The sequence below is a fragment of the Chroicocephalus ridibundus genome, chromosome 23 (genome assembly GCF_963924245.1).
Source record: "Chroicocephalus ridibundus chromosome 23, bChrRid1.1, whole genome shotgun sequence".
NCBI lineage: Eukaryota > Metazoa > Chordata > Aves > Charadriiformes > Laridae > Chroicocephalus > Chroicocephalus ridibundus.
In genome coordinates this window covers 2,059,028-2,119,975 of record NC_086306.1, presented here as the reverse complement: position 1 = coordinate 2,119,975, position 60,948 = coordinate 2,059,028, and the positions used below count along the sequence as shown (strand labels likewise).

Sequence of the window (60,948 nt, the reverse complement as noted above, 5' to 3'; positions counted from 1 at the left end):
CCCCTCCTGACCCCCTTCCCGGACACCAGCTCCCCTTCCCAGACACTGAATCCCCTCCTGACCACATTCCCAGACACCCGGGTCCTTTCCTGACCCCGTTCCCGGACACGTGGGTCCCGTCCTGACCCCTTCCCAGATGCCTGGGTCCCCTTCCTGGATATTTAGGTCCCCCCTGGACTCCTGGTTCCCCTCCTGACCCCATTCCCAGTCTCCTGGGTCCCCTCCTGACCCCGTTCCGAGCCACCAGATCCCCCCCGACCCCCTTCCCGGACACTGAATCCCTCCTGATTCCCGGACACGTGGGTCCCGTCCTGACCCATTCCCAGAAGCCTGCGTCCCCTTCCAGATGTCTGGGGCCCCCCTGGAGCCTGGGTCCCCTCCTGACCCCATTCCCGGACACCTGGCTCCCCTGACCGTGTCCCCCCCCCGCTCCCCACCCCCAGGTTCCAGTGGTGGTTGGTGCCGATGCCCTTCGGCCTCCTCATCCTCATCTACGACGAGATTCCCACATTGGGAGCGCAGAGACACCCGGGAAAGCGAGTGGCAGACGTTCAGCGTCTCGGCCGTCGCCTCCGATGGTACCGAACGCGGCTCCCGACGGGATGACTCCCCTGATCCGAGGCTTGCCCGCGCTCTTTCAAACGATACGGGCTCCAACTCCAGGACCGTTTGCGGGACGCCGTAGCCCCGAGGGGAGGGAGACGGGATCGGCCGGGGGAGAGCCGTGGCCGGGGCGGAAGCGGCACAGGAACGGATTAGGTCTAGCCGAGGGACGGGCCTTATCGGGGAATCGGAGAAATCTCAACTCGCTGCGCGTAGAATAGAACAACGGGAGGATCACGCACACGCCCCCCCCCGCCACGAAACCTCGGGGCGAAGAGAAACCTGTCGCGGCCTGAAGGAGTGAAGGAGGGAATTCCCCGGGAGGCGATGGACGGCCTACGCTCTGCAGCCCTGGAGGAGCTCCGTGGAGCCTGGAAAGAGCAAAGGAAATCATCCCTCAGGGCAACGCGGAAACCAAATGTAGGACGACGGTGCGAACCGTCCCTCAGACGCCGGCTGCCCCCGGCCCCCGCCCCGAGGAGGACCCGATTGATCTCGAATCGGGGAAACTGGCCGCGCCGTTCCCCAGTTGGCGAGCCGGGGGACGGCCGGCGCGTTCGCCTGAGAAGGCTCACGGACGTCAGGAAGGGCGACTTGTGAATTACTTTTCCCCTCGGCCCTTTCAAAACCCCAGTCACGTTTTTAGCGGACGCCGGCGCTCGGCTCTCGGCACTCCGAGCGGACGTCGCGGAGCGCCACGGCGTGGGCGCTGCTGATAAAAACCGGATTTGGGTGACGGGTGGGTTTGGAAACGCTAAGCCACAGCCAACGGCCCAGGTTAAGCGCCGCTTCCCTGGAAACGAAGCTGCTCTCGTGATTTTGGGAACTTTCCCCGTGAACGTCACGGGACTCGATCTTTCAAAGGGACGAGCCCGGGCGGATTCAAAAGGAAGGGAATGGAAATTTGGGCTCCCGACGGTCTCCGTGAAACTTGGACAGCAAGCGCCTGCCTTTCCCCTCTCCGAAGCGGTTGATGTAGCCCCTGGGAGCCGGGGAAGGGATCACCCCGCCGGCAGCCGACCTACGAGAGCACGGGGTCATCATCCCCCGCCCGCTCGCCCTATAATTCCCCGGTGCGGCCGCGCCGTGAGCTCGACAGGAATCATAGAATCATAGAATCCTCCTGTGCCGCTTCCACCCCGGCCACGGCTCTCCCCTGCCGATCCCGTCTCCCTCCCCTCGGGGCTACGGCGTCCCGCAAACGGTCCTGGAGTTGGAGCCCGTATTGTTTGAAAGAGTGCGGCAAGCCTCGGATCGGGGGAGTCATCCCGTCGGGAGCCGCGTTCGGTACCATCGGAGGCGACGGCCGAGACGCTGAACGTCTGTCACGCGCCGGCTGGAGACAGGCAGCCTCCTGCAGAATTTCGGTTCGGTGGTTTCTAGCCGGGGTCTCGATACGCACGGGGTCGCCTCGTTCCACGGGATCCGACCCCCCGGCCCAATACGCCACTCGTCGGGTTAAGGACCGCGGTTCTCTCGGGGCGTCAGGGGTCAAAAAGACCCCGGGCCCCCGGTACCCCTGTGCCTCACCTTAGAATCGTAGAATCATAGAATCCTCACGGTTGGAAAGGACCTTTGAGGTCATCGAGTCCAACCATACGCGCACACGGACAAAAAAACCCAACAAACAAACAAAAAAACCCAACAAACAAACAAAAAAACCCACAACCCCCCCCCCAAAACCTACAGCCTCTGCCACCAGAGCATGCCCTGCAGTGCCACAGCGAGAGGTTTGGGTCTGGAGCCTGGGTCTCCATCAGAGCTCTCCACGAGGCCTCCTCATTTTCAGGATGAAAAAATTTTTCCGGCTCATCTCCGACTCCTTTGTCGGACGCGCCAAGGTCTTTTGGCCGATTTTGCCAGACTGGTGAGTCCCCGGTTCACTCTCCGAGAAGGGGCTGAGATGCGCCTGGTTTCTCGTTCGCTCCCTTTTAGTTGAGAGCTTAAAAGTTTTTCCTGGGTCCGGGGCACCCGACGGCGCCGCGCCGGGGTCGCCGAGTGGCGTTACGCTCCGCGGCTGATTGACTTGGCGGGATTTCGCTTTGCTCCCGCAAGGATTTTATTTTCCCTCCTCCCGTTTTCCCCGTCAAACCTCCGTCCTCCTGGGCTGCGGTCGGCGCCGCCCCTAATACCGCACACGCTGCAGCTTTTCCTTTAGCTACCGGCAGCTTTCGCTCCTTCGCGAGGGTAGTGACGCGACCTGCCGCTGCCGCCGGGTTATGCCGACTACCGTGGGCCCAGGCCATTCCCGGCGGAGCGGGACACGCCTTCTGCTCCTTCGGTCTTTCCAAAATCGGGGAGCAGCCGAGCACAGACATTTCTCGGGCAGTCGCGGCTCGCTGCTGCTCGAACCTCCCCTGGCTTGGAGCCGAGAGGCCGCTTCCCGGCCTCTCCCCGTCCGCAGCCGGACGGAGAACCGGCGTCCCTTCGGCCAACGGGTGGCAGTCGGGCCTTTGCTCCTGCTCGAACCTCTCCCGGCTTAGAGCTGAGACATCGTTTCCCTTAGGACCTTCCGACAGCGAGAAAATCCCGCCCGTGACGCCATTAGGATGCCACGTCCCGCTCCCAGTAAAGCCGGCGGGGGGTGAGGGGCTTCGGATCCGCAAATTCCCAACGGCGCCGACGACGGCGAGATAAATCTCAAGGTCCACCTGGGAACGTTTATCGGCTTCCCCAAATGGTTAGTGTAGGTCTTAACGAGTCCCCGAGGATTGGTTAGGAGTATGACAAACGATGGCAAGTGGTGAGGTGTGCGTCGTGTCGCCGAACAACAGGGATAGGCCAACTGCTGGCAAGCGGGACTTAAGGTCCTACTTAAGGTCGTTACTTCCCAACTCGAACAGTTACTGAACAGTTCTAAGAGAAACTGAGGGATAGAGAAAGGAAAAGGCGGAGAAAAAGCCGGAGAGAAAGAGATCACCGGTCCTGGTTCCAGCGTCTTCTCCAGGGAATCTTCCCAGGCACGGTCTTCTTTCTCGGGAAGAATCTTCCCAGGCACAATCTTCTTCTATTGTTTCGTCTTTGTTCCCCCCCAGGGGCACTTCTTTTCCCCTTTTCTGTTTGCTGAACCAGCACGGCCCACCCCCCTTGCCCAGGACAGCCTCGGCTCAGGTTTCTCCCTTCTCCCAGGTGACGTGTAGCGCCATTCGGGTGGCGAGACGCGTGCCGTCGTCACCCGCGTTTAGCGTCTTCTCCGTAACCTTCATTAGCGCCTGCAGGGGTGGGCGCTTTCACGTGCGTGGCGCGGAGAATGAAGCAAAGGTCGCTCGCGGGACGCGACGGCCTGGAGAACCGAGAACGAGCAAGCTCACCACGCGAGTGGCAGAACCATCCTGGCTTCACACGACAGTTCTCCCGCACTTTCCGGCGCCAGAAGCGTGAAGCCTTATCCGTTCTCTGAAGGCCAGGCCTGCGGTATTTCTTTCCTCGCGAGCGTTCGAGGCGTTCCGTCGAAGGCTTGGAGGGCTCCTGCCCCTCGGCAGGGAATTGACGGTCCCTCCCTCGCGGGGGCCCGTGGGCATCGCGGGGACAGGGGTACGTGGGGCACAGAGCCACCGTGGGGACATGGCCGCACGGGGCAGGAGGACACCACGGGGACACGACGATGGGCATCACGAGGACGGGGACACGTGGGGCACGGGGACACGTGGGGCAGAGGGACACCGCGGGGATGGGGCACACGGGCACTGTGGGGACAGGGGTACGTGTCACCCCCCGGGGGAACCACTCCGACCCCCGCCCCAGCCCCAGGACACCGGGCTTTGCTGGCCACACCGGCCCCGGCCCAGTGCCCCGTTGCCGCACCGGCATCCGAAGATGCCAAATGTCCGGGGCTGGTGCCCCCGGCAAAGCCTTCAGGGGGAGACACCCCGGGCCTGTTCTCACCCCCCCGGGGAACTGCTGCCACCACCGCGCCGGTCGTGGGCCGCCGACTTTCCTGGCCACGGCGACCCCGACCCCGGCCCAAGACCCTGCAACGGTGGCCAAAAGTCCCAAATGCCCGAGGCTGGCCCCCCCGGTGAAGGCTTCGGGGGGGACACCCCGGGCTCCTTCTCACCCCCCGGGGGAACCGCTGCCGCCACGGTGCCATCCGTGGGGCGCCGGCTCTCCTGGCGGTGGGAGCACTTCACCCGGGGGGGTGAGAACGAGCCCGGGGTGTCCCCCCGCAGCGCCTTGGCCATGGGAACCATCCCGGCTACTCGGGGTTTTTGATGCCGGGGCTGGGATGGGGCAACTGGGGGGGCTGCGAGGGGGACTGGAGGGTCACTGGGAGGCAAAATGGGGGGTAACTGCCCTGGGAGGGGGGGGACTGGGGGGGTCGTTAATCCCCGGGGGGCGTCTGTACCCCCCCCGACCCCCTTTTGCCCCTTTGAGGGGTCGTTATTTCCCCTGGGGAGGGTCATTACCCCTCTGAAGCCCCTTCTACCCCCCTGGAGGGGTCGTTATTGCCCCGGGGGGGGTCTTTATCCTCCCTGACTCCCCCTTTTTCCTACTGGGGGGGTCATTATGGCACCTGGGGGGGTCTCTGCTCCTACCAACCCCATCCCTTTTTCCCCTGGTGTGGTCGTTAGTGCCCCCCGGGTGGCTGTTGTTGCCCCCTGGGGGGGTCGTTATGCCCCGGGGGGGGGTTCCTTACCCACCCTGGCGCCCCCTTTTGCCCTCTGGGGGGGTCATTATTACCCCCCAGGTGGCTGTTATTGCCCCCCGGGTGGTCCTTATTCCCTGGGGGGGGTCCTTATCTCCCCTGACCCCCCCTTTTGCCCCTGGGGGGGTCATTATTGCCCCCCGGAGTGGGGGGATGTCGTTATTCCCCTGGGGAGGGTCCTGACACCCTGGGAATCTGGGAAGATCCTTCCCAAGAAAAAAGACCGCACCTGGGAAGACCGTACCCCCACCCCGGTCTGTGTCCCCCCCCTGCCAAATTAACAGCACTTTTAATTAATTGGAAAGAGACCCGGAGTCTTTTATTGGACCCTGGTGTCTGGGGGGGGGGGGCACCCAGGCGTCCTGGGGGGCAGCCCCAGGTGTCCGGGCCCGGCCACTCGCTTCCCGGGTGTCTCCGCGCTCCCAATGTGGGAATCTCGTCGTAGATGAGGATGAGGAGGCCGAAGGGCATCGGCACCCACCACCACTGGAATCTGGGGGGTGGGGAGCGGGGGGGGACACGGTCAGGGGAGCCAGGTGTCCGGGAATGGGGTCAGGAGGGGACCCAGGCTCCAGGGGGGCCCCAGACATCTGGGAAGGGGACCCAGGCTTCTGGGAATGGGTCAGGACGGGACCCACGTGTCCGGGAATGGGGTCAGGAGGGGACCCAGGAGTCCAGGGGGACGCCCAGACATCCGGGAAGGGGACCCCAACCTCTGGGAATGGGGTGAGGAGGGGACCCAGGTGTCCGGGAAGGGGGTCAGGAGGGATTCAGTGTCCGGGAATGGGGTCAGGAGGGGATCTGGTGGCTCGGAAGGGGGTCGGGAGGGGGCCCAGGAGTCTGGGAAGGGGACCCAGGTGTCCAGGAATGGAGTCAGGAGGGGACCCAGGTGTCTGGGAACGGGGTCAGGAGGGGACCCAGGACTCCAGGGGGGGGCCCAGACATCCGAGAAGGGGACCCAGACCTCTGGGAATGGGATCAGGAGGGGACCTGGTGTTCGGGAATGGGGTCAGGAGGGGACCCGGGTGTTCGGGAATGGGGTCAGGAGGGGTCCTGGTGTCCAGGAAGGGGATCCAGGTGTAAAGGGATGGGGTCAGGAGGGGGCCTGGTGGCTCGGAAGGGGGTCAGCAGGGGACACAGTGTCCGGGAATGGGGTCAGAAGGGGAAACGGTATCCGGGAAGGGCACCCAGGTGTCTGGGAATGGGTCAGGAGGGGGCCTGGTGTAGAGGGAGGGGGTCAGGAGGGGACCTGGTGTCCGGGAAGGGGATCAGGATGGGACCTGGTGGCTCAGAACGGGATCCGAAGGGGACCCAGGAGTCTGGGAAGGGGACCCAGGTGTCCGGGAATGGGTCAAGAGGGGACACAGTGTCCGGGAATGGGCTCAGGAAAGGAGCCGGGTGCCTGGGAATGGGATCAGGAGGGGATTCGGTGTCCAGGAAGGGCACCCGGTGTCCAGGAAAGCGGTCAGGAGGGGACCCAGGAGTCCAGGGCGGGGCCCAGACATCCGGGAAGGGGACCCAGGCATCTGGGAATGGGTCAGGATGGGACACAGTGTCCGGGAATGGGGTCAGGAGGGGACCCAGGCATCTGGGAATGGGTCAGGAGGGGAGCTGGTGTCCGGGAAGGGGGTCAGGATGGGATCTGGTGGCTCGGAAGGGGGTCGGGAGGGGGCCCAGGAGTCCGGGAATGGGGTCAGGAAGGGACGCAGGCATCTGGGAATGGGTCAGGAGGGGACACGGTGTCCGGGAAGGGGGTCAGGAGGGAACTTGGTATCCAGGAAGGGGACCCAGGGGTCTGGGAAGGGGTCAGGAGGGGCCCCAGGCTCCAGGGGGTCCCAGGCGTCCGGGAAGGGGGTCAGGCTCCGGCCCCACCGGACGGGCACGAAGCCGAAGCCGTGGGCCATCCTGGGGCAGCAGCCGAGGCAGCAGCCCACGGACACCTGGAAGACGACGGCGCTCACCGGGACGCGGTTCCTGCCGGGAGACGAGCCCCTGTAGCACCCCACGGGCACCTATAGCCCCCCATAGATGCCCCTATGGGCACCTACAGCCCCCCATAGGCACCCCTATGGGCACCTAGAGTGCTGCGCAGGCTCCTATAGCAGAGCCCCATATAGCCCCATAGGCACCAGGGGGTTCTATACGGACACAGAAGAGGCCCCATAGCCCCCTGTAGCCCCCATAGGCACTGGGAGAGCCCCTATAGCCCCCATAGGCACCAGGAGGGCCCCCAAAGCCCACAGGCATTGTGAGAGCCCCTATAGCCCCCATAGGTACCACCAGAGCCCTATAGACCCCACAGGCATTGTGAGAGCCCCTATAGCCCCCATAGGCATTGTGAGAGCCCCTATAGACCCCATAGGGTCTATAGACCCCAGCAGAGCCCTATTGCCCCCATAGGCACCAGCAGGGCCCCTATAGCCCCCATAGACACCAGCAGAGCCCTATAGCCCCCACTGGCACCAGCAGGGCCCTATAGACCCCATAAGCACTGAACAAGCCGTTGTAGCCCCTATTGCCCCATAGGCACCAGCAGGGCCCTGTAGCCCCCATAGGCATTGTGAGAGCCCCTATAGCCCCCATAGGCACCAGCAGAGCCCTATAGACCCCACAGGCACTGGTAGAGCCCCTATAGCCCCCAGAGGCACTGGACAAGCCTTTCTAGCCCCTGTAGCCCCCATAGGCACTAGAAGAGCCCTATAGACCCCACAGGCTCTGGACAAGTCTTTATAACCCCTATTGCCCCATTGGCACCAGCAGGGCCCCTATAGCCCCCATAAGCACTGGGAGAGCCCCTATAGCCCCCACAGGCACTGGGAGAGCCCCTATAGCCCCCATAGGCACTGGACAAGCCTTTCTAGCCCCTATAGCCCCCATAGGCACCAGCAGGGCCCCTATAGCCCCCACAGGCACAGGGAGAGCCCCTATAGCCCCCATAGGCACCAGCAGGGCCCCTATAGCCCCCACAGGCACAGGGAGAGCCCCTATAGCCCCCATAGGCACCAGCAGGGCCCTATAGACCCCGTAGGCACTGGGAGAGCCCCTATAGCCCCCATAGGCACCAGCAGGGCCCTATAGACCCCACAGGCACTGGGAGAGCCCCTATAGCCCCCATAGGCACCAGCAGGGCCCTATAGCCCCCACAGGCACTGGACAAGCCCCTATAGCCCCCAGAGGCACCCCCAGAGTGCCCGTGTCATACCCAGTGTCCCCCCATACCTGGTGTCCCCCGTAGGCGGTGTCCCCATAAGGCACATAAGGGTGGCAGGGATACTGGGGGTACTGGGAGAGGTACTGGGGGGATACTGGGGGTACTGGGGAGGATACGGGGGGTACTGGGCATACTGGGATTCCCTGCGGGTAATGGGGGACATTGAGGGCACTGGAAGAGGTACCGGGAGGACTGGTGAGCGATACTGGGGGTACTGGGAGGACTGGGGAGGATCCTGGGGGGGAGGAGGGTATGGGGGGATACAGGGAACACTGGGGATACTGGGGGATACTGGGGATAATGGGGGAGCTGGGGGGGGGGGGATCCTGGGGGTAATGGGGGGACATTGAGGGTACTGGGAAGGATACAGAGGTACCGGTGGGGGATACTGGGGGTACTGGGAGAGGTACTGGGGGTCCTGGGGAGGGATCCTGGGGTTAATTGGGAGGGGTATTGGGAGGACTGGGCGGATAGTGGGGGCACTGGGGGATGCTGGGAGAGGTACTGGGGGTGCTGGGGAGGGATACTGGGGGTACTGGGTGTACTGGGGGTCGTCGGGGGCATCGGGAGCACCGGGGGATACTGGGAGCACTGAGGGGGTGCTGGGGGCTACTGTGGGTGCCGGGGGTGCTGGGGGTAATTGGGGGTTACTGGGGGTTACTGGGGGTACTGGTAGTAATGGGGGGTACTGGGAGCCCTGGGGGTACTGGGGTGACTGGGGGTTGCTGAGGGATAATGGGGAAACTGGGGGTACTGGGAGCCCTGGGCGATACTGGGGGCACCGGGGGAAACGGGCTCCCAGGGGCACTGGGTGTTACTGGGAGCACTGGGGGGGCACCGGGGGACGTGCGCGATGTCCCCACCGCGTCCCCCCCCCCTCCCGTGCCCGCTGCTGCCGTGTGCGCGGGGGGGGCGGGTGTCACTGGGGGGGACACGACACGGGGACACACACGGGCCGTGCCGGGGGTCGCGCCCCCCCCCCCCGATTCCCCCCCCCCGGATCTACCGCACCCCCCATCCCGCATCCCCCCCCCAGCCCCCGGCAATTCGGGGGTCCCGGTGTCTGCCGCCCCCGCCCCCCCGGGCTGGCAACGGGCCCCTCCGTGGGGCGGGGCGGGGGGGGGCGGCACAAAGGCTGTCACACACACCCCCCCCCCCCCCCGGAGGGTGCCGGGGAGCGGGGCTGGGGGGGGGACAAAGGGTGACACCCCCCCCCGGGGGCGGGGCGGGCGCAATCGGGACCCAAGGGCCCCAGCTGGGGGGGCGGGACCACCCCCCCGGGCACAGCTGTGCCCCATCGCGGGGCTGGGCACGGCCCCCCCCCCGCGCCTCTTAAACCCCCGGGGGGGCTGCTGGGAGCCACTGGGGGCTGCTGGGAGGTCTCGGGTGGCGACTGGGAGTTGGTTGGCGCTTACTGGGAGCGACGGGGGGGGGGGGCTCTCTGCTGGCTACCGGGGGATCAGGGTCGCCCGCTAGGCGCTGCTGGGGGCTTGCTGGTGTCAACTGGGAGCAACTGGGAGCTCGCCGCTGCGTCGTGGGAGCAGCGGGGGGGCTCGCCGCTGCCTGTGGAGGGCCGCTGGGAGCCTGCCGGTGGCTACTGGGAGCCTCCTGCTGCCTCCTGGGAGCCGCGGGGGGGCCAAGCGCTGCCTGCGGCGAGTCGAGCGGGAGCCCCTGGGGCTTTACTGGGAGCGGGGGGGTGTTTACTGGTGCGTGGTGGGAGCTGCGGGGGGGCCTGCTGGTGCCGCCGGGGAGTACCTGGGAGCCGCGGGGGGGCTGTTGGGAGCTGCCGGGAGCGTGTGGTGCTGACTGGAGCTACTGGGGCCTCCCCCCCCGCCCCGCCCCGCTGCCGGTGTGGACTGGGAGCGCCGAGCTGGGGGGGTGGGGGGGGCGCAGGAGGGAGCCCCCCAGGGTAAGGAATGGCCTGGGGGGGTGTCCGCCCCCCCCCCGCCCCCAGTGTCGTTATTCCGGGCTGGGAGGTCGGTGGCGGGGGCTGTGCTGGGGGAGGCAGGGCTGGAGCGGGGTGAGGCGGGGGGGGAGTATGGCCGGTATGGCCGCCCCCCCCCGGGGCTGTGCTGGGCGGGGGGGGTTGCTATGTTCTCTCACTCTTTTTTTTTTTTTTCCGAATTATTATTTTTATTCCCCCCCCACAGGCCTCAGAGGAGCCCCCGGGACGGAGCGGAGCCGTGGGTTGGGACCCCCCCAGAGCCACTCTTTTTTGGATGTGGGGGGGGATGACCTTTTCCCCCCTCCCCCGGTGTGTGGGGGGGGCCCGGCGCTGCCCGCGGAGCGCGGCCTCGGCCCCCCGAGGCCGGCAGGGCGAAGCCCCCCCGCGGCCTTGGAGGACGCTCGGGGTGAGTCCTGCCCCCTGCCCGGGCCTGGGGGGGGTCCCCAGGGTGTTCCCCCCCCCCGGCTCAGCGGCGGGTGCAGGGAGGCCTCCGGGCACCCAGCGTGGGGGGGGGGGGGGGTCGGGGGGATTATTAATATTGTTTTAATTGTTTTCCAGGTGTTTGTGGCGGAGCAGCAGCGGCGCCATTGTCCGTGCAGGTGCGTGGGGCGCAGTGCGGGCCCCCCCCCGCCTCCAAAACCCAGTGTGTGTGTGGGGGGGTGTCAGGGGAAGGGGAGGGCGAGCCGGGGCGGGGGGGGGGCACACACACAGAGAGAGAGGGGCTGGGTTATTCCGGGACTCTTTTATTTCACAGGAATTTGCGGGGGGGGTGTGGTTTTTTGGGGGGTTTTTGGGGACTGACAGCGGTGCCGCGGTTCCCTTTGCCGGCGGCTCTGGGGGGGGGGCGGGTTCACACCCCACACCCCCCCCCCCCCCCCCGGATAATGTTGTGCCAGGGAGGGCCCCCTGGGGGGAAATGGGGGAGTTTGAGGCGGTGTTTTTTTGGGGGGGGTGCCGAGCCGTGCCGGCGCGGGGAGCCGTGGCCTTCCTGGGGCCGGGTCGGCGTCCCCCCCCCGGCGTCCCGTAGCGGTGCCCCCCCCGGCCTGCGCGTGTCTGCCGGCGGTGGGGGGGGCCGGTGTGATGGCGGTGTCTGTGCCTTCTGCCGGGGTGAGTCTCTGTGCTGGGTTTTGTGTTTTTGTTAATTGCCGTTAATGAAGTGATTTGTGGGGTGTTGGCGGGGGTTTAGGGTTGCGGCCGCGGGGGGTCCCCGGGGGCGCCTCCAGGCCCGCCCGCCCACCCCCCCCCCCCCCCCCCCCGCGCGGGGCGGGTTTGCCCTTTGGCCTGGGGGGGGGGGGCGGTAGCGGGGTCCCCCCCGGGGAGGTTGTTGGTGGGTGGTTGTTGGGGGGGTGTTTGTGTGTCAGGCGCCCGGCGGAGCAGCGGGAGGCTCCTTGGCGGGCGCGAGTGTGTGCGGGGGGGGGGGGTTTTGGGGGGGCTCAGGCGGGCCCCCGCGGCGGGGTCAGGGCTGTTTGCGTGGCAGGGGCCGGCGGCGCCGGGCGGGGTGAGGGTCTGTGGCCTTTTTGTTGCCGTTTTGGTTTTTTTTTTTGGGGGGGGGGGGCGTGTTTTGTGGGTTGTTTGTGCGTGAGTGGTGGTGTGTTGTTTTTTTTCCCCCTTGGGTTGTGGGGGGCGTCTGTATTTTTGGCCTTTTTGTGTGTTGTTTTTTTTTTTTCCTGTTTTGTAGGGGGGTTGGTAGCGGGGCCCCCCTCGGTGCGGGGTGCGTGTGCCGTGTCCCTTGTCTCGGAGGTGCCTGGGAGGTCCCCGGCGGAGCAGCTGGAAGGTGGCAGTGGGGTGAGCGTTTCAGGTGGTTTTTTGGGGGGGGGGGAGGGGCGCGTTTGGGTTGTGTCGGGTGTTTTGTGGGTCGGGGCGTGTGTGGTTGCCCCCCCCGTCGTTGTGGGGCGAGTGTTTGTGTTGTTTGGGGGGGTCGGCGGAGGGGGCCCCCCTCGGCGTGCCAGGGGAGCCAGCTGGAAGGTGGCGGTGGGGTGAGTGTTTTTTTTTTTTCCTGGGTGGGGGGGGGGGTCGGCGGTAGCCGGGGGGCTGTTTGTCTTTGGTGATGGGAGGAGTGTGGGTGGGTGGTTTTGATATTTATTTTTTGTGTGTTTTTTTCCCCTGCAGGTGCCTGGAGGAGGAGGAGCAGCAGGGGGGGATGGAGGCTCCTGGTTGAGGTGAGTGCCTGGGCGGGGGGGTTTGGCCCCCCCCCCCCCCCCGCCTTTTTTGGTGGCGGGGGGCTGCAGTGTGTGGGGAAACCTATCTCAAGTGTTTGAGATTATTTTTTTTTGGGCGGGGGGGTGGGCATGGACACCGAGCTGTGGCAGCTGGGGACACGGGGGGGGGGGGAGGGAGGGGGGGAGGGGCCCCCCCCGGGGTGGGAGGGACCCCCTCGGGTGGGGGGGGCAGGACCCTCCCCCGGGTGGGGGGGTCTGGGGAAGGGGGGGCCCCTTTGGGCTTCGGGGCCCCCCTGGGTGGGAGTCTGGGGGGGGGAGGCCCCTTATAAGGGAGGCCCCTGCATGGGGGTGTGAGGAAGGGGGGAGTAGGGGGCCCCCTTAGCCCTGGGGAGGGGGGGGGTGTCCCTGGGGACTGGTCCCTGGCTGGGGGGGGGAGGCCTCATAGCTGGAAGAACGCAGCACTTGGAAGAATTCCTGGGAGGGGGCCCCCAGGGCAGGCTGGCAGGAGGCAGCCCTTAGAAGAAGAAGAAGAAGCCCTCCGGGGGGAAGGCCCTGGGGGGGGGATCCTGGGCCCTGGAGGGTCCTGGGGGGGGTGAGGGGGGGGGTGTCCCAGCTTGCCCCCAACTTACCCACTTTGAGGAAGGTCTTGAGCTCCAGGGGCCGGATGGCCGGCTGCTTCTCCAGGGGGCCGTAGGCCTCGGCGATGCTCTCCACCTCCACCTTGGGACACCTGAAGAGCTCGTAGGAGCCGTCCCGGTTCTGCACGAAGCTGCGCGTGATCTCCAGCGGCAGCTGAAGGCGACGGGCAGGTGAGGGGCGGCCGGGGGGGGCAGCGGGTGGGGGGACGGTGGGGGGGCCGGGCGGCGCTGGGGGGGCTCACCTCGGGCGTGTCGAAGATCTGCTTGACCTGCAGGACGTTGGTGATGTGCCACGTGTACTTGGAGAAGGTGCCCAGGGGGAGGGCGTCCTTGCGCACAAAAGCTGCGGGGGGGAGAAAGGGTCACTCTGCACCTCTTTCATTGGGGGGGGGGTTCTCCCCTTTCCTCGGTGGTGGCCTCAGCTCTTGCTCCACTCTGTGGCTACGGGCCCGGGCTGGGGGGGCAACTGCTGAGGATGGGGCTCTGCCCTTGGCCGGCTGCTTCTCCCCGGGACTCGGCTCTGGAGTAACAGCGACTAAATGGGGTCTTAAACAGTGGTGCCGGCCTCGGGAGAGCTGCTTTGGCTCGTGCTGCCGGGGGGCACGGGGGGGGCCGGTGCCGGGGGTCCCCAGGCCTCGCCGCTGCAGAGACAGCGACTCGTGCTCCCGCAGCGCCGACAGGACGGATTTAACTGCGCCCGGAGCCCCGAGGGGGTGGGTGAGTCTGGATTTACACCCCACGCTCGGGGAGGAGAGAGGAGGTAAAGCAGCGAGGACGCTCGCCTGCACGGGGGGCTGCCACCTTCCCCTGGGGGGGGCGGGGGGGTAACAGAAGGAATAAAGTCTTTTGGCTCTAAGCCCGGCTGCGGGGGCCGGGTTTGTGCCCTGCCACGGGCTGAAGGGGGGTGCCCCGAGTCGGGCGTGGGGTCCCACTTAGCTCCGGCCCCCGAGGGGAAAAGCTGCTGGAAAGCGGAAGGAGGGAGGAGGGATCTTTAGGGGCTGCTGGGGTTTTCCTCCTGCTCCTGGGGGGTCTCTCACGTGCGCGGGGCGGCGGCGTCTCACCCGTGGTGGAGTTGGGCAGCCTCTTCTTTGCGCTCCCGCTGGAGATCCGCTGCTGCAGCGCGTCGAAGAAAGCCTGAGGGATGTGGAACACCAGCGGCTCCGGCTTCCCTGGGGGGGCAGGAAGGAGGAGATGGGTGGGGGGGTGAGGGAGAGGCGGGGGGCTGGGGGAAAGGCCCCCCCCTCCAACTCCTGCTCAAGGGGCGAGTGTCTCTGCTGCTCCAGCCTCCAGCGGGGGGGCTGCAGGAGCACACTTTATCACCTTTACCGTAAAGGATTTTCTCAAAGTCAGAGTCTGGTGCCTCTGGTCCTGGCTTGTGGCCCTGCTGCCGTGGCTCCCTGCCCCCAGAGAGGGCAGGGCCCCCCCCTGGAGAGGGGCAGGGAGTTGGGCCTCCAGCCTCAGGGCTCCCTTGGAACTGGAGCCACTCCATCGTCCTCCTAAGCAACGCCAGCCCTGGCTCTGTGCTCCCCCCCAGTCCCTCCAGTGCCTCTGCAGCCCTGAACTGGACCTGTCCCAGTATGGCCCTGTCTCACCCTGGGCAGGGTCCAGGTCTGGGCTCCCCGGTTCCAGAAGGACAGGGAACGGCTGGAGAGGGGACAGCAAAGGGCCACCAAGAGGATGAGGGGACTGGAACATCTCTCTGATGGGGAAAGGCTGAGGGATTTGGGGCTCTTCAGCCTGGAAAAAAGACAACTGAGGGGGGATCTTATCAACGCTGATCAATACTTCAAGGGGGGGTGTCAGGAGGACGGGGCCAGGCTCTTCTCAGTGGTGCCCGGGGACAGGACAAGGGGTAACGGGCACAAACTTGACCGTGGGAAGTTCCATCTCAAGACGAGGAGGAACTTGTTTGCTGTGAGGGTGGCAGAGCCCTGGCACAGGCTGCCCAGAGAGGTGGGGGAGTCTCCGTCTCTGGAGACATCCCAACCCCGCCTGGAGGCGTCCCTGTGCCACCTGCTCTGGGTGACCCTGCTCTGGCCGGGGGTTGGACGGGGTGATCTCCAGAGGGCCCTTCCCACCCCGGCCACTCTGGGAGTCTGTGAGTGCACGGCCCGGGGGGGGCTGCCCCCCTTCAGCCTCATGGTCACTCATTGCTGCTGCTGCTGCGTGGGGACAGTATCATGGTCTTTAAGAGCCACGGAATCATTCAGGTTGGAAAAGACACTGAAGATCATTGACTCCAACCATGAACTGAGCAGAGCCGAGAGCAGCTCGTGGCCGACGCTGCCGGCAGTGTGCTCGCCTGCTCCCCGCACAGAACACGGCGCGGGGGGGATCGTGGGCGGCAGGATGGGTGTCTCTGTCTTTGGAGACAAACTTACACCACTCTTAAGCTGCTTGCAAAGAGCTGCTTCCCCTCCAGCCCTGTTTTGGGGTCCCTCTCTTCAGGGGAGCAGCTGCCCAGCTCTCCCAGCAGCCCAGAGACACACAAAGTCCATCCCCAGTAAGGATTTTCACAGACCCAACACAAGCTGCCGCCTCTCGGCTGGAGGCCGGGCCGGAGCCGTGCCCCGCTGCCGGCTCAGAAGCGGAGTGGGGCAGGCGACAGGTATCGCGGCCACGAGCCATCGCCCAGGGCCGTACGTGCCCAGGGAACGCTCGGGCCCTGCCTTCGCAAAGCAGCCCCCCCCAGCCCTTCTGAGTCGGGCAGCTCACCCGCCTTTGCCTCCCCGAGCTCGAATTCGAGCATCAACCACCTCTCGGGGAATTTCTCCCTTCCCCGGGATAAACCCCGGCGCCCGGCTGCTGCTGAGCACTGAGTCCACCGAGTCAGGAAATAAATCCCAGGGGAGAGAAGCTTCCCCAGGGCAAAATACTGGGTCCGAACCGGGTAAAACCACTTCCCTCCCTGCTAAGAGTTATTTAACGCTGCCAAGAGCTGAGCGACTGAGATGATGACAGTGCACGGAGGGGAGGGGAGGGGTGCAGAGAGGCTCCCCCCAGCCTTACCCTCAAACTGGTAATGCATGGTTTGGTGGATGCGTTCGGTGACGCTGGCCAGCCAGTCCTGGAAGGAGAGGGTCACCTGCGCCTCGTCCAGCAGCTGGTTACAGCCTGCACGAGAGAAAGGGCAGGAAAAATCACAATCGGAATCGGAATTGGAATTAGAACCAGAATCCGCACCCAAGTGAAGCGCCAAGCCCGACGGGCAGGAGAAACAACAACTCGGGGCAGGAGGAACAACTCAGAAATAACAACTCAGAAATAACGACAGCCAGCCACTCGCCTCCCTGTTACCCCGCTCCCCCATAATCCTCACCCCCCTCGAGGCACTTAGGGATAACCCAAACCCAAGGCCTTCAAGCCTTAAACACGAGTTAAAGCCTCTCAGGTTCTGCTCAGACCCACGGGATAACAACCTGCATCTTCAGAATCCAACCCAGCCGCTTTCATTAAGCCTTTCCTAGCCCGACGAGCCCGGATGCCCTGGAATTCCAGGGAAGAGCCAGATGCCTAAACCAGCAGCCTTCTCTCTACCGGACCCCGGTACGCTCGTGGCGTGCGCCGAGGGGCTTGCAGCTCGACAGGAATGGCCGCTGCCGTGGCCCGCTGCGGTCCAGTATTCCCCGTTCTACCCGCACCGGTTGCCCCAGCGGCGCCAGCCGCAGCTGCCTGTGTTAAACTGAGCCCCGAAAGGCAGCAGGACACCGAACGCGACCCCGTCCGTCAGCTCGATGGACGAGACGCCGCTGCCCCGGGCACCTCGCTCCCAGGGCCGGCAAACGCGGCACCGCTTGAATCCGCTTCCGAACCCCCCTCTGCTCTCGGCGCCGCTGTACGGTGACACCCGGGAGCGGGACCCGACGCCTCCTCGCCCCCCGCCCAGAGCGCCGCGACCCCCCGGGGCCGCGCGTGGGCATCTGCGGGAGCAACACGGGGAAAGAGACGGGATTTGTACCCCTTTCTAGGCCAACGCTAAAGCCGGGAGGAACAAAAGCACTAAAGCACAGCCCCAGACCGCAACCAGCCGGGAGAGCGGCTTTCTCTGAAGGGCCCCGAGTTGCTTTTCGGGTTCCCGTGGCATGGGGCTGACCCTTCCCTCTCCGAACATCACGGCGGAACACACACAACCACCCGGCCGCCTGCTCAGAGACAAGGCACAACGCCGGTGCCCGCAACCGCCTCCCCGGGGGGACCCCGGCTCCCGGCTCCTCCCCGGCCGGGCCGTGCTTCCCAGCAGGGATTTGCCCCCAGAAACCACAGCGGCTCCGGCCACAACAAGCTCCCCCCCGGCAGCTCTGGCCATTCAGAGACGCTGCAAACACCGGCAAAAAAAACAATGGAAACCGGCTCGCAACTGTGTCTGACCCCATCCACCCCCTCATTGTGCCCGGGAAAGCACCTCGTGGCATTAGGAGACACCGACCAACACCTGCCCCCTCCCCAGCGGCACCGGCCCTACCAAAAGCCAACCTTTTTAAGCTCGCCGTGCCCAAAAATCCACCAAAGAGCCACCCTGGGAGGACGCCGGCATCGTCCTTCTCTAACAACAACCACGTCTACGGCCAACCGGAGCCACGCCGGACACACGGCTACCAGTAACACCAAGCTGCCCGAGCCCGACTGCCACCTCCTAGAGCCGGCGAAGGAGGGCGAGGGCTCGGCTGTCCCCTCCGCGGGGGTCACGGCGGCACAAACCGAAGGGCCGCGAGCGTCCGCCCGGTCCCCGCGCGTCCCGAGGTGCGTGGCCGAGGCTTACCTTGTCTCTTCAGCGAGGAGGCGACGGCCGGCTTCTTCAGGCTGCTTCTCCTGGCGTTGCCGTGAGCCGCGTCCTGCGCCAGGAGGGGGCTGGCCGCCCGCGCCCCTGAGGGATGGGTTCAAAGAGCGTCGGCGCACGAGTCCCGGGGGTCCCCGGGCACCCCATGCGGGATGGGACGGGGAAATCCCCTCTCTCCCCAGAGCCGGCTGTCACCACAGCTCTTAACATCACTAACGATCCTTAAAGGACCCGCCGGACCCAGGGCAGGGGTGCGCCCAACACCCGGAGCCGCTCCGAAAGCCGCCGCCGGCGCCGGACACGAGCCCGGCGGGTCACGGCGGGGCTGCCCCTCCGGCTGGACAATGGCTTACGGCTCCGGCCCGCGTCCCCCCCTGTCCCGCAGACACTCACCCGGCGTGACGTCCTTTTTCCTCTTCTTGGCCTTGGCAGCAGCCGCCTCCCCGGCCTGCCCCGGGGACTCGGGGCTGCCCACCAGCTGCGGGACCGTCAGCCCTTTCAGCCCTGGGAGAAACAAGACTCCGTCCTTAAAAGCCCCTCAACCACGCGCGGCAGCACCGCGGGGACGTGGGGGTCTCGTGTCCCCCTCCCCACGCCAGCGTTTGGGCCCCAAGACCTCCCAGCACACCCCGGACGTCCTCGGAGAGCCCCCAAAGCCCTCCCGGCCCCCCCAGACACGCTTCTTGGGGGGAACATCGAGGTGAATTCACTCAGGGCACCCTCCTCAGGGTGGATTTTCACCTTTGGGTGCCTAAAACCAAGGCGGCATTATCCAGGCGCGCCTATCGGGGCACACAACCCCCCGGGGCACTGAACCCCAGAGGCTGCTGCCATGGAGGGGGGGGGGGGGAGTGGTGTGGTTCACAACGAGCTGGGCTCCCCCCAGCGCTGCTCCGGCCCGAGGGAAGAGAACACCCGGCTCCCCCCGCCAGGAGAGGAGCCCGACTCACCCCGAGCACCCATCGGGATCTGGCCGCCCCCCCCACTTTGTCCCAGCTCCCGGGGGAGCGCAGGGAGCGCCCCGCTCCGCTCCCACACGGCAGGAGGGAGCTGCAGCCCAGGAGGAATCGCTCCCCAGGAAGCTCTGTCCTTGCAGAGGGAGGGGGCAGGCAATTAAACCCCAGCTAACGAGGCCCTGATGGCGAGCACATGCGAGGGCAGCCCCGGTGAAGCGAGGCAGGTGAGCAGGAGGGGAGTGGGCGGCATCAGCCCCACACATGGTTCCCCCCCCCCAAAAAAATCCTCCGCGTGTCGCTTCCCCCACCTACCGCCGGCGTCGCAGGCGAGGAACTCGGCGAACTCCTGCGCCAGGCTCTCGTCGCTGGCGAAGGCGCAGAGGCAGGCCAAGAAGTGAATGCAGCGCGGCGACGGCGGCTCCTCCTCGGCCGGGCCGCCCTTGCCGGGCTTCGGAGCCTGGCAGGAGCAGGAGAACCTGTGGTCCGTCAGCGTCTTGGCGTTCACCTTGTGGGCGAAGGAGGCGTGCAGGTAGCCGAGGCTGTGCTTCTGGCTGGCCTTGCACTTCACCACCAGGATGGTCTTGGTGACGCGCTGCACCAGCGGCCCCGTGGGCTCGGTGGCCAGCTGCCAGATGGTTTGTTTGGTTTCGGGGGAAGCCTGCATGGAGTTGAGCACCGAGCTTTTCAAGGCCAGCGGGGTGGCCTCCGTCTGGCAGTTCAGGGCCAGTTTGACGTGCTGGCACTGGTTTTCCACCACCCCTTGCGTGGCCGCTTTCAGACAGGCCGGCAGGTAGCAGCGGCCGGAGCTGAGCTGCGTGATGATGGTGCCGTCCACCGTCTGGATGGCCGTCTCCGAGACCCCCAGCTCCACAAAGCACCGGGAATCCGGTCCCCGGTCCCTCTGCCGCACCGAATAAACCTGTAAGTCCGAGCCGGTGACGATCTTGACGGCGTCGACGCCGGGCTGCTTGCGGGCGCCGTAGCGGAAGACGGTGCCGCAGGTCTTGTTCTTGCAGATGAGGCCTCGGGTGCCGTTGTAAGTGCCGCAGCGGGGACATTTCCGGATGCCCCGCAGCGTGGCCTTCCCCAGGTCCGACAGGAAGGAGGGGACTTTGGTCCTCACCGACGCCGGCTCCATCCTCCGGGAGACCTGGAAGGGCAGAGAGCGGGGGGCGAGTTAACAGCCCGGGGAGGGACAGCGGGGACGCCGCGCTCGGCTGGTGACACCCACGGGTCCCTCTGCAGGTGGCGGTGGCCATCCTCGGTCCCCAGCAGCCGCGGAGACGGAGGGGACAGAGCGAGAGAGGGGGAAGCGACGGACTGAAAGGACATGGCACGTAAATAAAGCTGGGTGGCCTGCCGCCATGGCGGGGGGGGACACGCCGTGAGGGGACGCGCAGAGCAGCTCCCCGGAGGGACACCGGAGCGGCAGCCGCCATCCGAGGTTTGGACGACAGGAGAGAAAAGCCTGCGTGGACACGACAGAAATGGGGCGATTCCCCCCAGATCCACCCGGGTCGGCTTTTGGCAGCAGGTCGGCAGCCGAGGAGCACGAGCGACTCCCGGCGAGCGGCCCCGGTGCCGCCGGACCCACAATCCTGCCCGGGTCACGGCATGACACAATCGTTTAGGTTGGAAAAGACCTTTCAGATCGTCACGTCCAACCATCACCCCAACACCGCCCAAACCCCCACCACCCCACGTCCCTCAGCACCACGTCTGCCCGGCTTTTAAATCCCTCCAGGGATGGCGACTCCACCACTGCCCTGGGCAGCCTCTTCCAATGCTTGACAACCCTTTCCGGGAAGAAATTTTCCCCAATATCCATCCTAAACGTCTCCTCCTGCAACTGGAGGCCGTTTCCTCTTGTCCCATCGCCTGTTCCTTGGGAGAAGAGACCGACCCCCCCAGCTACCCCCTCCTTTCAGGGAGCTGTGGAGAGCGAGAAGGTCTCCCCTCAGCCTCCTCTTCTCCAGGCTGAACACCCCCAGCTCCCTCAGCTCCTCCTCACCAGACTCGTGCTCCAGAGCCCTCACCAGCTCCGTTGCCCTTCTCTGGACACGCTCCAGCCCCTCGAGGTCCTCCTCGGAGCGAGGGGCCCCAAAATGAACACACCGTTCGAGGTGGGGCCTCACCGGTGCCGCGTACGGGGGGACGGTCACTGCCCCGGTCCTGGCCACGCCGTTCCTGACACAGTCCATGAACATTTCTCCCCTGCCAACCCCATTTCCCCCTTCCCCTGTCCCTCCCCCTCTCACAGCAGGCGGGCTGGGAGGGGGCTGCCCGGCTCCCCTCGACCCCACGGCAGAGCCCTCCGCTCGCCCCTGCCTCCCCACCACCACCAAAACCCCCCTTTTTGGGGCAAACCCAGGCACGAGGGGCTGCGAGGGGGACTGGGGGGGCATTGGGAGGAGAAATGGGGGGGTAACTGCCCTGGGAGGGGGGGGACTGGGGGTTCGTTAATCCCCGGGGGGCGTCTGTACCCCCCCGACCCCCGTTTTGCCCCTTTGAGGGCTCGTTATTTCCCCCGGGGGAGGGTCATTACCCCTCTGAAGCCCCTTTTGCCCCCTGGAGGGGTCGTTATTGCCCCGGGGGGGTCTTTATCCTCCCTGACTCCCCCTTTTTCCTACTGGGGGGGTCATTATGGCACTTGGGGGGGGGGGTCTTTGCTCCTACCAACCCCATCCCTTTTTCCCCTTGTGAGGTCATTAGTGCCCCCCGGGTGGCTGTTATTCATAGAATCACAGGGTGGGAAGGGACCTCTGGAGATCACCCCATCCAACCCCCGGCCAGAGCAGGGTCACCCAGAGCAGGTGGCACAGGGACGCCTCCAGGCGGGGTTGGGATGTCTCCAGAGACGGAGACTCCCCCACCTCTCTGGGCAGCCTGTGCCAGGGCTCTGCCACCCTCACAGCAAACAAGTTCCTCCTCGTCTTGAGATGGAACTTCCCACGGTCAAGTTTGTGCCCGTTACCCCTTGTCCTGTCCCCGGGCACCACTGAGAAGAGCCTGGCCCCGTCCTCCTGACACCCCCCCTTGAAGTATTTACCAGCATTGATAAGATCCCCCCTGAGTCGGCTTTTTTTCCAGACCGAAGAGCCCCAAATCCCTCAGCCTTTCCCCATCAGAGAGATGTTCCAGTCCCCTCGTCCTCTTGGTGGCCCTTTGCTGTCCCCTCTCCAGCCGTTCCCTGTCCTTCTGGAACCGGGGAGCCCAGAACTGGACCCAGGGCTCCAGATGGGGCCTCCCCAGGGCAGGGCAGAGCAGAGGGGGAGGATGACCTCCCTCCACCTGCTGGCCACGCTCTTCTGGATGCCCCCCAGGATGCCATTGGCCTTCTTGGCCACCAGGGCCCATCGCTGGCTCGTGGTCATCCCGTTGTCCCCCAGGACTCCCAGGTCTCTCTCCACAGAGCTGCTCTCCAGCAGGTCACCCCCAACCTGTCCTGGTGCGGGGGGTTATTCCTCCCCAGGCGCAGCACCCTGCACTCGCCCTTGTTGAATTCCATAAGGTTTCTCCCCGCCCAACTCTCCACCTGTCCAGGTCTCTCTGGATGGCGGCACAGCCCTCTGGGGTGTCAGCCACCCCCCCAGCTCTGTGTCACCTCTAAACCTGCCGAGGGGACGCTCCATCTCTCCATCTAGGTCGCTGATGACATATTAAACACACATTGAATGCATTAACGCCGCAGCTCCTCGGAAAAAGGTGACGAGAAGAGGCTCAGAGCAAGGAGCGCTTTGCCTCCGCCGTCATCCCACCCTGACGCCCCTGGACAAAGGGATGAGACAATTCCAGCGGGACCAAAAAACACCCAGGAAAGACCCCGTCTTGCCGGGCACCTCCATAAAAGCCCGAAAACCTACTGAATCCGAACCAGCAGCTTTTACGTTGGGGTTGTCGCCTCCCCCCCAAGGTAGGGGGGCGGAAAAAGTCCAAATACTCACTTAAATCCCTGCTGATTCCACGCTTGGCCGTACATGCCGTAGGCGGGGACCTGCCAGCCGTTGGGCACATACTGGCCGATCTGGGCGTTGCCGTACCACTGGCCCCACTGCCCGTACGCCGGCGGGTACCCGATCTGGTTCTGCAACGGCCAAAACACCCCGCGTTAAGCCCCAAAATGGCCAGAGAAAGCAGCGATTTTTGTCAACTCGCGAAAACACCCGTCTCTGAGGGGGGCGGACGAGGCTGCTGGGTAAATCCACCCTGAAACGGCCACGCGGATGGGAATTTCTCCGGAATTTTACACTCCCAAGGGATTTAAAATCTTTGCTCGTTCTTCAGAGAAACACTCTCTGGTGAAATAAAGCCCTAACGCGGGTGACGGTTGCCACGCCGAGCCTCCCACCGCGTTTTACAGCCGCTCGGTGCGTTTCCGGCCGAGATTAATTAGCAGCGTCGTTAGCAGAGGAGAAGTTCTGACCTGCTGGACGGGGCTGACCATGTCCGGCGTCTCCTTGCCCCAGTAGCACTTCACCACGTGTCCTTCGATAGTCGTTCCGTTGACGGAAACGATGGCGTGCGCCGCGCTCTCGTGAGAATTAAACTGAGGAGAAATAACTGTGAATTCCAATGCGAATCAACAGGAGCCGTTTATTAAGCACCGATCATCATCTTTTATACCCTGCGTTGTAGCCGTACACGCCACTTGCTTATTTCTGATTAGCCAGTGACACTGTCCCCGCGCTGTGCGTGCAGTTCGTTCACACATCAGGTTGGTTACAAGAATTCGCATAGTAAATTGCTCAGTCATTAGCACGACATGTTTTCTACCTTCTCAGTTCCCGTTTTTCCCATGTACTAATTCCATCTTCTACCGCCTGTTTTGCCCTTAATCCAATCTCTCACAGTAGGGAGGCTGGCTCACGTCACCATTTTCTCTCAGGCACGTTCCCACAATCCCCCCTTTTTCTTCTCGAGCCAGCCAGACCTCGTGCATGGCATTTTTCTATCATGTCAGTCACTTTGCGGAGAACACCCGAGGCCGCCATAATCAATAATAATATAACCAACACTAGCATGAGCCCTTGTTTCAGTAAATCCGATAACCATCCCGTTATACCCCATGAGCTTAACCAATCATCGCAACCGTTTTTAACCGCGTTTAATTTGGACGTGTTATCCTTCAGCTCCCGTAACTGCTTATGAATGGATGACGAGTGGTCGGAAAGGTTCATACAACGCATACCTTCAAAATCTTCGCATCCGTGACCCTGAGCCAACAGCAAAAATCAATCATCACCCCTGTGGTGTCTCCACAAAAGTTCACGAGGGACGTGTTAAATGTTGGGTAGGCTGAATTGAATCCTGCTGTGTTAAAAGAAGCCGAAATACCAAGGGTTCTCAATTTTGTGCTCAGCTACAACTTCCAATCCCAAGGATAAGCCCGACACTGATTCTCAGGGGCATCTTCAAATATCAGTACCCTTGCCCTTCTTTCTGCGCTGTAGATGGCCGAACCTGTTGCTACAGTGACGTACTACCTAGCGACGTTCCCACCAGTCCTCCGGAACCCACCAAACCTCCGGCAGGAGCACTGCGTAACGGCACTGTATGCCACACCTCGACCAATCCTTGTCAATGGCAGACTCCCCTATCTCCTGTCGCTCAGCCAGCTCGTGTTGAGGTGAACCTGACTCTAGGCACTCTGTTGCAATAGCTAAAGGAATTAAACCCGTCACCTTACTTAGTTCTTTATTAAAACACACAGCACACCGGATTTAAAACACACAGCACACCGGAGTTAAAACACACAGCACACCGGGCCGCAGCACGTGGTCTTTCAAACCACCACCGGCCTCAACAACCCTCACAAGGCACAAGGATCCGTGGGTCACAGTTCCACACCTGGGGCACTGCACTTCTTCAGCCCTCACCGTCGTCGTTGGTATCGTGGGGTAACTCATTCAAATCCACAAGAAGGGCCGGAAGGAGGATCCGGGGAACTACAGGCCGGTCAGTCTGACCTCGGTGTCTGGGAAGGTCATGGAACAGATCCTCCTCAGTGCCATTACACGGCACATGCAGGAGAACAGGGTGATCAGGCCCAGTCAGCATGGGTTTGTGAAGGGCAGGTCATGCCTATCAAACCTAATATCCTTCTATGATAAGGTGACCCACTTAGTGGATGAGGGAAAAGCTGTGGATGTTATCTACTTGGATTTTTGCAAAGCTTTTGACACTGTTTCCCACAGCATTCTCCTGGAGAAACTGGCTGCTCATGGCCTGGACAGGTGTCCTCTTCGCTGGGTAAAAAACTGGCTGGATGGCCGTGCCCAGAGAGTGGTGGTAAATGGAGTTAAATCCAGTTGGTGTCCGGTCACAAGTGGTGTCCCCCAGGGCTCGGTGCTGGGGCCGGTTCTCTTTAATATCTTTATCAATGATCTGGATGAGGGGATCGAATGCACCCTCAGTAAGTTCGCAGATGACACTAAACTGGGCGGGCGTGTTGATCTGCTTGAGGGTAGGTTGGCTCTGCAGAGGGATCTGGACAGGCTGGACCGATGGGCTGTGACCAATGGTATGAGGTTCAACAAGGCCAAGTGCCGGGTCCTGCACTTGGGTCACAACAACCCCATGCAGCGCTACAGGATTGGGGCGGAGTGGCTTGAAAGCAGCTCGACAGAAAAGGACTTGGGAGTGTTGGTTGACAGCCGGCTGAATACGAGCCAGCAGTGTGCCCAGGTGGCCAAGAAGGCCAGCAGCATCCTAACCTGTATCAGGAATAGTGTGGTGAGCCGGACTAGGGAAGTGATCATCCCCCTGTACTCGGCACTGGTGAGGCCCCACCTCGAGTACTGCGTTCAGTTTTGGGCCCCTCGCTACAAGAGGGACATTGAGGTGTTGGAGCGTGTCCAGAGAAGGGCTACAAAGCTGGTGAGGGGCCTGGAGGACAAACCTTATGAAGAACGACTGAGGGAGCTGGGGTTGTTTAGCCTGGAGAAGAGGAGGCTGAGGGGAGACCTTATCACCCTCTACAACTGCCTGAAAGGAGGTTGTAGAGAGATGGGGGCTGACCTCTTCTCCCTGGTGACAAGTGATAGGACGAGGGGAAACGGGTTCAAGTTACGTCAGGGGAGGTTTAGATTAGATATTAGGAGACATTTTTTCACTGAAAGGGTTATTAAACATTGGAATAGGCTGCCCAGGGAGGTGGTGGATTCACCATCCCTGGAGGTGTTTAAAAAAAGGGTAGATGGGGCACTGAGGGACATGGTTTAGAAGTGGCTCTTGTCAGGGTAGGCTAAAGGTTGGACTCGATGATCTTAAAGGTCCCTTCCAACCTCAACAATTCTATGATTCTATGATTCTATGAATCCGTCCGCTCAAACCAGGGCTTTATCCGCTTGGCTGGTACCCATCTGGTTCCGGCATCTGTAACGACACAGGCGTATCCTCGACCCCAGGTTGATAGTCTACACGGTCCTTCCCACTTCCCCGTCACACTGTTTTTAACTGCTACCATGCCATTTCCCTGCCTAAAATCTCCCAGGTCTCTCTGCAGGCCTGCGCCGTGCCGCACGCTTGGAGGTACAAGGCAGCGTTGAGGAAGTTGAGGAAGTTGAAGATCGACTGAGATCTACAGGACTCAGCCCTTGCTCTCCCCCTTTTTGTTTTTGAAGCAAATTTTTTAAAGACTGGTTCATGCGTTCCACTACGGCTTGAGCCGTCGGAGAATGTGGTGTGCCGGTCACACGTGTAATGCCCCACAGCTGTAGAAATACCTCTGTTGAACGGGCTACGTACCCTGGGCCATTATCAGTCTTCATCACCCGCGGTACACCGAAGGCCGCGAACGCGCATCGCAAATGCTTTCGTACATGTTTACTGGATTCACCAGGCTGCGCAGTTGCCCAAATTGCAGTTGAACAACAGTCTACACTCAGGTGTATAAATTTCAGTTTTCCAAATTCCGACACATGGGTTACATCGGTCTGCCAGAACTCCAAAGGTCCGTGCCCTCGGGGACTGACGCCTGGGTTGAAGTTAGGTATAAATGGTTGACAATCAGCACACGTTTGCACTCTACCTCGGGCGTCAGACTCCGAGATCCCGCATTGTCTGCGCAGCATTCGTGCAGATTGATGGAAGAACGTATGAGATGCCCGTGCAAACTCATCTGGAGGTGGCGCGGCCCATGCAGGAGCCACAAGTTTATCAGCTCGTCTATTGCCCTCGGCTAAACCTTCTGGGAGCCCCGAATGGCTGCGAATATGGGTGATGAAATAAGGATCGTGCCGTTCATTGAGTAGTAGCAACAATTCATGGAGCAGGGTGAACAGCTGCTCATCTCCGACCTCCTTCGGCAAAGCGCGCTCCATTCGTTGAACGATTCCAACCACATCTAAGGAGTCACGTACGATATTAATACCTCCTTTTGTCCGCCTGCGAAACGCTTCTAGTACAGCACGTAATTCTAGCTTTTGTGTGGACCCTTTACAGTCCGCGATCACAATATCATGCCATTTATTGTCCGTGGACCATGTTATTGCTGCTTTCTGGGTCTTTGGCCGTACGCAGGCCTCTGCTCGTAGATCTGCCACATCTTCCCCTTTTTTGTTTAACACCAGACCATTTATTAACAAGGTCGCCACGACTTGTGCTTCTGCTCGTTGTGACGCTCTTAGCAGGTTGTATACTAAACACAATTAAAAACAGAATCAAAGAGAACTCTGCCAAGGCAATAAATACCCAGATTCCTAAATTTAGCCCAGAGAGCCAATTTCTTTGGATTTACCCACGAGAAATCCTTTTGTAATATTTCAAATACATTGCGGTTCATTAAGTCTCGAATCTTTAGTATTTGAGCTTTTCGCTGATCATGTAAAGGACGAATATTTTGTTGCAAGGACATGCCAAAAGCACCTTGGAGATGGTGTTTAACCATTTCTCAGCCATGTCGCGACGTATTCCAGGGGAGAGATGTAACACAAAGTCTTCGAGAGTTGTACTCCCAATCCCAACACAGAGAAAGCCGGGTTTTTAATGCATTTTGCCGATTCCCTATCCATATTACTGCTGGTTTATACCTTACTCGCGTTCAATTTACCCAATAAGATTGATTACATTCTCGTATACTTGCATTTTGAGCCGAAGCAAACAGACGGACGAGAAGTACAAATCATTACAGAGCTGTCTCGCTCACAACTTCTCTTTGTTGCGGTGTTATCTGTGGTTAGCACGCACCCCGATTGCAGGCGCTTGCAACACACCTTCGGTTGTTCAGGCCATTCAACGCTTCTTACAAAATGTCGCTCTACTGCTGCGGAGGACAAAGACGACATGTTTAGAAAATGTAAAACATGAGTTGCTTTATACACTCCCTCTCGAGGTGTCATACCTACGGGATTCCCCCTTTTTTTTTTAGCAAGCGTGGTTTTTAAAGTATGATGCATCCGCTCCACAACGGCTTGCCCAGTCGGGGAATGAGGAATGCTGGTGACATGTTTCATACCCCGTATCTGTAAAAAAAAAAAAAAAAAGGCCTGTACTTTAGCGGACACATAAGCTGGTTCATTATCAGTTTTTATAGTTCTCGGTACTCCCATGACCGCAAGGCGTTGCAACCAATGTCGAATACCATCACGAGCCTTCTCTCCTGTACGAGCAGTAGCCACAACAAAGTGAGAAAACAGATCGACTGAAACACGTCCCAGTTCCATAATGCGCGTAACATCGGATTGCCAAAGTTCCTCAGGTGTAAGCCCTCGCGGGTTAACCCCCGCAAATGACGGCAGAGGAGCCAGCTGCTGACAATCGGCAGAAATACCCACCCTAACGCAGTCGGGCTCTTTGCGAGTGCATCATCCCACTGTCCTGGCAGGGCGTAAAGTTGAAATTCTTGCAGGAAGGTGTTCGACGCGTCTTGCAGCAGTAGCCGCCTATATCTTATCTTGCAACATGCTGTAATGCCTTCGGAGCTGCTGGGGTTAATGAACATAGAACTTATGGGGGGGGGGAGGTGGGGGCAGACACAGCGCTTCAGGGCATCCCCTGTACCTTCAAAGTGCGCTCGTGTCTCTCTCCCCCTCTCTGACCCGAGACAGCCCCCCTGTATCCTGCACTGCATTGAGTGGAGAAGTACAGGCTGGAGTCGCCGCACGCGTGGCCAGCGCACGCAGCGACTCCCACCAGACTCTCCTGCGCTGGATCGAGTAGAAAAGTACAGGCCGGAGTCGCCGCACGCGTGGCCAGCGTATGCAGCGAGTCTCACCAAACTCATGACGCAGCTCTGCCGACAGCGGCTGTCTGATACGTGACCACATTGTTGTAATCCCTTCTTGTCATCTTCTTCTGTGAAGGTCGGGTTCTCACGGATACACGCGTAGTTTTTAGAGCAACATATTCTACAACTCGTACGAGGGTACGATGCAAAGCGGCATCTACAACTGATGGTATAATGGTTATTAAACACGGCAAACAGCGTACTAAACATAACAGACAAATTCCTTCCACGTAGGCGATGAGTATAATTTGCTTCAACCCACCCCACCCCCAAGTCCATCCAGCAAAGAGATTTCACCCCGTGGCCTCCACAAGTTGCCGGTTCGGTCGGCGCAGTTCCTGCAGCTGGGCATGGACGGATTTGGAGTGGTCACTTAGATTCACACAACACAGTCCTTTAAAATCTTGACAACCAGGTCTGTGAGCTGAAAGCAAAAAATCAGTAGCAGCTCTGTTTTGCAGCGTCGCATATCGAATACTATCTACATCCAGCAATAACTCAGACGTAGCGGTACTAGCAGCATTGTTAAACTTCTCCTTGGCAGCAAGAGAGTCCTTGTTATCACGAATCCTTGGCAGCAAAAGAGTCCTCGTTAGCAAGAGCGCATGCGGACTCCCTGTTCTCGCTGGTGCTGTGCTTTGATCTTCTTCCACAACAGGCCAAGGTTCCCAAGCAGCTGGATAAGGTGTCCCTGAGTCCATCACAGGCTCATGTCATCCAAATGTTTTTCTTGCCAGCACCCGAGACTGAATAACACTTGGTGTGATATCTGTGTTTTCCAGCACCCAGGTGCGAGTCCCTTGCGTGTATTTACAGTCCTCCTCGCCGAGCGTCCGTTGCTTTCCCATATTCCACCCCGTGCTCAAGAGACCGCTTCTGCTGGGGTTCATTTTAGTCTCGCAGGGTGTAACGCAGAGCAATCTACTAAGGCATGCAATAACATAGACACATAGAGGAAAAATCCCAAACCATCTCTCTATGGCACTGCTTTGAATCAGGTGTCCTATTTCTCTTTTTCGGATGCTTTCTCGTAATGCATATTGTAGGAATGTGTCTGAGAGAAAATGGTGACGTGAGCCGGCCTCCCTACTATGAGAGATTAGATTAAGAGCAAAACAGGCGGTAGAAGATGGAATTAGTACATGGGAAAAACGGGGACTGAGAAGGTAGAAAACATGTTGTGCTAATGACTGAGCAATTTACTATGCGAATTCTTGTAACCAATCTGATGTGTGAACGAACTGCACGCACAGCGCGGGGACAGAGACTGTAAGCCAATCCTATAGCTGCCGCTAGCGCGTGCTCTTATTGCCTGGCTATATCTACTCTGTGAAAACTGGAATAAAGGGAGAACGATCATGCTCATATTGAGACTCCATCGTTACTGCGGGTCCGTTTCCCACTCCGACGTCCTCCGACAGGAAAACCTCTTCCGCAGCTCCCTGGCCGTCCCACCAACGCCACTGTCTACTACGGCCTCCCTTTCCCCCTCATTCCAGCAGCTGGGATCTACTCTAGCGTCCCTCGTCCCTTCCCTCCAGACCACGTTTGGCCGGGGGACGAACGGACTCTCCTTTAGGAGCCCGACCCCCCGCGTTTCCTGGATGACAATTTGCAGTCGAGCGTTAACAGCTGTTCTGAAGCGAGTCACGTTCCGATCCCGGATTTGGGTGTTTTGGTTTTTTTAAACCTTATCGTTAAGAGGGAAATCAAGCTGGCATTGAGAGAGTAACACACTGGACTCTTGAGGGGGGAAAAAAAAACAAAACAACAAAAAACAAACTTACTTCAATTAAACGCTTCACTACACAACACTCCAAAGCACTCTACGTTCTCTTACATCACCATCAAGAAACTTCAATGTCCAGTACAGACAACACTACAAGGAAAATTAATGGTTTACATTCGGAGGATGGAATGAACGAACCGCTCCTTACTCTGCTCCGCCCTGAATCCACGGCCCTGCCGGCACCGTTCCCCGCCTGCCACGCGCTCGGCCGCGACGCCGGCGCAGCTCCTTGACCCGAGCCGCCCCGCGGATTCGGCCGAGCCCTTCGGGTCAGGGGCCAAAGGCTTCGAGGCCTGCGGGTGCCGCCAAGAGTCCGGAGCTAAAAAAAAAAAAACACCTAAAAAGGCTCATTTTTGGGGGGAAATGGGAATTAAAAAAAAAAAACAACCAAAAACCCATTGGCTACAGGTGGCCGGCACACCACGGCTCACCAAAAAAATCTAAAGGCTGACAAGACGGGAACGTGCAAACGGAACTCGGTCACAAACTGCCCAGCGTGACGGTGAGCTGAGCGCTGCGGGGGGGGACGGGGCGGGGGGGGACGGGGAGAAGCGAAACGCAAAACCCCCGGGTTTTTAGGAGCCAATTTTTACCAGCGTCGCTTTGCCAAAGGAGGCAAGGAGGATAAAACCAAAGCAAGTCGGATGCGATTTTTCTAGGAAAGCGGAACAAAACTACTAGAAAGGAATGGGGTTTCGCGTCCCCGCGCTCGACGCCCGACCGTTCGGGCTCGAGCCGCTGCGTGATCAGATGAACGTATCTTCCTGCACTGCCACGACTCATTTTTTACTTACTGAAACATAAGGCTGCCTCCATTGAGGAGAGAGAACTTTTGAGTTTACTTGCCCTAGGAAATTACTTACGATATTCTTCCAAACGGCGCAAAAGCTGCTTTTATATCTTCCGTTGTAATTTCTGGGCTGAGGTCTCCGACAAAGACATGGAAATGGTCTTTTGGGAGGGAAAACAAAAAAAAAAAAAAGAGACAAAAAAGGATCTTACCATTGGAAGATGGTGACAGGCGCGCACGCACGGCGTAGCAATCTCACAGAGCACCGATTTCCAGCTAGTATTAAATACTACGTGACAGCCGGAGTTTACTACGGAACAGAATCTACTGCTGCGCGTAGCAGATCCTTCGCTTGGCAGCGCGACGGAGTCAGTGATTTTAAGGATACTACAGCGACACACACCGTTTACGCTTGGTACTTTACAAACTGCTTTTAAGACCGGTCGGCATTTTACCGTACGAAGTCTTAAAGCGTTTACTTCACGTGCCAAGACTACGGGAACGTCTGTTCTCTCCGGACGCTAGCGCTACGCTCGGGCACGGCAGGAGACGACGAGCTATTCAAGATCTCCTCGGCTCAAACGTCTCGCCGTTGCGAGAAAGGCAGGGTAACGCTCGTCGTAGAGCGGGCCGTGTTTTGAAGCTAACCGCAATGTCACCGTAAGGGCGTGAAGAACAAAGCAAAAAAAAAACCAAAACCCCTCGAAATAAAGAACCTGCACGGCAACAGTTTGCTGTTAAAGAATTTTGAGGTCCCAAAAGCCAAGAGTTTTGGTTGCCCGGCCAATACGCCGCGCGAATCCAGGCGAATTCAACGTGTGTGAATCCGCGTGCAAGTCAACTGTGACTGAAGGCACCGGAACGGAAAGAGCGATCCCTTCGGTTGACAGCAGAGCCACAAAAAACCACGCAGCAAAGACAAAACGCGAGTCCTGCCTCTAAGGAGTTTCCCACCAAATGAAACGAGACGTCCCACGCCATCCTAGCGATGGCCAGGCTCATTTGTACTACGGCAGGCAGGAAACTCTCGACTCCACTCGGACGCTGAGGCCGTTCGGCCCCACTCGCCCACGGGAAGTCGAAGCTCGCCCAGCACAGCAGCGATCCGTGGGCTCGCCGGGAGCGACGGAACCCGATTTGGGATAAAGTCGGGATCCTGCCAAGGAGCGCAGCCTGCAGCCGCCCAGGGAGCCGACTCTTTGGCCTCGGCTGCAGGGGACAAGGGGGCTGGGGGCTTCATTTTTACAATTGCGCTCGTGACAAACGGCACCAGAACTGAAGAGTGAACGCTAGCTCGCTCTTTGGTGCCAGGGGGAAACGGAAGGGAAGTCTTCGCGGAAAAAAAATAAGTTCATCAAATTCACAAAAATAACTTCACGAAACCCCCATACGGAGCTTCAGGCGGTTAGCGAATACGCTCGAGAGATTTCATTTTATGTTGGAGAAGATACAATTACCTTGCGCACGCTGTGTGTTGACAGCGATACTACCTGATGACAAAGGCTACATTTGTTCTTAAGTTTATTAACACAAACACATGAAATAATATCTTAGGACTACGATCAAGACGTTACCGCATACGACCGTACGATGCTTACTGCTGACGTTTAAAAACGAGTTGTACAAATTGAACCCCGTACTCAAAGCGTAAGCGACACTTACTGCTGGTGTCTTTCTTCTGGCTGCTGGGGGTCGTCGCCCAGTTCACTTTGACCTCCTGCAAAGGCGAGTCGCTCACGTTAGAACAAGCAAATCCCACCTCGGATCCCTCCAGCGCTTATTTCTGACCCTACAGGGGCACCGGTCTGGGGTGAAAGCTCAGGTTTAAGACACGCGCCTTGGGAGAGGGTTCGCTCTTCCAAACTGTGTTCCACTGGTTAAGAGCAAAGACGGGAAGCAGATAAAATCCCAGAGTGGCCGGGGTGGGAAGGGACCTCTGGAGATCACCCCGTCCAACCCCCGGCCAGAGCAGGGTCACCCAGAGCAGGTGGCACAGGGACGCCTCCAGGCGGGGTTGGGATGTCTCCAGAGACGGAGACTCCCCCACCTCTCTGGGCAGCCTGTGCCAGGGCTCTGCCACCCTCAAAGTGAAATTTTCCTTATTTCCCGAGTTACAGTTTGTGCCCGTTGCCCATGTCCTGTCCCTGGGCACCACTGAGAAGAACTTGGCCCCGTCCTCTGGCCCCCCGCCCTTTAGATATTGACGAGCTCCCCTCTCAGCCTGCTCTTCTCCAGACTGAGGAGCCCCAAATCCCTCAGCCTTTCCCCATCAGAGAGATGTTCCAGTCCCCTCGTCCTCTTGGTGGCCCTTTGCTGTCCCCTCTCCAGCAGTTCCCTGTCCTTCTGGAACCGGGGAGCCCAGAACTGGACCCAGGGCTCCAGATGGGGCCTCCCCAGGGCAGGGCAGAGCAGAGGGGGAGGATGACCTCCCTCCACCTGCTGGCCACGCTCTTCTGGATGCCCCCCAGGATGCCATTGGCCTTCTTGGCCACCAGGGCCCATCGCTGGCTCACGGTCATCCCGTTGTCCCCCAGGACTCCCAGGTCTCTCTCCACAGAGCTGCTCTCCAGCAGGTCACCCCCACCCTGTCCTGGTGCGGGGGGTTATTCCTCCCCAGGGGCAGCACCCTGCACTTGCCCTTGTTGAATTCCATAAGGTTTCTCCCCGCCCAACTCTCCACCTGTCCAGGTCTCTCTGGATGGTGGCACAGCCCTCTGGGGTGTCAGCCACCCCCCCCAGCTCTGTGTCACCAGCAAACCTGCCGAGGGGACACTCTGTCCCTTCATCCAGGTCATTGATGAATATATCGAAGAGGACTGGACCCAGTACTGACCCCCGGGGAGCACCACTCGTCACCAACCTCCAACTAGACTCTGTGCCCCTAATCACAACCCTCTGAGCTCTGTCCCTCAACCAGTTTTCAGTCCACCCCACTGTCCGTTCATCCAACCCACCCTTCCTGAGCTTCCCTGTGAGGCTGCTGTGGGAGACCGTGTCGAACGCCTCGCTTAAGTCAAGGTCGACCACATCTACCGCCCTCCCCTCATCTATCCATCCAGTCACGCCATCATAGAATCATCGAATCTTCATGGTTGGGAAGGACCTTTGAGATCATCGAGTCCAACCCAACAACCTACAATCTCTGCCACCAGAGCACGCCCTGAAGTGCCAAATCCAGACGTTTCTTAAACACCTCCAGGGATGGTGACTCAACCCCCTCCCTGGGCAGGCTGTCCCAGTGCCTGACCACTCTTGCAGTAAAGTAATTCCTCCTGATATCTAACCTAAACCTCCCCTGCCGCAACTTCAGACCATTTCCTCTGGTCCCGTCGTTATTCCCCTGGGAGAAGAGGCCAACACCCCCCTCTCTACACCCTCCTTTCAGGGAGTTGTAGAGGACAATGAGGTCTCCCCTCAGCCTCCTCTTCTCCAAGCTAAACATGCCCAGCTCCCTCAGCCTCTCCTCATATGCCCTGGTCTCCAGAGCCCTCCCCAGCCTGGTCGCTCTCCTCTGGACACGCTCCAGCACCTCAATGTCCCTCTTGTACAGAGGGGCCCAGAACTGAACACAGCACTCGAGGTGAGGCCTCACCAGCGCCGAGTACGGAGGCACCATCACTTCCCTGCTCCTGCTGGCCACGCTGTTCCTGATACAAGCCAGAATGCTGTTGGCCTTCTCGGCCACCTGGGCACGCTGCTGGCTCATGTTAAGCTGGTCGTCCACCAGCACCCCCAGGGCTCTTTCTACCACCCCTGTAGTGCTGCTTGGGGTTGTCGTGACCAAAATGCAGGACCCGGCACTTGGCCTTATTAAACCTCCTACAGTTGGCCTTGGCCCATGGATCCAGCCTGTCCCGGGCCCTCTGGAGAGCCTTCCTACACTCCAGCAGATCAACGCTCCCACCCGATTCGGTGTCACCTGCGAACTTACCGAGGGTGCACTCAATCCCCTCATCCAGATCATTGATATTCAACAAAACCGGCCCCGAAACTGAGGGACGCCGCTGGTGACCGGCCGCCCAGAGGGTTTCGCCCCATTGACCCCAACTCTCCGGGCACGGCCGGCCAGCCAGTTTTTAACCCCGCGGAGAGCGCGCTCCTCCGTGCCACGCGTCGCCAGCTTCTCCGGGAGAATGCTGCGGGGGGGACGGTGTCAAAGGCCTTCCCGAAATCCGGGAGGACAACGGCCGCAGAACCCTACGCCCTGCCCCCGGGAGCGAGGGAAGGGATCACCCCGCCGGCAGCCGACCTACGAGAGCACGGGGTCATCATCCCCCGCCCGCTCGCCCTGTAATTCCCCGGTGCGGCCGCGCCGTGAGCTCGACGGGAAATGGCGACTGCTCCCCAGCGTCTGGATGCCAACGCAGGCTCCTCGACAGCGGCGGTGCCTAAAATAGCGGGAAGAAGCAACGGCAACAAACCCCGTCGTTCCATGGCGACCCCCGAAGGTCTCGAAGCCCGCGCTGGCAGGAGCCCCCTCTCGCCGGGGAGGGTCGCGCGGCAAGAAGCAGCCGAAGTGCTCAGAAAAACCTCCCCCCCCCCCCATCATTTGAATCCCGCCTGAAGAACGCGCGGGTTCGGGACCTCTTGTCAGCCGGAGGAACGGAGAAGCTTATGCGAGGACGGAAGGGTGAAAAAACCCAAAACTTCCGCGCGACGGCCGGGTTTTTATTTTTCTCCGAAGGACACAAACCCCGAAGACCCCCGTCGACAAACGCGGCGGGCGCGCGGGCGGCCACCGACGCTGGCGGGAAGGCCCGTCGGATCGGCGCGGGGTGGATCGCCCCGTCCTTTTCGGTTCTTTCCCCGCTCTCCGTACGTTTTGCGGGTTACAACTGACCGTCGGCGGGGGCGGGGGGGCTCATGTTTTTCAGCGGGCTGATCCTTGCGTCGCTCGCCTGATTTTCCGGACGCTCGGGTTTGTACTTTGCCAGGGAGAGACGGCGCGGGAGAAGTTGGTGTTTTCGCTTTGTGTATAATCCGGCCTCCGTCGGTTGTAAATTCGAAGCCCGGTTTTGGCACGGGAGCCGATACAACGGTTTACGGAATCACATTTGGAACGATACGGACTAAGGGGACGCGCGTCGCCCTCCCTACTTCCGCACCAGAAGAGCCCACGTTTACGATCATCAGTCTCAATCTTCCCCCCCGCCCAAAAAAAGTTAAGACCCCTTTTTCTTGACCGGAAAGAGGGTCGACCACGGAAAAAGTAACAGGGTGTGGATTCTAACGCTCGAGGGCTTTTGCCTCAACTTCCGAGCAATTCCGTTGGGAGAATATTTATGGAACCGAATTTGTTAGCGGCCCTTAACCGCTAGTTCCAGGGAGTCGGATTCCCAGTTCAATTTAGATACGCTTTTGGAGAACTCAACGCACGGGCGCGAGACGTCTCCAAGACGACGCTCCCAAACCGGTTCGCGCGGCACGCGCCGTTGCTTAAAGACCAAGGAGCGCGGGGCACGCGAACTCCGACCTAAGGAGAACGCCGTACCGCCACCCGCAACGCCGCCACCTCCATCAGAAGAAGAGCCCGCGCGAGGACGAAGGAAGTCGCGGCTAAAAACCGGGCAACGGGTCCGATCGCTCCAACCGCAGGATGGGTTCGACGGAGCGAGCCCTGGGCTCGGGGATCCCTTCTCTTTTGCAAACGTTGGGAGTCACGGGGCGGGGAAAGCGGCGGGGACAAATTGGAATTGTTTCGCGGATGGGATTGACGTTCTTAACGGTAGGGATTGCTACGACACGAGGTACAACCACCCGCTTGCTCTCTTTACTCCTATCCGTCCACTCGTGGTCACGTTCCGCCTTGGAATCCTTAGGAGTGATGGGGTGGAAAAGAAAACGCCTTGGAAATATCAGCCTTACAACACCGCGGGATTTAACGCTTCCAGAAGTTATGTGTACGATCTTCTCTTCCTGTCGTTTCTTTCCCCTACGCCCCGTACGCCATGCTCGGATCACAACCGTCCGAGAAAATCCTGGAGCGTCTGAGCCACGGGGTGGTGGAAGGGAGGGACCGTCAATTCACCGGGGGGGCCAGCCCCGGGCATTTGGGACTTTTGGCCACCGTTGCAGGGTCTTGGGCCGGGGTCGGGGTCGCCGTGGCCAGGAAAGTCGGTGGCCCACGACCGGCGCGGTGGTGGCAGCAGTTCCCCGGGGGGGTGAGAACAGGCCCGGGGTGTCTCCCCCTGAAGGCTTTGCCGGGGGCACCAGCCCCGGACATTTGGCATCTTCGGACGCCGGTGCGGCAACGGGGCACTGGGCCGGGGCCGGTGTGGCCAGCAAAGCCCGGTGTCCTGGGGCTGGGGCGGGAGCGGTTCCCCCGGGGGGTGACACGTACCCCTGTCCCCACAGTGCCCGTGTGCCCCATCCCCGCGGTGTCCCTCTGCCCCACGTGTCCCCGTGCCCCACGTGTCCCCGTCCTCGTGATGCCCATCGTCGTGTCCCCGTGGTGTCCTCCTGCCCCGTGCAGCCATGTCCCCACGGTGGCTCTGTGCCCCACGTACCCCTGTCCCCGCGATGCCCACGGGCCCCTGCGAGGGAGGGACCGTCAATTCCCTGCCGAGGGGCAGGAGCCCTCCAAGCCTTCGACGGAACGCCTCGAACGCCGGCGAGGAAAGAAATACCGCAGGCCTGGCCTTCAGAGAACGGATAAGGCTTCACGCTTCTGGCGCCGGAAAGTGCGGGAGAACTGTCGTGTGACGCCAGGATGGTTCTGCCACTCGCGTGGTGAGCTTGCTCGTTCTCGGTTCTCCAGGCCGTCGCGTCCCGCGAGCGACCTTTGCTTCATTCTCCGCGCAACGCACGTGAAAGCGCCCACCCCTGCAGGCGCTAATGAAGGTTACGGAGAACACGCTAAACGCGGGTGACGACGGCACGCGTCTCGCCACCCGAATGGCGCTACACGTCACCTGGGAGAAGGGAGAAACCTGAGCCGAGGCTGTCCTGGGCAAGGGGGGTGGGCCGTGCTGGTTCAGCAAACAGAAAAGGGGAAAAGAAGTGCCCCTGGGGGGGAACAAAGACGAAACAATAGAAGAAGATTGTGCCTGGGAAGATTCTTCCCAAGAAAGAAGACCGTGCCTGGGAAGATTCCCTGGAGAAGACGCTGGAACCAGGACCGGTGATCTCTTTCTCTCCGGCTTTTTCTCCGCCTTTTCCTTTCTCTATCCCTCAGTTTCTCTCTTCTCTTAGAACTGTTCAGTAACTGGTAGAGTTGTGCCCGCGCGTCCCCATCCCCACGATGCCCGTGCGTCCCCCACGTGTCCCTGTCCCCACGACGTCCGCCGGCTCGTCCCCACGGCGTCCCTGTGCCCCACGCGTCCCCATCCCCCCTGGTGCCCCTGTGCCCGCCGTGTCCCTGGCCCCATGGCGCCTCGTCCCCGCGTGCCCCGCACGTCCTCTCCCCGCGTCCCCGTCCCCCGTGAGGCCGCGGAGCCAAAGACGCAGTTTCCGCAGGAGGTGACACCCCCCACCGCCCCCGGGGCCCCTTCCCAGCCCGGCCCAGTTCAACCCAGTCCCGAATCTGAGGAAAAACAAAACCAACAAAAAACAAACAAACAAACAAACAAAAAACGTTTAAATACGACAGCGGTAGAAAAAGTGGCGGCGGGAGGGGACAGCGGGGCTCAGCCCTGCCCGGGGACCGCGGCGGTGGCCTTGTCCTCGTCCTTCGGCCTCGGCCTAGTCCTGGGCCTTTTCCGTGTCCTCGTCCTTGGCCTTGGCCCCATCCTCGTCCTTGGCCTTGGCCCCATCCTCGTCCTTGGCTTTGGCCCCATCCTCGTCCTTGGCTTTGGCCCCATCCTCGTCCTTGGCCTTGGCCCTGGCCCCATCCTTGTCCTTGTCCTTGTCGCTGTCCTTGTCCTTGTCCCCGTCCTGGAAAGCGGGATTGCCGAGGCCCAGCCCCGCGCCCCGCTCCGCGTCCCCCGCCGGCGCCCGCGGGCCGGGTCCTGCGGGGAACGAGAGGAGTCAGGCTGCCATCTTCCCCCCGGGGCCGGGGGACGACGACGACGATGACAACGACACACGCGCACCGGGGCCGCGTCCCCGAGGCCGGGGGCCAGGAAAAGGCCGGGGGCGGGGGGGGCCGTACCCATGTAGCTGAGGAGGACGGGGAGGAAGACGAGGCCGTGGGCCAGCCCCGCCAGCGTGATGATGAGGTTGAGGCGGAAGAAGAAGATCTGGATGAGCTGGGCCTTGGCGAAGGCCAGCACCACCACGCCCGGCAGGTTGGTCATGGCCACCCCGGCCACCACCTGCGATGGGGAGCAGAGGGGTGAGGGACGGTCCCCGAGGGGAGGCCACGTCCCCTCGCCGCCCCCCGCCGTCCCGCTGCCCACCTTGCTGCCCATGTTGACGGTGGCCTCGGCGGCCCGCGCCACCCGGCCGGGCTGGGTGCTGTGGGCGAAGGCGCAGGTGAGGTGGGAGACGAATTCCACCGAGATGCCCACGGCCTGCGGGGAGGCGGCTTGTCACCGCAGGGAGGGGGGGGACACCGCCAGGGCGGCCACCGCGGGGCGGGGCGGGGGGGGGCACGGGGCCCTCTGCCACCCCACACCCCCCACTCGCGCCCGCGCAGCCGCCCCACCTGTCCCTAAATCCCCCTGACACCCTCTCCTGCCCCACGTCCCCGTGACACCCCATGTGCCCCATGGCCCTGTGCCACCCTAGGTCACCGTGCCACCCCACGTGCCCCAAATCCCCATGCCCACCCCACATGGCCCATGTCCCCGTGCCACCCCCCATGGCCCATGTCCCCATGCCACCCCATGAGCCCCAGGTCCCCGTGCCACCCCAAAGGCCCCATGTCCCTCTGACACTCCATGTCCCCGTGCCACCCCATGTGCCCCACGTCCCCATGCCACCCCACATGCCCCAAATCCCCATGCCCACCCCACAGGCCCCATGTCCCTCTGACACTCCACGTCCCCTTGCCACCCCATGTGCCCCATGTCCCCGTGCCACCCCACATGCCCCAGGTCCCCGTGCCACCCCATGTGCCCCATATCCCTATGCCACCCCACGTGCCCCAGGTCCCTCTGACACTCCATGTCCCTTTGCCACCCCATGTGCCCCATGTCCCCGTACGACCCCACAAGCCCCATGTCCCTCTGACACTCCACGTCCCCGTGCCACCCCATGTGCCCCACGTCCCCGTGCCACCCCACATGCCCCAAATCCCCACGCCCACCCCACATGCCCCAGGTCCCTCTGCCACCCCACATGCCCCAAATCGCCATGCCCACCCCACATGTCCCATGTCCCTCTGACACTCTGTGTCCCCTTGCCACCCCATGTGCCCCACGTCCCCGTGCCACCCCACATGCCCCAAATCCCCATGCCCACCCCACATGTCCCATGTCCCTCTGACACTGTGTCCCCTTGCCATCCCATGTGCCCCATGTCCCCATGCCACCCCACATGCTCCATGTCCCCGTGCCACCCCATGAGCCCCAGGTCCCCGTGCCACCCCACAGGCCCCATCTCCCTCTGCTACCCCACATGTCCCATGTCCCTGTGCCACCCCATGTGCCCCATGTCCCCGTATGACCCCACGTGCCCCATGTCCCTCTGACACTCCACGTCCCCTTGCCACCCCATGTGCCCCATGTCCCCGTGCCACCCCACATGCCCCAGGTCCCCGTGCCACCCCACATGCCCCAAGTCCCTGTGCCACCCCCCGTGTCCCATGTCCCCATGCCACCCCATGAGCCCCAGGTCCCCGTGCCACCCCGCGTGCCCCATGTCCCCGTGCCACCCCACGTGCCCCAAATCGCCATGCCCACCCCACAGGCCCCAGGTCCCCATACCACCCTGTGTGCCCCAGGTCCCCGTGCCACCCCACATGCCCCAAGTCCCTGTGCCACCCCCCATGTCCCATGTCCCCATGCCACCCCATGAGCCCCAGGTCCCCGTGCCACCCCACGTGCCCCAAATCCCCATGCCCACCCCACATGCCCCAGGTCCCCGTGCCACCCCGCGTGCCCCACGTCCCCGTGCCACCCCGCCCGCCCCGCACCGCCACGAGGTTGATGAGGGCCACGGCGTTGTAGGGGATGTCCCAGAGGGCCATGGCGCCCACGGTGTCCAGCAGGATCATGGCGATGGTGAGCAGGGTGGCGGCGCTGGAGCGCAGGTCCATGCCCAGCAGCAGGAAGGAGACGAGGAAGGTGGGCACCAGGCAGAGCGCCAGCGTGAAGACGCCCTCGGCCACCACCGTCAGGTACTGCTCGTAGTACACGTAGGTCACCCTGCAGCCGGGAAACGTCACCGTCGCGCTGGCATCCCGGCACGGCCACCCCACGGCGTCCCCGGGCTGGGCCACCCCCATGCCGGGTGCTCGCCGCTGACCCCCAATAGGGGCAACTGGGGCACCCACAGCACCCCAGGATGGGCACGACTAACTGGGTGCCCACTTCTGACCCCCAACACCCACCTCTGACCCCTAACCAGGCTCTGGGGCACCCACAGCACCCTGGGCTGGGCACCCCTAACCGGGGCACCTACGTCTGACCCCCAACACCCACCTCTGACCCCCAGTAGGGGCACTGGGGCACCCACTTCTGCCCCCCAACACCCATTTCTGACCCCAAATAGGGCACCGGGGCACCCACTTCTGCCCCCCAACACCCATTTCTGACCCCAAATAGGGCACTGGGGCACCCACAGCACCCTGGGCCGGGCACCCCTAAGCAGGGCACCTACGTCTGACCCCCAACACCCACCTCTGACCCCTAACCAGGCTCTGGGGCACCCACAGCACCCCAGGATGGGCACCCCTAACCAGGGCACCCACTACTGCCCCCCAACACCCACCTCTGACCCCTAACCAGGCTCTGAGGCACCCACAGCACCCTGGGATGGGCGCCCCTAACCAGGGCACCCACGTCTGACCCCCAACACCCACCTCTGACCCCTAACCAGGCTCTGGGGCACCCACAGCACCCTGGACCGGGCACCCCTAAACAGGGCACCTACGTCTGACCCCCAACACCCACCTCTGACCCCCAATACAGGCACTGGGGCACCCACTTCTGCCCCCCAACACCCATTTCTGACCCCAAATAGGGCACTGGGGCACCCACAGCACCCTGGGCCGGGCACCCCTAACCAGGGCACCCACGTCTGACCCCCAACACCCACCTCTGACCCCTAACCAGGCTCTGGGGCACCCACAGCACCCTGGACCGGGCACCCCTAAGCAGGGCACCTACGTCTGACCCCCAACACCCACCTCTGACCCCTAACCAGGCTCTGGGGCACCCACAGCACCCTGGACCGGGCACCCCTAAGCAGGGCACCTACGTCTGACCCCCAACACCCACCTCTGACCCCTAACCAGGCTCTGGGGCACCCACAGCACCCCGGGATGGGCACCCCTAACCAGGGCACCCACGTCTGCCCCCCAACACCCACCTCTGACCCCCAATACAGGCACTGGGGCACCCACTTCTGACCCCCAACACCCACCTCTGACCCCTAACCAGGCTCTGGGGCACCCACAGCACCCTGGGCTGGGCACCCCTAACCAGGGCACCCACGTCTGCCCCCCAACACCCATTTCTGACCTCAAATAGGGCACTGGGGCACCCACTTCTGTCCCCCCCAACACCCATTTCTGACCCCTAACCAGGTTGTGGGGCACCCACTCCTGACCCCAAATAGGGTACGGGGGAACCTACAGCACCCGCACCTGGGCACCCACGTCTGACCCCCAACACCCACTCCTGACCCCAAAGAAGGGCACCGGGGCACCCGCAGCACCCCGAGCCGACCACCCCTCCCCGGTCGCCCCCTTCCTCCGGCAGTCGATCTCCTCCCCCGCCACCCAACCCCCCGCCAACCCCAGCCCCACGGCGGTGGGGGGTGTTGGGGGGTGGGGGGGTGGGGGGGGTGTGCTCACGTGTAGGGGAAGACCCTGAAGTCGGGGTGGGTGCCGGGCACGCTGCGCAGGGTGGCGGTGATCTCCTCGGCCAGGGCGCGGGCGGCCCGCAGCGCCGCCGTGTACTCCTGCGAGGTGCGCAGCGGGCGCTGGTAGGCCATGAAGCGGGAGGCTGGCGGACACGGCGGGGGGCGGGGGGGGGGTCAGCACGGCACCCTAGGGTGCCCCCTACCCCCCTACCCCCCCGGCCCTCACCTCAACCCCGTGTCGCCCACCCCACCCTTCTGCTCACCCAGGATGGTGCCGTTGGCGTCCATGCTCAGAGCCGTGTCGTAGGCGCCCAGACCCCTGCGGGGAGGGGGGCGAGGGGTGAGGGGGGGGCACCCCGGGCCATGGGGTGGGTGCTGGGGGCGGGGGGGGGCACCCACGTGCCCGCACGGATGTCCACGCGCACCCCAACATGCCACCAGGGGCCAGCATGGCAGGCAGTCAGTGTAGACCCCATGGCCACCATGGTGGGCACCCGGTAGCCAGCCGATGGCCACCATGGTGGGCACCCAATGTACAACCAGCGGCCACCACGGTGGGCACTCAATGTACACCCAACGGCCACCATGGCGGGCGCCCAATGTATAGCTGACGGCCACCATGGTGGGCACCCAATGGCCACGCAATGGCCGTCATGGGGGGCACCCAAAGTACAACTGATGGCCACCACGGTGGGCACCCAATGTATAGCTGCTGGCCACCGTGGTGGGCAGCCAACGTACAACCGATGGCCACCGTGATGGGCACCCAATAGCCGCACAATGGCCACCATAGCGGGCACCCAAAGTATAGCTGCTGGCTGCCATAGCGGGCACCCAACGTACACCCTATGGCCACCATGGTGGGCACCCAAAGTACACCCAGCGGCCACCATGGTGGGCACCCAATGTATAGCTGATGGCCACCATGGTGGGCAGCCAACGTACAACCAATGGCCACCGTGATGGGCACCCAATAGCCACACAATGGCCGCCATAGTGGGCACCCAACGTACAGCTGCTGGCCGCCATAGTGGGCACCCAACATACATCCTATGGCTACCATGGTGGGCACCCAATGGCCACCCAATGGCCGCCATGGTGGGCACCCAATGTACACCCAATGGCCACCACGGCGGGCACTCAATGTATAGCTGCTGGCCACCATGGTGGGCACCCAACGTACACCCGATGGCCGCCATGGGGGGCACCCAAAGTACACCCAGCGGCCACCATGGCGGGCACCCAACGTACAACTGATGGCCACCACGATGAGCGCTCAACGTACACTCAACGGCCACCCAATGGCCACCACGATGGGGACCCAACATGCAAGCAGTGGCCACGTGCACGCGTGCCCCCCCATTGCCGGTGGCCCCCTATGGGTGCCCCCCCCCCCACCATGGGTGTGGTTCCCCCCCCTCCCCCACCCCGGGTGGCACCTACCCCTTGGCGCACTGCAGGGTGGGGCGGTCGTGGAGGAACCAGGGCAGGAACCGCTCGAACTCCTCCACCGTGGGCCGGCGGGTGGCGTTCAGGCACTGGCCCCCGATGCAGCTGAGGTCACCTGCCGGAGCGGCCGCGTCACCACCCCGCGGCACCCGGGGAGGCACCCAGCGGGCACCGCGGAGGGCCACCCAGTAGATCCCCCCCCACCACCACCACCACCCCGGGAGACCTCAACAGGCACCCGATGGACACCTCATGGCATCCCAATGGGTGGGCACCCAACGTACACCCCACGGGCATCGTGGTGGGCACCCAGCGTACGACCAGTGGCCACCATGGTGGGCACTCAATGTACATCCAGCGGCCACCCAATGGCCACCCTGTTGGGCACCCAACACGCAATCAGTGGCCACCATGGTGGGCACTCAACGTACACCCAATGGCCACCAATGTGGGCACCCAGCATATACCAAATGGCCACCATGGTGGGCACTCAACTTACCCCCGGTGGCCACTGTGGTGGGCACTCAATGTACACCTAATGGCCACCATGGTGGGCACCCAATGTACACCCAATGGCCACTATGGTGGGCACCAATATGGTGGCCACCAATGTGGGCACCCAGTATATACCAAATGGCCACCATGGTGGGCACTCAACTTACCCCCGGTGGCCACCGTGGTGGGCACTCAATGTACACCCAATGGCCACCAATGTGGGCACCAATATGGTGGTCACCAATGTGGGCACCCAGCATATACCAAATGGCCACCATGGTGGGCACTCAACGTACACCCAGTGGCCACCATGGTGGGCACCCAATGTACACCCAATGGCCACCAATGTGGGCACCAATATGGTGGTCACCAATGTGGGCACCCAGCATATACCAAATGGCCACCATGGTGGGCACTCAACGTACACCCAGTGGCCACCATGGTGGGCACCCAATGTACACCCAATGGCCACCAATGTGGGCGCCAATATGGTGGCCACCAATGTGGGCACCCAGCATATACCAAATGGCCACCATGGTGGGCACTCAACGTACACCCAGTGGCCACCATGGTGGGCACCCAGTAAACACCCAATGGCCACCAGGGTGGGCACCCAACGTACAACTGATGGCCACCGTGGTGGGCACTCAATGTACACCCAGTAGCCGCCCAGTGGCCACCATGGTGGGCACCCAGCATACAACTGATGGCCACCGTGGTGGGCACTCAATGTACACCCAGTAGCCGCCCAGTGGCCACCATGGTGGGCACCCAACATGCAACCAGTGGCCATCATGGTGGGCACTCAACGTACACCCAATGGCCACCACGGTGAGCACCCAACATACAACCGATGGCCACCACGGTGGGCACCCAGTGTACAACCAGCGACCACCATGGCGGGCACCCAACAGCCACCACAGTGTAGCCCTCGCGTACCCCGCAATGGCCACCCCGCTGTACCCGCAATGGCCACGCCGGCCCCCCACCCTGCGGTGCCCCCCCCCACCCCCCGGCGTGCCCCACTCACTGCTGGTGGAGGGGCAGAAGGTCCCGCTGAGGTTGCCGTAGCGGTGGACGCGGCAGCAGCGCGCGGTGGGGTTGAGCCAATCCAAGAAGTCATCTAGCCAGGAGGTGGCGGGGATGGCCAGGTAGGACCTAGGGGGGCAACGGGGTGACACCAGTGACCACCCAGCGTACACCCAACGGCCAGCACGGTGGGCACCCAATGGCCACCCAACAGCCACTACAGTGGGCACCCAATGAACACCCAATGGCCACAATGGTGGGCAACCAATGTACACCCAATGGCCACCATGGTGGGCACCCAATGTATAGCTGATGGCCACCACGGTGGGCACCCAACGTACACCCCATGGCCACCATGGTGGGCACCCAATGTATAGTTGGTGGGCACCCAACATACACCCCATGGCCACCATGGTGGGCACCCAGCGTACACCCAATGTCCACCATGGTGGGCACCCAATGTACACCCCATGGCCACCATGGTGGGCACCCAATGTGTAACCGGTGGGCACCCAACTTGTACCAAATGGCCACCATGGTGGGCACCCAACGTACACCCAGTGGCCACCATGGTGGGCACCCAATGTATAGTTGGTGGGCACCCAACATACACCCCATGGCCACCATGGTGGGCACCCAGCGTATAGCTGATGGCCACCACGGTGGGCACCCAACGTACACCCAACAGCCACCACGGTGGGCACCCAACGTACACCCAACAGCCACCACGGTGGGCACCCAATGTGTAACTGGTGGGCACCCAACATATACCCAGTGGCCACCATGGTGGACACCCAACTTGTACCAAACAGCCACCATGGTGGGCACCCAATGTATAGCTGATGGCTACCATGGTGGGCACCCAACGTACACCCAATGTCCACCACGGTGGGCACCCAACATACAACCAACGGCCACCACGGTGGGCACCCAGCGTACACCCAATGTCCACCATGGTGGGCACCCAATGTGTAACTGGTGGGCACCCAACATATACCCAGTGGCCACCATGGTGGACACCCAACGCACACCCAATGGCCACCACGGTGGGCACCCAGCGTACACCCGACGGCCACCACGGTGGGCACCCAGCGTACACCCAACAGCCACCATGGTGGGCACCCAATGTGTAACTGGTGGGCACCCAACATATACCCAGTGGCCACCATGGTGGACACCCAACTTGTACCAAACAGCCACCATGGTGGGCACCCAGTGTATAGCTGATGGCTACCATGGTGGGCACCCAACGTACACCCAACAGCCACCACGGTGGGCACCCAATGTACACCCAATGGCCACCACGGTGGGCACCCAACATACATCCAACGGCCACCACGGTGGGCACCCAGCGTACACCCGATGGCCACCATGGTGGGCACCCAACATACATCCGACGGCCACCACGGTGGGCACCCAACGTACACCCAATGTCCACCATGGTGGGCACCCAACATACATCCAACGGCCACCACGGTGGGCACCCAGCGTACACCCAATGTCCACCATGGTGGGCACCCAATGTGTAACTGGTGGGCACCCAACATATACCCAGTGGCCACCATGGTGGACACCCAACTTGTACCAAACAGCCACCATGGTGGGCACCCAATGTACACCCAACGGCCACCATGGTGGGCACCCAACATACATCCGACGGCCACCACGGTGGGCACCCAGCGTACACCCGACAGCCACCACGGTGGGCACCCAACATACATCCGACGGCCACCACGGTGGGCACCCAACGTACACCCGACGGCCACCATGGTGGGCACCCAACGTACACCCAATGGCCACCACGGTGGGCACCCAGCGTACACCCAATGGCCACCACGGTGGGCACCCAACATACACCCAACGTCCACCATGGTGGGCACCCAACATACATCCAACGGCCACCACGGTGGGCACCCAGCGTACACCCAACAGCCACCACGGTGGGCACCCAACATACATCCGATGGCCACCATGGTGGGCACCCAACGTACACCCAACGGCCACCATGGTGGGCACCCAACATACATCCGACGGCCACCATGGTGGGCACCCAACGTACACCCAACGTCCACCATGGTGGGCACCCAGCGTACACCCAACGGCCACCATGGTGGGCACCCAACATACATCCGACGGCCACCACGGTGGGCACCCAGCATACACCCAATGTCCACCACGGTGGGCACCCAGCGTACACCCAATGTCCACCATGGTGGGCACCCAGCGTACACCCAATGGCCACCACGGTGGGCACCCAACATACATCCAACGGCCACCATGGTGGGCACCCAACGTACACCCAACGTCCACCATGGTGGGCACCCAACATACATCTGACGGCCACCATGGTGGGCACCCAACGTACACCCGACGGCCACCACGGCGGGCAGCCCGTCCCCCTCCCGGTGCCCCGCCCGCACTCACGCGTTGGGGAAGCGGGTGGCGTACTGGATGGTGGTGGTGAGGGACCGGGGGTGGCAGCCGGCGCTGGAGCAGATGCCGTCGGTGCCGGCCGGGGAGGAGAAGTCGTAGCCCCCCGTGGTGACGAAGTAGGTGGGGACGCCCACCACCAGGTACTGGTTGAGGGCGGCGAAGTACTGGAGCATGTAGGAGTCCTGGGGGGGGACGGGGGACACAGCGGGAGGGTGACACACCCCCCCCCGACCACCACCGCGTCAGGATGGGGGACGGCACCCACCCCCCCCACCCCCCAACAGGGGGCGCCCCGAGGGGGTGACGCCGGCCCCACGCGTCCCCCGCGGAAGCGGGTGGCACCTCGCCGGCCCCGTGCGTCACCGGCACGGCGCCGGGGCGGCCGCCATGGGGTCACAGCGGCCCCACGCTGGGCCCACAGGGGTCACACCCCACCGCGGGTCCCCAGAGGGGGTCACGCCAGCCCCACGCTGGCCCCATAGAGGGCTGGGCTGGCCCCATAGGGGTCACATCCCACCTTGGGTCCCCAGAGGGGGTCACACCAACCTACGCTGGCCCCATAGGGGTCACACCCCACCGCGGGTCCCCAGAGGGGGTCACGCCGGCCCCACGCTGGCCCCATAGAGGGCTGGGCTGGCCCCATAGAGGGCCATTGCTGGCCCCATAGGGGTCACACCCCACTGCGGGTCCCCAGAGGGGGCCACGCCAGCCCCACGCTGGCCCCATAGAGGGCTGGGCTGGCCCCACAGGGGTCACACCCCACCGCGGGTCCCCAGAGGGGGCCACGCCAGCCCCATGCTGGCCCCATAGAGGGCTGTGCTGGCCCCATAGGGGTCACACCCCACCGCGGGTCCCCAGAGGGGGTCACGCCAGCCCCACGCTGGCCCCATAGAGGGCTGGGCTGGCCCCACAGGGGTCACACCCCACCGCGGGTCCCCAGAGGGGGCCACGCCAGCCCCACGCTGGCCCCATAGAGGGCTGGGCTGGCCCCATAGAGGGCCATTGCTGGCCCCATAGGGGTCACACCCCACCGCGGGTCCCCAGAGGGGGTCACACCAGCCCCACGCTGGCCCCATAGAGGGCTGGGCTGGCCCCACAGGGGTCACACCCCACTTTGTGTCCCCAGAGGGGGTCACGCCAGCCCCAGAAGTAGCCACGGTAGCCACGCTGTGCCCATAAGGGGCCGTGCTGTCCCCGGGTGTCGTCGTCGTGTCCCCCCCAGCCCCCCCCAACCCTGGGGGCGCCCCACTGCCAGCCCCACCTTGGGCATGGCGAGCTCCTGGTCCAGCCCCACGGGCACCTGCAGCGTGAGGTAGAGCCCGGCGCAGGCCAGGAAGAGGAAGAGCAGCACCTGCGGAGACCCCCCCCCACACCGTCAGGGGACACCCCCCCACACACACACACACCCCCCCCCCGGCCCCCCACATCCCCACACAACACCCCCCAAACCCTCCCGGCCCCCCCACCATGGCCCCGCACCCCGGCGTCACCCAGCCCCACACATCATCCCTCCCCCCCACCCCCCACCTCTCTGCCCCCCCCAGACTCCTTGGCACCCCCAAGGTCCCCCCCAGCCCCCCAAGAGCCCCCCCACGTCCCCAGACCGCCCCCCAAACCCCTCCATAGACACCCCCCCAGCCCCTCTGTACCCCACATCCCCCCATAACCCCCAGCCCCCCTGACACCCCACATCCCCCATTGACCCCCAGCCCCCCAAGACCCCCCCCACACCCCCAGATCCCCCCCAAAGCCCTCCATAGACCCCCCCTACACCCCCCAGGAGCCCCCAGGCCCCCCTCAAAACCCCTCCATAGGCCCCCCCAGACCCCCCCGCAAACCCCTCCAAGACCCCCCCCAGCCCCCCTACACCCCACATCCCCCATTGCCCCCCAGCCCCCCCCGACACCCCCAAGGCCCCCCCCAGCTCCCCAAGACCCCCCACACCCCCAGCTCCCCCCCCAAGCCCTCCATAGACCCCCCCTACACCCCTCAGACCCCCCCCCAAACCCCTCCAAGACCCCCACTGACCCCAGCCCCCCCTACACCCCACATCCCCCATTGACCCCCAGCCCCCCCAAGAGCCCCCACACCCCCAGATCCCCCCCAAACCCCTCCATAGACCCCCCCCTACACCCCCCAGGCCCCCCCCAAACCCCTCCATTGACCCCCCCCAGACCCCCCCGCAAACCCCTCCAAGACCCCCCCCCCAGCCCCCCTCCACCCCACATCCCCCATTGCCCCCCAAGAGCCCCCCAACACCCCCAGATCCCCCCCAAGCCCTCCATAGACCCCCCCTACACCCCCCAGGCCCCCCCCAAAACCCCTCCATAGACCCCCCAGACCCCCCCGCAAACCCCTCCAAGACCCCCCCCCAGCCCCCCTCCACCCTACATCCCCCATTGCCCCCCAAGAGCCCCCCCAACACCCCCAGATCCCCCCCAAACCCCTCCATAGACCCCCCCACACCCCTCAGACCCCCCCCCCAAACCCCTCCAAGACCCCCATTGACCCCAGCCCCCCCTACACCCCACATCCCCCATTGACCCCCAGCCCCCCAAGACCCCCCCACACCCCCAGATCCCACCCAAAGCCCTCCATAGACCCCCCCTACACCCCCCAGGAGCCCCCCAGGCCCCCCCAAACCCCTCCATAGACCCCCCCCAGACCCCCCCGCAAACCCCTCCAAGACCCCCCCCCAGCCCCCCTACACCCCACATCCCCCAGTGCCCCCCAAGAGCCCCCCAACACCCCCAGATCCCCCCCAAAGCCCTCCATAGACCCCCCCTACACCCCCCAGGCCCCCCCCAAAACCCCTCCATAGACCCCCCAGACCCCCCCGCAAACCCCTCCAAGACCCCCCCCCAGCCCCCCTCCACCCCACATCCCCCATTGCCCCCCAAGAGCCCCCCCAACACTCCCAGATCCCCCCCAAAGCCCTCCATAGACCCCCCCTACACCCCTCAGACCCCCCCCAGAACCCCTCCAAGACCCCCATTGACCTCAGCCCCCCCTACACCCCACATCCCCCATTGACCCCCAGCCCCCCAAGACCCCCCCACACCCCCAGATCCCACCCAAAGCCCTCCATAGACCCCCCCCTACATCCCCCAGACCCCCCCCCAAACCCCTCCAAGACCCCCGTTGACCCCAGCCCGCCCCCCCCGTGCCCCCCCCGTGCCCCCCCTCACCACGGCGGGCCGTGCCCGGCGGTGCAGCAGCAGGGGGGTGTAGTAGCGGCGCAGCAGCGGGCGCAGCAGGCCGGTGCCCCCCCCCGCCGGCACCCCCTTTCTCCAGCCCCCAGCAGCAGCACAGGTCCAGGCGGGCGGCCTGCGGGGTGGGGGGGGGGGGTGTGGGGGGGGGGGGAACGACACACCACGGCCTGACGCGGGCCCCCCACCCCCTCCCCGCGACACACAGGCACCCCCCACGGCCACCCCACCCCCCACGGGCACCCCCCACCCCCCATAGACCCCCCCACGGGCACCCCAGCACCCACGGGCACCCCCATGACACACAGACACCCCCCCCCCACAACACATGGGCACCCCCCATGCCCAACAGATGCCCCCCCCCCCGCCCACCCCGCCACCCACGGGCCCCCCAGTGACACACGGACCCCCCCTCACGGCCACCCCAGCACCCACAGACCCCCCCCGTGACGCACGGACCCCCCCATGACACACGGGCACCCTTGTGACACACGGACCCCCCCCCTCCACGGCCACCCCAGCACCCACAGACCCCCCCCGCTATGGCCACCCCCCCCACGGTCACCCCAGCACCCACAGACCCCCCCGCGACACATGGACCCCCCCCTCACGGCCACCCCAGCACCCACAGACCCCCCCCGTGACACACAGACACCCCCCCCCACGGCCACCCCAGCACCCACAGACCCCCCCTGCGACTCACGGCCACCCCCCCGCCCCACGGCCACCCCCCGCCCCCCATAGACCCCCCCCATGGGCACCCCACCACCCATCGACCCCCCCCGCCACACACGGACCCCCCCATGACACACGGGCACCCTCGTGACACACGGACCGCCCCCCCCCCGGCCCCGACCACGGGCACCCCCCACCCTCCATAGACCCCCCCAGGGGCACCCCACGCCCACCCTGGGGACCCCAACGTCGCCCCACACCAACCCCTGACACCCAGGGGCACCCCACGCCCACCCTGTGCCCGCCCCTGGGCACCCACACGCCCACGGGCACCCTCACGCCCACCCTGGGGACCCCATTGTCACCCCACGCCCACCCTGGGGACCCCTGGGCACCCCACGCCCACCCTGGGGACCCTCATGTCCATGGGCACCCCATGCCCACCCCTCGGGCACCCAACACTGCCCCAGGGACCCCAATGTCACCCCACGCCAACCCCTGGCACCCAAGGACACCCCGCGCCCTCCTTGGGGACCCCCTGCCCACCCTGTGCCCACCCTGTGCCCCCCCCCACGCCCCCGGGCACCCCACGCCCACCCTCATTGCCACGGGACCCCCACGGCCACCTCGAGCACCCTCATTCCCGCCGCCACCCCGTGCCCCTCCTGGCCACCCCATGCCCGCTGTGGGTCCCCCTGGGCACCCTTGCCCCCCCCTCGCCGCCTCAGGGTGCCGTGCCCCCCCCCCGGCGCCCGTACCTCCTGCCGGCGGGCATCGAGCGCCAGCAGCGCCACGAACCCCGACATCTGGAGGAGGAAGTCGAAGGCGATGGCCAGGGCGGCCGTCAGGGCGAAGGTGCGGACGGCGGGCATGGAGGAGAGCGCGCCTGCGGGCACCCGCGTCACCACCGCGCCCAGCAACACCCACCGCGCCCCCCGCGCCCACCGCACCCCCTGCGCCCCGCACCCACGGCACCCACCGTGCCCAACACCCACCACACACCCTGCGCCCACTGCGTCCCGCACGCACGGCACCCACCGTGCCCAACACCCACCGCAAACCCTGCGCCCCGCGCCCACGGCATCCCCATGCCCGCAGCACCCACGGCACCCACGGCGCCCACCGCACACCCTGCACCCGCTGCATCCCGCGCCCACGGCACCCACGGCACCCACGTCACCACCGTGCCCACGGCACCCACGGTACCCACAGCACACCCTGCACCCGCTGCATCCCGCGCCCATGGCACCCACTAGGCCCAACACCCACCGCACACCCTGCACCCACCGCACACCCTGCGCCCACTGCGCCCCACGCCCACGGCACCCACATCACCATGCCCGCGGCACCCACGGCGCCCACGGCATACCCTGCACCCGCTGCATCCCGCGCCCATGGCACCCACTGGGCCCAACACCCACTGCACACCCTGCACCCACTGCACACCCTGCGCCCACTGCGCCCCACGCCCACGGCACCCACATCACCACCATGCCCGCGGCACCCACGGCGCCCACGGCACACCCTGCACCCACGGCACCCACCGTGCCCAACACCCACCGCACACCCTGCGCCCACTGCGCCCCGCGCCCACGGCACCCACGGCATCCCCATGCCCGCAGCACCCACGGCACCCACGGCGCCCACCGCACACCCTGCACCTGCTGCATCCCGCGCCCACGGCACCCACGTCACCACCGTGCCCGCGGCACCCACGGTACCCACAGCACACCCTGCACCCGCTGCATCCCGCGCCCATGGCACCCACTAGGCCCAACACCCACCGCACACCCTGCACCCACCGCACACCCTGCGCCCACTGCGCCCCACGCCCACGGCACCCACATCACCATGCCCGCGGCACCCACGGCGCCCACGGCATACCCTGCACCCGCTGCATCCCGCGCCCATGGCACCCACTGGGCCCAACACCCACTGCACACCCTGCACCCACCGCACACCCTGCACCCCGCGCCCACGGCACCCACATCACCACGATGCCCGCGGCACCCACGGCGCCCACCACACACCCTGCACCCGCTGCATCCCGCGCCCATGGCACCCACTAGGCCCAACACCCACCGCACACCCTGCACCCACCGCACACCCTGCGCCCACTGCGCCCCACGCCCACGGCACCCACATCACCATGCCCGCGGCACCCACGGCGCCCACGGCATACCCTGCACCCGCTGCATCCCGCGCCCATGGCACCCACTGGGCCCAACACCCACTGCACACCCTGCACCCACTGCACACCCTGCGCCCCGCGCCCACGGCACCCACATCACCACCATGCCCGCGGCACCCACGGCGCCCACGGCACACCCTGAACCCACGGCACCCACTGTGCCCAACACCCACCGCACACCCTGCGCCCACTGCGCCCCGCGCCCACGGCACCCACGGCACCCACGGCATCCCCATGCCCGCGGCACCCACGGCACCCACGGCGCCCACCGCACACCCTGCACCCGCTGCATCCCGCACCCATGGCACCCACTCCACCCAACACCCGCTGCACCCACACCACCACCGTGCCCGCGGCACCCACAGCACCCACGGCGCCCACCGCACACCCTGCACCCACGGCGCCCGCTGCACCCACTGCATCCAACGCCCAACTGCACCCACTGCGCCCCGCGCCCACGGCACCCATTGCACCCGCCGCACCCCTGTGCCCGCGGCACCCGCGGCACCCACGGCGCCCACTGCATCCCCTGCACCCACTGCACCCGCTACACCCACGGCACCCCCCCCACCCACTGCACCCGCGTCACCGCCGCGCCCACTGCACCCCCCGGGCCCCCCTGTGTCCCTGTGCCCCCCGTGCCCCCCATGTCCCTGTGCCCCCGTGTCCCCCACGTCCCCTGTGTCCCCTCTGTCCCTCTGCCCCCCTGTGCCCCCCAAGTCCCCTGCGCCCCCCATGCCCCTGTGCCCACCCTGTGCCCCCCATGTCCCCCTGCCCCTTATGCCCCCCGTGTCCCCATCACCCCCGTGGCCTCCATGTCCCTGTGCCCCCCATGTTCCCCATATCCTTGCGCCCACCCTGTATCCCCCGTGTCCCCTGTGTCTCCCATGTCCCCTGTGCCCCCCGTGCCCGCTGCGTCCCCTGTGCCCCTCATGCCCCTCGTGCCCCACATGCCCCCCATGTCCCACGTGCCCCCCATGTCCCCCATGTCACCCGCGTCCCCCGTGGCCCCTGCGTCCCCCGTGGCCCCCCTTTCCCCTGTGCTCGCTGTGTCCCCCCGCCCCCGTGTCCCCTGTGCCCCCCGTGTCCCCCGTGCCCCTGTGCCCCCCCGTGCCCCCCGTGCCCCATGTGACCCCCATATCCCCCCTGTCCCCGTGTCCCCTGTGCCCCCCATGCCCCCATGCCCCCTGTGCCCCACATGCCCCCCATGTCCCCCGTGCCCGCTGTGTCCCCCATGTCCCCCTGTGCCCCACATGCCCCCATGCCCCCCGTGCCCCACACGCCCCCCATGTCCCCGTGCCCCCCGTGTCCCCCATGTTCCCTGTGTTCCCCATGCTCCCCCATGTCCTCCATGTCCCCCATGCCCCACATGCCGCCCATGCCCCCCGTGCCCCTGTGCCCCCTGTGTCCCCCCTGCCCCCATGTCCCCCGTGCCCCTGTGCCCCGTGTCCCCCCTGCCCCCATGCCCCCCGTGACCCCTGTGTCCCCCCTGCCCCCATGCCCCCCGTGCCCCCTGTGCCCCACATGCCCCCCGTGTCCCCGTGCCGCCCATGTCCCCATGTCCCCCCTGCCCCCATGTCCCCATGCCCCCATGCCCCCTGTGCCCCACACACCCCCCCATGCCCCCTGTGCCCCACACGCCCCCCGTGCCCCCCGTGTCCCCCATGTTCCCTGTGTTCCCCATGCTCCCCCATGTCCTCCATGTCCCCCGTGCCCCACACGCCCCCCATGCCCCCCGTGCCCCCTGTGTCCCCCCTGCCCCCATGTCCCCCGTGACCCCTGTGCCCCCCGTGCCCCCCGTGCCCCCTGTGCCCCCCCTGCCCCCATGCCCCCCATGCCCCCTGTGCCCCACATGCCCCCCGTGTCCCCGTGCCGCCCATGTCCCCATGTCCCCCCTGCCCCCATGCCCCCATGCCCCCTGTGCCCCACACGCCCCCCATGCCCCCTGTGCCCCACACGCCCCCCATGTCCCCCGTGCCCCCCATGTCCCCCGTGCCCCCCGTGCCCCGCTCACCCAGGAGGAAGCAGACGACCTCGGAGAGGCTGCACAGCAGCATGCTGGGTGCCACCCGCGCCAGCACCCGCCCGATGTGCTGCTCCCGCCGCTCCCCCGGCTCCCGCTGCGACTGCTGCGGGGGGGCAACAGAGGGGGGGTGGACGGGGACGTCACGGGTGCACCCCCCACCCCCAACCTGCCCCACGGGGACCCCAACGCCTACAGGCGTCCCTGTGCCCCACGGCCACCCCCATTGCACACAGGGCACCCCGGGCCCCACGGGGACCCCTGTCACTAAGGGGCCCCCCGTGTGCCCCATAGCCACCCCTGTCCCCAAGGTGCCTCCGCGCCCCACAGGGACCCCTGTCCCCAAGGTATCCCAGTGCCCACGTGCCCCACGGGGACCCCCAGTGTCCCCGTGCCCCATAGGGACGCCTCTGCCCCACAAGGACCCCTGTCCCCAAGGGGTCCCAGTGCCCCTGTGCCCCACAGGGACCCCTCTGCCCCACAAGGACCCCTGTCCCCAAGGTGTCTCCATGCCCTTGTGCCCCACAGGGACCCTTGTGCCCCACAAGGACCCCTGTCCCCAAAGGTGTCCCAGTGCCCCTCTGCCCCACAGGGACCTCTCTGCCCCACAGGGACCCCTGTGCCCCATTGGGGACCCTCAGCCCCAAAGGTGTCCCCGTGCCCCACAGGGACCCCTGTCCCCACATGTGTCCCAGTGCCCCTCTGCCCCACAGGGACCTCTCCGCCCCACAGGGACCCCAGTCCCCACATGTGTCCCCGTGCCCCTCTCCCCCACAGGGACCTCTCCGCCCCACAGGGACCCCAGTCCCCACATGTGTCCCAGTGCCCCTCTGCCCCACAGGGACCTCTCCGCCCCACAGGGACCCCTGTGCCCCATTGGGGACCCTCAGCCCCAAAGGTGTCCCCGTGCCCCACAGGGACCCCAGTCCCCACATGTGTCCCAGTGCCCCTCTGCCCCACAGGGACCTCTCCGCCCCACAGGGACCCCTGTGCCCCATTGGGGACCCTCAGCCCCAAAGGTGTCCCCGTGCCCCACAGGGACCCCTGTCCCCACATGTGTCCCAGTGCCCCTCTGCCCCTCAGGGACCTCTCCGCCCCACAGGGACCCCAGACCCACATGTGTCCCAGTGCCCCTCTGCCCCACAGGGACCTCTCCGCCCCACTGGGGACCCTCAGCCCCAAAGGTGTCCCCGTGCCCCACAGGGACCCCTGTCCCCACATGTGTCCCAGTGCCCCTCTGCCCCACAGGGACCTCTCCGCCCCACAGGGACCCCTGTCCCCACATGTGTCCCAGTGCCCCTCTGCCCCACAGGGACCTCTCCGCCCCACTGGGGACCCTCAGCCCCAAAGGTGTCCCCGTGCCCCACAGGGACCCCTGTCCCCACATGTGTCCCAGTGCCCCTCTGCCCCACAGGGACCTCTCCGCCCCACAGGGACCCCTGTCCCCACATGTGTCCCAGTGCCCCTCTGCCCCACAGAGACCCCCGTTGCCCACAGGGACCCCTGTGCCCCATTGGGGACCCTCAGCCCCAAAGGTGTCCCCGTGCCCCACAGGGACCCCTGTCCCCACGTGTCCCAGTGCCCCTCTGCCCCACAGGGACCTCTCTGCCCCACAGGGACCCCAGTCCCCAAATGCGTCCCAGTGCCCCTCTGCCCCACAGGGACCTCTCCGCCCCACAGGGACCCCTGTGCCCCATTGCGGACCCTCAGCCCCAAAGGTGTCCCCGTGCCCCACAGGGACCCCTGTCCCCACATGTGTCCCACTGCCCCTCTGCCCCACAGGGACCTCTCCGCCCCACAGGGACCCCAGTCCCCAAATGCGTCCCAGTGCTCCCCTGCCCCACAGGGACCCCTGTGCCCCAAGGCGTCCCAGTACCCCCGTGCCCCATAGACACCCCTGTCCCCGAGGCGTCCCCACGCCCACCCCCCCCACCCCCCCGCCCCCCAAGCCCCGTGCCCCCCAACCTGGTACTCCTGCACGAAGATGAAGATGTTGTCGGCTCCCACGGCCAGGACGAGGAAGGGCACGACCTCGAGGATGATGAGGGAGGAAGGCAGCCCCAGCAGCGCCAGCAGCCCCATGGAGGCCAGCACGGCGCCCAGCACCACCGCGATGCCCCCCAGCGCCAGCGTCACCTTCGAGTCCACCTGCCGTGGGGCACGGGGGGGCGGCGGGGGGGGGGGGGACACGACACAGGTCAGCCCATCCCCTCAGCACCCACGGGGGCACCCGTCCCCAAAGGTGTCCCAGTGCCCCACGGAGACCCCCGTTGCCCTTAGGTGCCCCCGTGCCCCATAGGGACCCCTTTCCACGGCCTCTCCGCCCCACAGGGACCCCTGTCCCCAAAGGGGTCCCCAGGCCCCAGTGCCCCATGGGGAACCCCATTGCTCACAGGTGCCCCTGTGCCCCACAGGGACCACTTTCCAGTGTCCCTGTGCCCCACAGAGACCTCTCTGCCCCACAGGGACCCCTCTGCCCCACAAGAACCCCAATCCCCAAGATGTCCCAGTGCCCCACCGGGACCCCCATTGCCCACAGGTGTCCCCGTGCCCCATAGACACCCCTGTCCCCAAAGTGTGTCCCAGTGCCCCTGTGCCCCATAGGGACCCCTCTGCCCCACAAGGACCCCTGTCCCCAAGGTGTGTCCCAGTGCCCCTGTGCCCCATAGGGACCCCTCTGCCCCACAAGGACCCCTGTCCCCAAGGTGTCCCAGTGCCCCCGTGCCCCATAGGGACCCCCATTGCCCACAGGTGTCCCCATGCCCCATAGACACCCCTGTCCCCAAGGTGTCCCAGTGCCCCTGTGCCCCATAGGGACCCTCATGGCCCACAGGTGTCCCCGTGCCCCATAGACACCCCTGTCCCCAAGGTGTCCCAGTGCCCCTGTGCCCCATAGGGACCCTCATGGCCCACAGGTGCCCCCGTGCCCCATAGACACCCCTGTCCCCAAGGCGTCCCAGTGCCCCCATGCGCCATGGGGACCCCTCTGCCCCACAAGGAGCCCTGTCCCCAAAGTGTGTCCCAGTGCCCCCGTGCCCCATAGGGACCCCCATTGCCCACAGGTGTCCCCGTGCCCCATAGACACCCCTGTCCCCAAGGCGTCCCAGTGCCCCCGTGCCCCATAGGGACCCTCATGGCCCACAGGTGTCCCCGTGCCCCATAGACACCCCTGTCCGCAAGGCGTCCCAGTGCCCCCGTGCCCCATAGGGACCCCTCTGCCCCACAAGGACCCCTGTCCCCAAGGTGTCACAGTGCCCCTGTGCCCCATAGGGATCCCCATGGCCCACAGGTGTCCCCGTGCCCCATAGACACTCCTGTCCCCAAAGTGTCCCAGTGCCCCCGTGCCCCACGGGGACCCCCCATTGCCCCGTAGACACCCCTGTCCCCAAGGCGTCCCAGTTGCCCCCGTGCCCCACGGGGACCCTCCTCCCCAAAGGTGTCCCCGTGCCCCACGGGTGCTGCCCCCCCGCCCCTCTCGCCCCCCCCCCGCCCCGCCGTGGGGCCGTACCAGCAGGCGGCGCAGGGTGCGGTACTCCCCCAGCGCCAGCGCGATGTAGAGGAAGACGAGGAGGTAACTGACGGCGAAGACGGGGATGTCCTCCCCCGTGGTGCGGTTGATCTCGTCCTCCAGCGAGCGCTGCCGGCCACGGCGACGGGGTGAGCGGGGGGCGCCACGCCGGGCGCCCCACAGATAGCACCCCAGCCCCACAGCCAGGCACCCCACAGGCAGCCTGCCATGCTGGGTGCCCCATAGATAGCACCCCAGCCCCACAACCCGGCACCCCACAGGCACCCTGCC

At 64.1% G+C, this 60,948-nt stretch overlaps 3 protein-coding genes and 1 long non-coding RNA gene across 4 annotated transcripts in view; 1 reads left to right on the top strand and 3 right to left on the bottom strand.

The window, feature by feature from the left end:
* The first annotated feature begins 10,267 nt into the window (after positions 1-10,267).
* Positions 10,268-11,007, top strand: LOC134526685 (uncharacterized). Its single transcript, XR_010074017.1, has 3 exons — positions 10,268-10,368; positions 10,610-10,810; positions 10,963-11,007. It is a non-coding gene; the product is annotated as an uncharacterized LOC134526685 (long non-coding RNA).
* A 2,071-nt stretch (positions 11,008-13,078) lies between these two features.
* LOC134526735 (uncharacterized protein C2orf42-like) lies at positions 13,079-20,991 on the bottom strand. Its single transcript, XM_063358914.1, has 9 exons — positions 20,971-20,991; positions 19,247-20,084; positions 18,372-18,482; positions 17,961-18,065; positions 16,211-16,315; positions 14,263-14,370; positions 13,444-13,544; positions 13,193-13,355; positions 13,079-13,146 (listed from the first exon to the last, which is right to left on the bottom strand). The coding sequence occupies exons 2-9, from the start codon at positions 20,070-20,072 to the stop codon at positions 13,079-13,081; spliced, it is 1,587 nt and encodes a 528-aa protein (XP_063214984.1). The 5' UTR covers positions 20,073-20,084; positions 20,971-20,991.
* A 1,893-nt stretch (positions 20,992-22,884) lies between these two features.
* On the bottom strand, positions 22,885-35,701 carry LOC134526684 (nucleolysin TIAR-like). Its single transcript, XM_063358804.1, has 5 exons — positions 35,670-35,701; positions 33,401-33,455; positions 31,812-31,899; positions 23,358-23,480; positions 22,885-23,018 (listed from the first exon to the last, which is right to left on the bottom strand). Exons 1-4 carry the CDS (start codon positions 35,691-35,693, stop codon positions 23,408-23,410), a joined length of 240 nt encoding a protein of 79 aa, XP_063214874.1. The 5' UTR covers positions 35,694-35,701; the 3' UTR covers positions 22,885-23,018; positions 23,358-23,407.
* A 3,592-nt stretch (positions 35,702-39,293) lies between these two features.
* LOC134526619 (NPC1-like intracellular cholesterol transporter 1) overlaps positions 39,294-60,948 on the bottom strand; it is a 41,783-nt gene continuing 20,128 nt past the window's right edge. Inside the window, 16 exon segments of the mRNA XM_063358677.1 lie at positions 39,294-39,684; positions 39,828-39,990; positions 40,075-40,188; positions 41,754-41,985; positions 43,638-43,788; positions 43,909-43,964; positions 45,089-45,209; positions 46,620-46,747; positions 49,043-49,233; positions 50,313-50,402; positions 52,240-52,338; positions 52,340-52,378; positions 53,694-53,821; positions 57,141-57,255; positions 59,115-59,297; positions 60,658-60,786. Of these exon segments, the coding sequence (XP_063214747.1) occupies positions 39,419-39,684; positions 39,828-39,990; positions 40,075-40,188; positions 41,754-41,985; positions 43,638-43,788; positions 43,909-43,964; positions 45,089-45,209; positions 46,620-46,747; positions 49,043-49,233; positions 50,313-50,402; positions 52,240-52,338; positions 52,340-52,378; positions 53,694-53,821; positions 57,141-57,255; positions 59,115-59,297; positions 60,658-60,786 (2,205 nt within the window). The 3' untranslated portion in view covers positions 39,294-39,418.

Coding starts and splice junctions, on each gene's coding strand:
- LOC134526684 (XM_063358804.1), bottom strand. CDS start 35,693: ATGAGGGGATTGAGTGCACCCTCG. Junction 33,456..35,669: donor GGGGATTGAGTGCACCCTCG/GTAAGTTCGCAG, acceptor TCGCCTTTGCAG/GAGGTCAAAGTGAACTGGGC. Junction 31,900..33,400: donor CCAGAAGAAAGACACCAGCA/GTAAGTGTCGCT, acceptor CCCTCCCAAAAG/ACCATTTCCATGTCTTTGTC.
- LOC134526735 (XM_063358914.1), bottom strand. CDS start 20,072: ATGGAGCCGGCGTCGGTGAGGACCAAAGTCCCCTCCTTCCTGTCGGAC. Junction 18,066..18,371: donor GAAAAAGGACGTCACGCCGG/GTGAGTGTCTGC, acceptor CCCATCCCTCAG/GGGCGCGGGCGGCCAGCCCC. Junction 14,371..16,210: donor CATGCATTACCAGTTTGAGG/GTAAGGCTGGGG, acceptor CTGCCCCCCCAG/GGAAGCCGGAGCCGCTGGTG.